Source organism: Canis lupus, chromosome 7 (genome assembly GCF_048164855.1).
Source record: "Canis lupus baileyi chromosome 7, mCanLup2.hap1, whole genome shotgun sequence".
Taxonomy (NCBI): Eukaryota; Metazoa; Chordata; class Mammalia; order Carnivora; family Canidae; genus Canis; species Canis lupus.
This window is the reverse complement of record NC_132844.1, coordinates 27,632,829-27,704,917: the sequence shown is the minus strand read 5'-3', so window position 1 is coordinate 27,704,917 and position 72,089 is coordinate 27,632,829. Positions and strand designations below refer to the sequence as shown.

Genomic DNA, 72,089 nt, shown 5'->3' with positions numbered 1-72,089 from the left:
GCAGAGAAGCTTCCCTTCTTTCCTCCACTTTGTCACCGGTGTCTACCCATTTGGGTCAATGTCACTTTTTGGTAATTTTACTTTTGACTTATGCACTATCTTCTCTTTAAAATGTAAGCTCCCAGAGTTCTGTGTTTTTTGTTTTAGTTTTAGCAGGCTTCTGGGCCAACCCCAAAGGTAAGTGTTCCATGCCCAAATGTGAAGAAACGGCAGAGTCCAGGCACGGTCAGGGACTCAGCCTTCCAAGCTGCATCTTGAGACTGACTCGTCGTGTGGGCTTCAGGGCAATTCATCTCTCTCCTTCCATTCATTCATCTCTGAAGTGGAATAATAGCAGCCGTCCACACTTACAGCACCGTTTCCTTTGTCATTAAATATTTATTAAGCATCCACATGCATGACACAAAGTTGGAGCTGTATAGGCTATACCAGACAGAGGCTGTCTCTGGCGTTAGAGAGCTTTCACGATGAAAAGATGGGCGGAATCTCAGCACATAAGTACAGGGCAGTAGTGTGTGAATATTTTTTGTGAGTGAGTGTGTGTATGTGTGTGTGTGCACATGTGTGCGTGCACACTGAAGAACAAAAGCTGGAACCACATCTTGTTTGCCATCTTTCTTTGATTTTAGGTTATCTCTGGCCATTAATCTATGGAAATATATTTGAATTTCAAAACCTCTGGATATCACACTACAGCATAACCAGATACTGCCTCCTTTTCTATTTGCACAAAGGGCGTTCACTACCATGTGCCCAGAAGGTATTCACATAACAGGTACATAAGATATCCCCCACAGAAGAACACGGGGCAAACCTTCAGAGCACCAATGAGATTCATATGTGTTGGTGTTACCTGAGTGTATAATAGCACTAGGGCATTCTTCTTTATGGTAGACATAAACTTGAGATCAAATTATAGCGGTCACTTCTGCTTAAAACAACAACAACAACAACAACAACAAAACTTTCTCTGGGAGAAGGCATTTAGAGGAATGGTAACCAAGAGGGTACAGAATGAAAGTCACTGTGTTAACATGTATCCAGCCACAAAGCTCCAGCCCTTCCCATTAACCTTGTGTCAATCTGTATTATTAAGAGACAGTCAATTATTCGAGGTATATTATAATTTTTTTTAAGCGAGCAATAGTTGGAAGTTTTCATCTGGGCCCTAGCTGTGTTTCCCTTGTTTGCTTAATCTGGGGCTTTGGTCTTCCTAAAAGATGAAAGGCTGCCATTTTAGCCTCAATGCCTCATAATATGTGCGTTAAACTCAGCACTGCCTCATTATTTATTAATGTCAAGTTATTATACTTCAGTGGAGGATGGGGGCCGGAGCCGCAAGTGTGACAGATGTTCCAACAGATCAGCTTATATAATGAGAAGTTGGGCCAAATCTGTCGAAAGAGGTGTTTTTTTAAAAAACACACTGACTTCAAAGAAATGAGTTGTGGCATCTGTAACATCTATGGAGCAGTGCCAGTGGAGGCGAGTGGGTCTGCAGCCGGGGGGCACAAGTCATGCGATTATTGGAGCTTGCAGTGCAGTGACTGGAACAACATCTGGGCTGCAGCAAGCTGGCCAGGACATTTTAAAAAGAGCTCCTGCGGTGCCTCAAACTTTGATTTTACAGAGCTGTGGGGAAAGAAACAGGCTGCATTCAAGAGCTCATGTGTTTTGGCTCACACATTCTGTCCTCGGTCACCATGGAGGGCCCCACTCCACCAGGGCATCTGAGGGACACTGTTGGACAGTTATTCTCTGTGCACGCTGTCTCTGAGGCTTTGTGTTGAGGTCTGGGCAGGTGATCCTCAAAAAGAGCACAAAATAAGAAATACCTCTTGCCAATCTGTGAACAAGACACTTACTTTTTCTCAGCAAGAAGCTCTCAAGGGAAGCATTTGTGCAAGAACTTGACACTTATCAGTTGGTTTGGGATCGTATGCCAGCTGGAAACGAAATAGTGTATTGTGTATGCGTGTGTGCATCTGTGGTGAGGGAGTGAGAAGATTGTGTCCTACAGCTGAGGATTAAGACGATCCATTCCCAGTATCACAGTTTCCCAGTACCAATTCCCAGTATCATAATGTTAAAAAAATTTCTCTGTTCCCCTTCTAAAATATTCATTTATTCAACAAATATTATTGTAAAACTACCATGTGTGACATAGAACAGACAGAGAGCTGGACAGAGAGAAGGTCTGGGAAAAAACTTCAGTAAGTGGAAAGCACTTAGGTACTCTGGAAACACTGAAGTTCTTTACCACAGGGCAAGAGGCAAAAAAGCAGGGGGGGCGAGGTACATGGTTTCTGGAGCCAGAACCCTTGGGTGCTCTCAGGTTGTGCACCCTTAGGTATGTTATTTAATCCCTCTCTGATATGTACTGTCCACATCTATAAGATGGAAGTGATAATAATAGTATTATTAATAATCTAGTACAGAGGTTTGTTGTTAGGAGCAAATGTGTTAAATTATGCGTGATGCATTTGGAATTCTACTTGGCACATAGATAGTATTATATAAGTAATTGCTCCTTTAAAACACACATGTGTGCATACATACACACACACACACGCACACACACACACACAAATGAAAGGTGTTATTTCAGAACTGAAGCCATCAAATGTGAAACCCAAAGCTTCCCACTCTCATTTCTGCATCCTTCCCTTTTCAGTCCTCACTTGGCCAAACTCTGTCCTGGACTCTCTGATTCCCTTGTTTTTCCAACTTTTTGCGTGTATCTGTTAGTCAACATAAGCATCCTTTGCCAACCTTTTATGTATTATAAAGTTTGGAAGCTTTCTACTCCCAAAAAACAAGCAGCAGCAGAACCCAGAGGCCACATCACACATGTAAAACAGAAAAGGGAAAGGAATCCTGGGAGCCTGGAGAGAAGTCACCAAGTAGAGGGAGGGCTGGGGCCAATAATCCAGAAGTGAAGACTCCAATTTACTAGTGTCAACTAGCATTTAAGGACCCTTGGTAAAGTGAGTTTGGGACAAATCAGACCTGGTATGAGTTCTGCCTGGGGTACTCACTAGCTGTGTAACTTGGGTAAATTACTTAATCTGGTTGGGTCTTAAAGTTTCCGCATATGTAAAATGGGAGTGATAATAATTGCCTCCTTCCTAACACAGTTACATAAACAACATGATGTAAAGTATGTAAAGGACTTCAGAGAGCATCTGCAACATCGTAAGTGTGCAACAAAGAGCAGTTGTGATTATTAACACTGGCCACCCGTTAGTTAGGGAGGAGTGTGGGGGGAAGAATGGCCCACACCAGGAGGAAGGAAGAGAAGAATGCTTCCAGCTTTCTGTCTTTCTTCCTTCCAAACCACAGAGGCTTAACATTGCCTTAAAAAGCTTACTCCTTGTTGCTTGATAGAAGAGGGGTGGGCTAACAAGAAACCCTAGGCTGTTAACTCAGGAAAAGATAGACGTACCTATAATGAACTCAACATGAAGACCAAATTTCAAATAAGGAAGAAAGCACTCTTTTCTTCTCTTTTCTTAAAGGTCAATGAACGCAGTTCTTTGTGCCTGAAAAAAATGAGTCAAACACACCAACAGAGCAAGAGGAATTAAAGAATAACTGTAACAGGACCATAATCCTCAGAAGCCAGTGCATTTGTTCTGATCTCTTGAAGTGATACTCACCCTGGTGGAACAGTTCAGTTCACATGTTTCAAGAACTTACAGAATCATCTCAACGCAGAAGCCCATAAATGAGTCACTTTTAAAACAGCACATTTTTTCCCCTTCTCTTAAAATTCAATAACAGCAGAAAGAGATCAGAGTCTCTGGAAGCCACAGTGATAATCATCCTTATCCAACCTATTTTCACTTTGGGAAGAAAGATGGTGCTGGGGCCCAGTGGATTTTTCTTGAAGTTTATGGTGGGTCAGCTAAACAGACATGAAGTCCAGCTTCCTCTTTGATAGCTCCCTTTCCCCCTTATCTAATGCCAACTCAACTATGCTTTTTATTGGATTTCCATTACTTCAATGTTCTTCATGGAGACTCTAACCATTACAGCTGATGGTAGTTTAGTACTTTGAACCTCATTAATTAACTCACTGCATCACGCAGGCCAGGCACATTTCCATCAAAAGTTGCTATCTTGTCCTTCAGCCTAGAAACCTTGGCACAGTGCCCTCTCAGAAAGCCTGGATTGCATCTAAAACCATGTGGCAGAGAGAGAAGCCAAAGATGTCCATCCCAGGACAACTCAGGCTGGGAACAAAGCTCTACTATCCAAGCAATAGGGGACCAGCCACACTCAGAAGTGTCTCACTGGCCAGCCCACAAGTCTCCACTGACCAATTTCACTTGCCTCTATACCACTTGGCCCATCCTGACCCCCCTCCATTTCTATTACAGTGACAAATAAATCCAAAATCCAATTTCAACTGTGTCTTTTCAAAATACATTCAGCTCTAGCACACCAGGTATACCTAAGGCTTATCATAAACCAATATCATTTTCATAAAGTATAAAAGAAATTCCTCTTTTCTCTAACAATTATCCAATGGCTGTCTTTATGGGAATCCATCCTGAGTCACAACCATTAGCTGCCCATCAGGATAAACAGACTTGTTTTTATCCTTTGACTGATGAAGTATTATATGGCTACTACAGTGGGTATGAAGAAACAAGGAAAGGACAGTAACACTAAGTACCTGTTATGTGTCAGTCCCATTCTGCTACTTCAAGGATTTTAGTTCATATTGTCAATATAAGGCCAATAAGTTCATAGTAACAGCTACTCCATTCTAAGTGCTTACAGTGATCCTGTGTTCTGCTTCTGTAAACTGCTCTTTTTGGTCCTTACTTTCTAAAGAAAAAAATGCCCTTTTAGCTCCAACATCCATATAGATCCTCCTATGGATTTCAATGCTCATACTTCTCATTTTTCCCAATAATTCAGGAATAAGACTGCATGTGGTCAAGTGTTTATCAGAATTCAATTAAATCCCCAAATTGCAGGGCTCTGGCTCTGACTGGGAACTACACTAATAGGTAGCCATACCTGTGACCATTGAGCACTTGAAATATGGCTAATGTTATTGCAAAAGTAGGTTTTTAATTGTACTCAAACTTAATTAATTTAGGTTTAAATTTTAAAACAGAACAATGTTTACAAAAATTTTAAAAACCAGAAGCAATGTAAAGTACTTTTCCATTAAATAAAACTTTATTGTTTTAGAAGGACTGCACTGAAAATTTAACATACAAATTAAGATGTGCTGTTAAATGTAAAATCTACACTGGAATTCAAAGACTTAGCTCCCCCCCAAAAAAGTAAAATCTCCCATTAATAATTTTTGTATTAATTACATGTTTAAATAGTAATACTTAGGATGTACCAAGTTAAGTAGAATATTTTATTAAAAGTTCACTTTTTGCAATTTGCCCACCAGAAAATTTAAATTTACTTATGCAGTTTATTTTATATTTCTATTGGGCAACAATCTCTAGAAAATAATTATAAGGAGAATAAAAAGAGTAGCTTCTCCACTGGTTTCTACTAAAATGCAGAGAAAGAACGATAGAGGAGGGAAAAACGAGAAACTACTAATTTAGCCCATCCAACTATATGAAAGGAAAATAATTTTATCTGAGATTAAATCACTGGTTCACATTCCCTATGGGTTTAGTTTTCCACTCTATGTTCCTAATCAAAACAGTACACTGGCTACTTCTGAGTGATGAGATTGCTCTGTGAGACCCTGGCTACTCAATGCCTGGATGTGACACACAGACCGCTCCTCTTATGAAAGTGCTTAAAATGGTGTAATAAACACACAGCTTAGAGTAATGGCATTAAATGTTCCCCTACATGGTATCTGTGTGGAGCTTAATTAGATGGAAGGATTACAGAAAAGTTTGTGTCATAATGATTCTTTAAAGTGAAACCGTAGATCAAAGTTCACTGCTGCCAAATATACAACTTGAGAACAAACTCAAGTGCTGCTATTAATCATGGTTTCTGGGGATTTGATGACACAGATTAAACTGCTGTAAAGAATACTGCTGTGCATCACATTCTTGCAACTGTCATCAACGCTTCTGCCAAGTGTTCACAGAGCAGGAAGGAAAGCTGTTCAGCATTTACTAGAGGTGCCTCTTTCACTGAGCTTAGTTAAAAATCTGGGCAACAGGTTTAAGGCCATGACAACACCTCTAAGGTATCTGCAAAGCCTCTGCTTTCTTAGAAGGCAAGAAAATTATTGGAGAGATTGAAAGCCAAAGCGGAGGTAGAGCATGGGGACTGGGGGGTGGAGCAGTTGAGAGCAGTTACCACAATTAATTTCATTTCCATTTGCCATGCTGGTCCTATTGTAATCACTTCTTTGAATTCTGTGCACTGTTGGCACAAGAGTTGAATTTAAATGCAAAATAAAATGTCTTTAAGAATATCACATAAGGATACAATATTGAAACAAAAGGCTACTGTGCATGTAAAAAGGCACACAGAAAGGGGGACATATATTGACAATTGTAAAGTCATTGCTGGAAGAATGACATCAATTCCACCTGCCCTTACAAAGCAACAATCAAGTGCTTTATGGGACTCAACCAGTAGAAGAAGGTACCTTATAGTCTGTTGAAGACATGTTCAAAGGGTGCTTGGGTGGCTCAGGCAGTTAAGCATCTGACTCTTGATTTTGGCTCAGGTCATGATCTCAGGGTCATTAGATCATGCCCCGAGTCTGGCTCTACACTGGGCTTGGAGCCTGCTTAAGATTCTATCTCGCCCTCTGCCCCTCCCCCACCCCTCTCTCTCTGTCTAAAAAAAATAGCCTATTGCATCAAACAATGCAATGGGTGGCAGAAGAAATTGCAAAGCAACAAGAGTGGTGTGATTGACTCATGTGTTGCACAAGACCATGGATAAGGCCTTGTATCACATTTAATTAGCATCATGTTTTCGACCTTAGTGGTTCCAAAACTGACAACACATATTTGATTTAAAAAAAAATATATATATATATATAGAGAGAGAGAGAGAGAGAAGAGGAGGGAGAGAGAGAGAGAGAGAAAGAGAGAGAGAGAGAGAGGAGGTGGGTAGATGGTAAAGAACTTGTGCCCTTAGTTTATTTTGGCCCCCAGTGATATGCTTCTAAGGGACTGCCTTGTCCTTGGCAAATAGTAAGTAATCCCCTGCTCTCCCTTCTAACACAGAAGATGCTTGGATGAAATTTATGTATTTCCTTATTTAAATGATTGTTTTAAAATATGAATCCCCTGTGTTTTTTTTATAGGTGAACAACACTGAGTTACAGAAATGATGAAATCTCCCTGTGCTCTCTTGCCAGTAAATAAAATAATCTTCCCTTCTTCCTTATTTAAGGCCTAAAAAACCACAGAGATTTACTAAATAATCTTCATAGGCTGTCATGATTGCCAGGGGAATCAGAGACTTGTTAGTTAGCTGACAGGTGAGAATCAAATGCACACCAGTTGCATCTGTGTGTCAGGTTCATTTGTTCAGCAGGCTTATGTTTTTAATGCCACACTCTAGCAGTTGCACAAGAGATATTCCCCATCCTTTCCTGGCAAAGCAGTTTCAAAAGTGTACTTGCCTTGCAGAAATGAGAGACTTGGGAAGCCAGGGCAACCCATGTTATATGAGGGGCATCAGTATAGAGCCGAGTGCACAAGGGTGCATGTTGAAGTTCTCAACTTAAAACTTAAGATCAAAACCAACAGTGTTCCTTCCTTCAATCACATTCTTCCTAGTATATGCTCTCATAGCACCACTGCTGCTCTTTTCATGGAGAACTCTCACCCTGTGGTGATTTTTATATTCATTTGAGTTGGTGAATGTCTGTTTCCTCTGTTGGGTCATATACTGTGTGTGCAGGACAGCTCTGTGTCTTATTCACCACAGTATTCCTACTGCTTAGAAGGATGCCTGCTTCGCAAATTATGTCCATAAATATTTGTTTACTTGGAAATTAAAATCTGAGCCTGTAAACGCTCTAAGATTAGGAAATCAGAACAGTAATGACAAAAAATCACAAAGAGCCAACCAGGCTTTAAGCTAATTCAATCAATAATTCCCTTACTTGGCTTCCGCCTCTTCTCTATAGAAGTCTGTCCCCAAGTTCCCGTCTACAGAGTGCTCCTAACCATTTCCAATTTGGTACTGTCTGATTAGAAGCGATTTTTGCTCAGATAAACAAAATATTTAATAAGCCTCAGTTTATCTTTTTAATTACTCATGACATAACTAAGAGCCTCACCCCAGTTCTGAATCCTTTGGTTACCTATTCATGGTGGGGACTTTTCATGGGAAGCAGGTAAAAATAAGAAGTGTATTAAAGGATATATTTTAGTGATTGATTGCTCTTGCCAACCAACAGCTTTCTCTGACGGGAGCTTTGTGTGTCAGTTAAAATCAGCAAGAAGCACCTCCTTTCCTCTTTTCCCTTCCTTCCCCTCTCTTGTCTGTTCCTCCCCTCCCAGTCAGGAATTTTACCCCAATAATCATTACTGCCCTAATCTCCTTTCTTCTGCCAAACACCATTAAGCATCAGAAGACTAGGGCTGAGCCCCAGCTTGTCACTTGACGGGGATGACTATTGGCAACTCCTTAACTTTTGCAAGGCCCTGGTTTCTTCACTTATAAAGAGAGGACCAGGGACACTTGGGTGGCTCAGTGATTGAGCACCTGTCTTCAGCTCAGGGCGTGATTCTGGGGTCCTGGGATCAAGTCCCCACAGAGCTCCCCACGGGGAGCCTGCTTCTCCCTCTGCCTACAACTCTGCCTCTCTCTCTCTCTCTCTCTCTCTCTCTCTCTCTCTCTGTGTCTCATGAATATATAAAACTTAAAAAAAAAAAAGTGAGGACCAAAGCATCTCACAGGATTGTTGTAAAGACTAAATGAAATCATGTATGTGAAAATGCAATATGTACTAGAAAATGCTACACAAACTTAGTTATTTTTTATATCTCACGTGAGGAAAATTCTTCATTAATTTGTCCCCATTTTCCCTGAGAGTGTCCTCTTAACTCATTTAATAGAAGTAAAGGAAGAGAAAGAATCACATTCACTAATACATGATTACCTGGGCTTTAGTCTGGCCTGACAAGAGAAGACGATGAGGTGACACTTTACCCTGTAGTTCAATGGCAGGTACTACACAGAGAGTGGGGGAGTAGAGCAAGAAGAAAGAGGCCAGGGTGGCAGTCACCCCAGCCAGGAAGGTTGCCACTGAGCCTTCAAACAACCTTCCCTGTTTCAGACCTCATAATTGTTCTTTCCAAAGCAAACCTTGTCAAAGGGAATTACAATGTGTACACTCCCCAGAAAATACCTCTTTGGCCTCTCTGCCTGATAGAAGGAGAACAACCTGAGGCCCAGGAGATCGCTGGGTGCTTGTATAGTTATGACCAACTGTCTGGAGGACTGAAGGAGACTGCACAGTGGTTTATGAATGAGTTGCCTGACAGAGTTGCACAGCATTAAGCAGCTTTTAGTGACCCACAAAGTCACCACCTACTCATAATAACTCTCCAGAAGCATCATCCACTCAGGAGGTAAATTATGTACTGAAGAAGCTATTCTGTCTGTCCATTGCCCATTATCCATGCTTCTTTAAGGACGTGCATTGCTTTCTGCTTTGCAGAATTTCATGGAGCTTCACTGTCCAACATGGTGACTACTAGCCACAAATGGCTATTTTAACTTGAAATAATTAATATTAAATAAAATTTAAAAATCATCATATTTGCCTCATTTGAAGTGCTAGCCACATGTGACTACTATATGGGACAATACAGATAGAGAATATTTACATTGTTGCAGAAAGTGTCATTGGACTATAAGAGTATTCTATTTTAGAGTACTCATCCCCCATTTTTGCTTTTTTGAATTTTTATTTAAATTCTAGTTAGTTGGGCAGCCTGGGTGGCTCAGTGGTTTAGGCCGCCTTTTGCCCAGGGTGTGATCCTAGAGACCCGGGATGGAGTCCCACATCAGGCTCCCTGCATGGAGCCTGCTTCTCCCTCTGCCTGTGTCTCTGCCTCTTTCTCTCTCTCTCTCTCTCTCTCTCTCTGTGTCTCTCATGAATAAATAAATAAAATCATTCAAAATAAATAAATAAATAAATAAATAAATAAATAAATAATAAATTCTAGTTGGTTAATATATAGTGTAATACCAGTTTTAGGAGGAGAATTTAGTGATTCATCACTTACATCCGCCATTTTCCCCAGCCCTACAGACCTTTGTCAAATAGGGCCTCACCTTCCCAGCTTTTCTTGATTTCTCTACTCCTTGCCATATAATCTTAGTCACATCCTCCAATGTTCCCTTGGTAGTTGGTATTACCTTTTGGTATGTCCTCTATTTTAACATTTACTACATTGTATCTTGACTATGTGTTTGCACATGTGACCCTCTGATGAGGCTATGAGTTACACCCTCCCCCAAAAAACTTTTTCTTGCTCACCACCACATTTCTTGCAGCAGAATCACTTATGTGGCAAATGCCCAATAAATTCTAAATGCAGAGATGAATGAACGAATGAACTTCATGTAAATAAATAAACAAATGGGTGAGGAACTCAGGATGTCATTCACAGTCTTCTCCCTGGGGTTCTGAAAGATGCATCACACACACACATGGTAAATAGGAAAAAATAGATGCAAAACACAGTTTTGTCAGTCTGGGCAGATATCTGGTAGCCCCAAAACAGAGTTAGGTAAAACATACTCTGTGAACTCAATAGGGCCTCCTTCTTTATGTATACTCTCTCCCCTCATCTATTCCTATGTCATCCCCAACCTCTTAGTTGGATCTTACCACTAGAATATGAAAACAAGCAAGCAAGCCAAAGTACTATCCTATATTCCAGAGAAAAAGGGATGGAGAGATAGCAAGGCACATGTGTGCCCCAAAATGCAGTGCCCCACTCATCTAAGCTGCTCACCCATAAGATGGCGCTAGCTGCTGGGTCAACAGCCATTGTTATGATTTTTCTTGCAGCAAAGATTTTCTCCAAAGTGTCTTAGGTCTCCACCAAAAGAGAATTTTTTTTTCCTGACACAGTACCCCAAATCCATGGCAGATCTAGGTCTTCTTCTAGAATTTTATTTTTTATATTAAAAAAGCACTTTTTCTAGATGAAATGATATTTATTACAACATCAACTCACTTGCACAGATATACAACTAACAACCTAGAAGTAAGCATGTTAGTAACCTAATACAGCAATCCCTTTAGAGCCACTGCACCCATAACTTCCAGGATATAATAGGCCCATCTCATGTGAAGATGTGTGCTTCTCTAACACACAGACTATCTTGCTACAATCAACAACCCATCTGTAGCTACCTCGATGATAGGATGTAGAAAGCCTCACTCGCCCCCCATTATTTCTAGACTAGACTCTAGGAGGTGTCTGCAACAAAACAGTCAATTCCTGAAACCACAGCTTCAGCCCACTGAAGCTCCCTACACTGAAGAATGATCTCCAAGTTGCATGTAGCACATTCTTTCCTTAGTAGTATCTCCCCTTTGGATTCACATAAAATCCTATTAGTTTTGAGAAATATTCATAAAAAATGACTATAGTTTGGGGAGGAGCATCTTAATTAGGTGTTAGCTACAATCCTCTCTTCATACAATTCAGCTCAAGCAAAGAAAGAAAAGAAAAGAAAGAAAAGAAAAGAAAAGAAAAGAAAAGAAAAGAAAAGAAAAGAAAGAAGAAAGAAAGGAAAGAAAGAGAAAGAAAAGAAAGAAAGGAAAGAAAGAAAGAAAGAAAGAAAGAAAGAAAGAAAGAAAGAAAGAAAGAAAGAAGAAAGAAAGAGAGAGAGAGAGAGAGGGAGGGAGGGAGGGAGGGAGGAAGGAAGGAAGGAAGGAAGGAAGGAAGGAAGGAAGGAAGGAAGGAAGGAAGGAAGGAAGGAAGGAAAAGAAGGAAAGGAAGCGAAAGAAAAGAGGGAGAGAAATCTTTGTTCTTATCTGTTGTGAGGAAGCCACAATCCTCTGCATCTCCACTGATAATGGCAAATTGGCAGCTCACCAAACAAATCCTCCAGATCTAGCAAATTTGAGGTCCCATTCTAGGCCTACAATGTATTCATTATTTTATTTATTTATTGGCACATGTATTCATATATCTATTCCTTCATTAATCACTTTATCTTTACTATATGCAGTGGGGAAAAAAATGAGATACAGCTCCCTCCCTTTGTGGCTCTCCCATTGTAACTGGGCTAGTTGACCTACGTAGAAAGCAGATGCTGAGGTCTGTTCCTCTAAAAGAAGTATGTACAGAGTGCTGTGAAAATATTTTAGAGGGAGGGTTTATTTCTGCTGGGGAAAGGGAGGTGGATGGAATAGAAACTGGAAAAGCTTCACTGAAGAAAGACTTGAGTAAGTCTTTGAAAAACCAGAACGTTGGTTTGAAGGACATTCAGGACTAAGGGAAAAACATGAAAAAAGACAAGGAAGTTTGAAAATAAAATCTGACATCATTGGAGACTACCACTGAATTTGCTGAATATCTTGTCCGAAGCTTGTGGATGGGTCAACATGGGTTACCTCCGAAGGTCACTTGCCTCTCCACACACAACTCTTTTAGTTGATATCTCAGGATCTTCTGGCTTTAAATTTGTGTATTTCCTTAAGGGAAAACTGAGCAGATAGAAGATATTTAAACATAAACAATTTCTATGTCCTCTCTTCCTCACACGACGTTACCAACGTTGGAGAAACAAAACGAGCAGAAATTATAAGGGACCCACCATGATGTTCATTTTGAGCCAAACTTCCCTAAGGCAAGGCACTATTGGACCCTCGTAACATTCCTTGACAGGAGTTGCTTCAAGATTCTCTTTATTGTTGCTGTGCAAGAGCTTCTATTTTGTTGGAAAACATACAGTTTAACTAATTTTCCCTTGAAATCCATTCAGGCAAATTAATAAAAAGGAATCTGTACATCTCCTGCAATCCATTTCACCAAATGCTTTTAAGAAAAATGTGCAGGAGTTTTCCAAAACCCTAAACAAGCAAGGTTTTCCCTTCCTGCTATTAATAGAGAAATATCTTATTACAGTTCTGTAAACAGAGCCAAATTGAAAAAAATTTCATTTAAATGATGCTAGGGTTTCCAATGAAAACCACAAAACAAACTCAGAGTTAAGGCGATAATGCATCCCTGTTGTACCTTGGCACAGGAGCAAGCATTTTGCAGTGACCATCTGGGATATGTAACATTGTAATAAGGGCAAGGGCACCAACTCATAGAGGAGCCAAGAGGCAACACTTTTTTTTTCCTGCCAACTGTGATATATTCTAGTATGAAGGTTTTTCCAGAAAATCAGCATTTCAACTTGTATAAGCATTTGAAGACATCAGAAATTTTTTTACTACTATACCCCAAATGTCTAATGCCAAGCAAATAGTAGGTGCTCAATAAATACTTATTGATTTAAAATTTTTGGAAATGCAAAATGTTTTCTATGATAATGAAAATTTCATGATCCTTTGGGATCCTTTGGGATCCTTTTATCTTACCCTTAAGACACTGAAGGATATATAATTATTTACCCAAGAACAACATTTCGGGTGTGTTGAGAGGAGGTGTTATTTATCAAGTACTATTAAATTTATATACCTAAAATCACTTCTAAAATGCACTTTTACATCCAGATGGCTAACAGACACGTGAAAAGGTGTTCAACATCACTCCTCACCAGGAAAATACAAATCAAAACCACTGAGATACCACCTCATACAGTTAGAATGGCTAAAATTAACAACACAAGAGACAACAGGCATTGGTGAGGATGGAGAGAAAGGAGAACCTCCTGCACCATTGGTGGGGATGCAAACTGGTGCAGCCACTCCAGAGAATAGTATGGAAATTCCTTAAAAAGCGAAAAATAGAACTATCCTATGATCCAGCAATTGTGCTACTATAGCTATTTACACAAAGATACAAAAATATACATTCAAAGGAGTACATATACCTAGATGTTTATAGCAGCATTATCAACAACAGCCAAACTCTGGAAAGAGCTCAAATGCCCACTGGCTGATGACTGGATAAAGAAGATGTGGGGGATATATATATATATATATACACACACACACACACACACACACACATATATGCATATACACATACACACAGTGGAATACTACTCAGGCATAAAAAATGAAATCTTGCCATTTGCAACAACATGGATGGAACAAGAGGGTACTATGCTAAGTGAAATAAGTCAATCAGAGAAAGACAATTATCATAGGATCTCACTCATATGTGGATTTAAGAAACAAAACAGAGGAACATAGGGGAAGAGAGGAAAAAATAAAGACAAAATCAGAGAGAGAGACAAACCATAAAAGACTCTTAATCATAGGGAACAAACTGAGGGTGCCTGGAGGGGAGGGAGGCAGGGGGACAGGGTAATTGGGTGATGAACATTAAGGAGGGCATGTGATGTAATGAGCACTGGGTATGATATAAGACTGAAGAATCATTTACTTCTATCTCTGAAACTAACAATACATTATATGTTAATTTTTTTAAATGGACAAAGGATCTGAATAGACTTTTCTCTAAAGAAGATATACAAATGGCCAGTAAAGCATAGGAAAAGATGCTCACACCATCAATAATCAGGGAAATGCAAATCAATCACAATGAGATACCACTTCATACCCATGGCTATAATCAAAAAGATTGATAATAACAACTCTTAGTAAGAATATAGAGAAATCAGAATCCTCATACATTGTTGATCAGGATGTAGAATGGTGCAACCACTCTGGAAAACAGTTTGGAAGTTCTATAAAACATTACAACAGGACCTAGCAATTTCATTCCTAGGCATATACCCAAAATAAAGGAAAACATATGCCCATATGAACACTTGTGCACAAATGTTTTTAGCAGCATTATTTATAACAGCCAAACATGGAAACAATCCAATGTCCATCAGATGAATGAATAAATAAAATGTGGAAAATACCTACGGTGGAATATTACTTAGCAATTAAAAGTTTAAATACGGGATCCCTGGGTGGCACAGCGGTTTAGCGCCTGCCTTTGGCCCAGGGCGCAATCCTGGAGACCCGGGATCGAATCCCACGTCGGGCTCCCGGTGCATGGAGCCTGCTTCTTCTTCTGCCTATGTCTCTGCCTCTCTCTCTCTCTCTCTGTGTGACTATCATAAATAAATAATAATTAAAAATTTTAAAAAACCACATCCTTAAAAGTTTAAATACTGATCCATGCTACAAAACAAAGGAACTTTGAAAACGTTCTAAGTGAAAGAAGCCCATTATGAAGGATCACATATTGTGTATGATTCCATTTACCTGAGATGTCCAGAATAGGCAAATCAACAGACAAAGTATATTAGTGGTGTATTAGGACTTTGGGATAAAGAAGGGATGATGGGGAAAATGGGGTGACTGTTAATGGGCATGGAGGTTTTTGCAGGTGACGAAAATGTTCTAAAATTGATTGTGGTGATGGTTGCACAACTCTGAATATACTAAAAACCACTGAAGTTTTCATTAAATAGATGAACTCTATGGTTTGTGAATTATGACTCAACAAAGCTGTTATTCAGAAAAATGTTTTGGCTTTATAAAGTTATTCTAGTGACCTGATTAATATAATTTAAAATGTGAGAGGCACCTGGGTGGCTCAGGTCATGATCCCAGGGTCCTGGGATCAAGTCCCATGGGGAGCCTCCTTCTCCCTCTGCCTGTGTCTCTCCTTCTTTCTATGTGTCTCTCATAAATAAATAAAATCCTTAAATATATATATATATATATAAAATTTAAAATGTGGACACAGGATGCGTATGAAGGTCCAGCCTTGTGTAAATTCGACGAATTACAGAATAATCAACTGTTGTTTTACATTATTGTATCTGAGTCTTAGCATGAATAAAATCTTTCCAAAAAATAAATTCAAGTATTTTCTGGATGACAATTTAAATGTATTTTGAATGTACCTGGAATGATCTCTAGATATTTTACTAGATGGCATACTTATTCCAAAGTGAAATACTAGGAGATCCCTGGGTGGCTCAGTGGTTTAGCACCTGCCTTTGGCCTAGGGCATGATCCTGGAGTCCCGGGATCGAGTCCCACATCAGGCTCCTGCATGGAGCCTGCTTCTCCCTCTGCTTGTGTCTCTGCCTCTCTCTCTCTCTGTGTGTGTGTGTGTCTCTCATGAATAAGTAAAAAAATAAAATAAAAAGTGAAATAATATTATGCCATTCAGTAAGCACCATGAAAAAAATATTTGTTAACATCTATTTCTGTTCACTATAAAGTAGCAAATAAATAAAGTAGCAAATAAAGTTCAGATTCCTCCAAATACTAAAGTACATCCTACATATTATATAGCACTTTTCCATTTAAAAGATAAATTCTGGGCAGAGCAGCTGGCTCAGTGGTTCAGCGCCGCCTTTGGCCCAGGGCCTGATCCTGGGGACCCGGGATCGAGTCCCAAGTCGGGCTCCCTGCATGGAGCCTGCTTCTCCCTCTGCCTGTGTCTCTGCCTCTCTCTCTCTCTCTGTGTCTCTCATGAATAAATAAATAAAATCTTTAAAAGCTAAATAAAATACAAGATAAATTCTAAGTAATCCAATAAATTTAAAATAATAATACTGGTCAGGGTAATGGTATGTTCTTTGTAAAAACAGATATACACAAATATATATATTCCAAAAGTATATTTTATAGATATACTTTTATAAAGCTATTTTCCTATTAAGCTGAATGCTATTTATACACAGGCATATGAATTTATAAACTGGCATACACTGAAAGGAATGTAAAATTTCTCATCCCAGCCATTCCTTTCACACATAAAAACTGAGACCTAAACTGGTTAAAGTTTTTGTTCAAAACTATGATCAAGAAGTACATGGTTTGAAACCAAGCTCCCTAATTTCCAAGAAAATTATGTTCTCATCATACCAAAATTTCAAAAAAAATTATTATTTGAAAATCCATCAGCATGTAGATGGATACTAAGTTTATATATCTCGAATGTTTCTATACTTGAATATTTGTTCATTTCCATCATTGATTATGTTTTTAAGCTGAGCTTCTATAAGGTTGCATCCATGTATGCCTATTAACTATTCACATATTCAACCTTACTCTCAACTTACCTCAGCATACATGTTATTAAAGAATAATTATCAAAGATATTAAAACACAATGTGGTAGTAACTTAATAGCATTATTTAATTTCCAATGGAAGGCTTTAGAAAACCTCCATGTAGAGAAGTCATTAATTCCCCATGAGGAAACCCAGCATGATTGCACTTTGAAAGGATTCTTTACAAACCTAATTAAAGACAGCATCAGCATAGCATCCACCAACTCTACCATGACTCCTGAAAGAAGCTCATGAAATGATTATTTTTAATGGCTTTACAGCAGGTTTGCTCAGAGATTCCTCTCTTTGTACATCCTCTTCCCCATCCAAATCTTCCCAGAATTTCCCTATGTCAAAAATTACTCTTTTCTTCTAATCAAACTTCTGGCTATCTCAGAAGCTTCTGTTTATCTAATCCATACTAAGGTGTGAGTTGTTGATAGGTTTAAACCTAGAGAGCAATGTCTTGAGAGGAATTCACATTTTAAAGGTGAGGTTTCTTTTGCTCAGAATTTCACTAGTTAATGGGAAGAGTGAGTGTGATCCTTTGCTCTATCAGCAACAGTGTGGTCCAGTCTCTTCTGGAGGCCATGAAAGTCTCCTGACCCTCTACATTCCAGAAATCAGGGGTCAGCAAGTGGGTGCCCAAGTTGTTGACCTCTGGGAAGGAGCTTGTATAGAAGCAAGTGTTAATTTTCAAAATGTGACTGGCTGTGATAGCACCAACCTCACCTCATCACAATGTCCCTTGGAATGTTTTCCAGTCAAGAGGTCTAGAAGTGATCTGTCATCACTGGTCAGTGGTAAAAGCAGCTCATTCTTGTATCATTGCCCTTCTCCCCTGGACCAGAAACAAAACATACCACCATGTCCTCCTCTTCTTACATTTGAATTTTCATGTGTTCAACATTTGTCAGGGCTTCACCTTCAATGACATGGTCAGGGCACCAAGAAATTATATTTAGCACATGAAAAATGAATGCCAGACCCATTTCTCCATGCCTTGTACTTGAAAGCTACAAAATTTGTGTTCTGGGTGTTCATATGTGCACTTATTCTTGGAACAACATTTATAGACACTTTAAATGACTACCCTCCAAAGTCATAAAAGGGTTTAGCAACACACTTTAATATATAATTTCTTAAGCACTTTTTAATAAAATACAGATATATAATTATAATTATCAATGCACGTATATCATTTAATATAACGATAAAAGGCTAGTCTTTGAAGTGACATGATGATTAATATTTACAGTAAAACCTAAAGGAAACAGCAATTTGTACAATATTGCTAAATCAAAAAAAAATTAATAAAAAATTCTACTCATATTATTATGTAATTTCAAATCACCAACAGCAAAAAGGAAAATGCTCTCCCTATTAATACATATGAGTTTAGATCATTACTTTCCATGTTTTCTCAAGACAGAAAACTTTTTGAACTGTACTAAGCACTAAGGCTGGGATGTACTCATGAGGATTTTCCCAAATCTTTGTCAAGCTATTAATACCATACACAAACATCTTCTACGTATCTACCTACCAGAAAGATTTTGTGTCCCTTCGTGCTAATCTTCAATTTAAAAATCAATACTAATTTGATGAACTGTTACAAAATCCATGATGGAAGTTATCAATATCCATAAACAGAGTCACATCCTGTGCAAATATTTTTCAAACAGTTATGTGTCTACATATCTAACAGCCGTGCTGTTTTAAAGTCAAGAAGTAAATCGGGAGGTATACCCTTTCCCTATCTAAAGTAGGGATGAGTTAAAGCAACTCTGTTTAGCACTTAAAGGAAATCTCACTGCTGTAGGTTGACAAATATATGAAAGGTATTAAGTCAATGAACAGACATGTTATTTTAGTTTCTTAACAGACATTTGGTAATGCTCCTCATCATGCATTCTTAGCCTTTCCTACTCATCTCATAATATGCTATCAAAGTTATTTGTTTTGAAATCTTAAACCAAGTATACGTTATTTTAGGAGTTTTTAAAAAATTAATCCTATTTTCTTTTTTTCAGTTTGGAGGCTGAAAATGCTGTTGAGGTTAAAAGTTTTATAGATCCTTTATCATAATTAGTATCTTCCTCCTTCATCCTCTAAGAGGGTCTTTATGGTAATGGACTCTGGCCTTTGCACTACAACCCCCAAAAGACAGATTGCTGGAGATAACCCCCTGAAATTCCTTACAGTGTTATTTAATACCATAAAGGCCTAGAATCTATTTGTTTCGGGAAAGACTCAGACAGAGAAACAAGGTTAAGGAGGGGGGAGGTTTCAATTTGTAGGAGTTACAAGACATAAATAAGTAGCTTAAAGGCCTTTTTCCTTACTTATAGACCACGGGTCAAGAATCGCAAAGCAAGATGGAAAAAATATCCTCAATGAAAAACCACACTATAAAAACCTAAGGGACAGCTGACAATATTGTTCCTCTTGATTTAAAAAGATAGACATATCTCACTGGAATCAAAGAATTTGAGGTGGATTTATTTTCTTTTTGGCATTCCACTCATATCATATATTCCTTTCCTGGTGAAAATTGGAATTTAAAAATGTTTATAGAACATTCTTTAACGGTCTACTTAAAACTAAATAAAATGAGCAAAAGATCCAAAATACTGGAAATATATTCTCTGCAGATGAATAAATACCTCATACATACCCAATGGGAAGTGAAAAGAAAGTACAAGCCTCTCGTCCACCTTACTTAAGTAAATAATTATCATAGGTTGTGGATTTTTACAGAACTAAATCATCTAGTATCTGTGACAAACAAGACCAACAAGAACCCAAAAGCTAATCCTTCATGATTACAAATGCCTCGGAACTAATACTTAGACCTCAACTGGCTTTTGCATTTGAGGTTCTCACACTGTGCCCAAGAATAACAGAAATCACAAGACTCTGTGTGCTGGTTACTGTTTGTTATCAACACTCAAGTATGAAACTGTGTAGAGCATTTTTCTGATAAATTAAGTTATAAGTCTTGGTCTGGTTAGTATCACTGCCAAGTTTTAAGTTTGCTGTTTGGTTTTTAAAAGAGTCTGAGAATTTTGGCTAAACATACTACTTATGCCAATACCCTGTGCAACTAGATGAAATAGGGAGAAAAAAAGAGGGAGGATGTGGTTTTGCAGGCTGCAAAACTCCACATGCTATATACAGTATACATATATACCATAGATAATTACAATCTCACCATGAGAAAGTCAAAACACTCAGTGAGCCTTCATGTCCTATTATATGTAAATCTTACAAGCTACTGATACTTTCTTTTCATATTGCTTTCAGAAAAAAGAAAAGGAAAATGAAGAAAAAAATACATTAGACCAATTTGCATATGGTTTAACTTCAAGGATGCATCAGACCATATGTGCAGACACTTGAGATGATGACAGAGTTAAGCTTCCTAGGGTCCTAGAGTCAAAGAAACTCTGCTGACCCCCACTGCTAAGCAGGTGCACTCCTTCCACAGGGGGCAACATCTGCCGATCGGTCATGGTCCCACTCGGTGAGGACCCCAAGAAACTTCCTTGGGAAGAAACAATTTTCTCAGGACTGGCAGCCAGTTTGGGGGATGTAGAGAAATTATATCCATACAAAGCACAGGGGCTGTGTAACCTGAAAGTGTTATAGGAGCCCTGATGGGTCTGGTTAGCAGCAAAGGCGTTGCTGGAGGGTGAAGGCATGATGTATTGAAGCTGGGGAGACATCCCCGAAATTTGCATGGACAAGCTGGTCTGTGGGCAGCTGAAAGTGTCTCCATCAGTGCCACCCATGGACATGTTCACCGAGGTGCTGCTGCTCACGCCCACATAGGAAGGAGTCCTGGGCGCTGCGAAGGTCTCGCCAGTCTGGTTGGTGAGCCTGTTGTAGGTTTCAGCCAAGGAGGTGCTGTATCGGTTGAGGGTGAGGCCCGAGCGGGCACAGGCGGAGTAGTCGGCCGGGGCCAGGCTACACAGCTGGCTGGTGTTGGGCCCCAGATGGAAGGCAGGAGAAGAACAAGGGGAGCCAGACAAAAGATGAGGGTGGGTGGCAGGAACGCCATTCCCAGAGCCTTGGAGCAGTGTGGAAGAACTTGTATTTCCTACAAAAGAAGTTGAAATGTAAAGGGCAAGGACTGCACTGCCATGTTTTCCTTTCAATTTTGTGAACAGGAGCTAGACAATGCTTGTCACCAGGAAGCCCACACTGAATGGTGAAAAGGAGATGGTCTTGGCTCTCAAGGAATTATAATTTACCTGAATTCAGACTGAAATATTTTAGACACAGATCTTCTCAATATTTCTAAAGCAAATGATCTCCCCAGGCAATAATCTTTTTTATTGCAGAAGATAGCAGGACACTACCACATAGAATTTTCACATTTTCTCCTTCCATTACCTTTCCCAAAGTTTTCTGATTTTCTCTAATAGATATCACAAACAATGACTTTCCTGGCAACTTTATAAATTTCATCTTACTCTATCTTGTTCCAAAATTACAGCCATAACCTCTCTTCTTCCCATATTCTTACTCTTTCAGCAGACCTTGTTCTGGGTCAATAGAAGGAAGCAAATTGGTCATAGGATACACCCTGTCTCAAACATATCTGTAGCTTCTCACTAGAAGCTTCTCTGCATCCAATGGCTGTACCACGTAGGGCTATTACAAGAAGGCAGTAGTCTAGAACTTCAACAATCTCATTTCCAACCAGAAAACAGGTGGGTGAATCCCATGCTAACACAAGAGCAGAGGCCCACCAAATAAACAGTCCTGTGAAACAGAGCAGGTGGTTGACCCTGCGTCCAATCAATAACGGTGGTTGTGGCCATCTGCCCTTCTCTGGGTTCACTGGCAGATTGATGTCTGCAAACTTGATGAAACTTAGAGGGAGAATTACAACAGGCCGGATGGGTTGTAAAGCCTTCACAGCTCCAGCAACAGTGTTTTATATAGCTTCTCAAAATCATCTCAAAGCCCAATCCAGTCGATGATAATTATCTAAAACCCAGCATGTTGATTGTCAGTGGGGTGCTGGGCAGGATTGGGTAGACAAAGCCTGAGTGTCGGAGCATGCTGACAGTCCTAAGACAATTATGCTGAAGGAAGTGAAGAACGAAGCTGGCAAGAAAGGGTGAACTGGCACCTGCACCGGCAATTCCCTGTGAGGTGGACCCGGCACAAGAGCCCACAGCCCAACTCTAATTTTAACATGACATTTAAGGGTGAGATAAAGGTCATGAAATATATAAATAGCCTAAAACATCCAAGACTTAACCTACAACCATAAGAGCCATTTCTCTGGTTCCCATCCCCATTCCCCACAGAAAAGAGATGGATCCTGTAACGAGGATATTGGTGATGAGGTTGCCACTGTGGAGGCAAATGATGACAGGTGGATATTTCAGTGCCTGAGCTTCCAGTCAAGAACTGGCTATATATGTGACACAGGAGGCTCTTTGTTTTACCTTGCTTGGGAATCCCAGGGATATCTTCAAAGGTGAGAGTCCGTAGTGAAGGTCTCCAGAATGCATATGACTCCACAAGGGCTTCCAAACCCATTCTAAATAGAAGGATTGGGATGGAGGTGGACAAAAGAAGCCTAGTTAGGAGCAGTTGGAGCTTCCGCCAGTAATAAGCAGCTCAGAACACATCACTGGTGTTGACAGTGTCCCCCCCACATTGGTAGGGCTAGGAGCTCGGCATAGGAAAAAAAGAAATGCTTCAGTGATGGGCTACCATTCTGTCACTAGGAGCAGAGGACAATGGAAACCACCCAAGATATCCTGTTAACATTCTCAGAAAACTAAGCTGACCTGGGAGAATAAAAAACTGTCCCTCTGCACTAAGGAGCTCAATTGAAAAGGTCCATCCTAGCTGATGGGAGTCCAAGGCTCTCTGCTGTGATTCAGAGTCCACCCTGCACCCCTGTAACATAACTTCTCCCTCTAATGAGGAAGGCTTTGCCACAAAAGCTTAACCCAGTGAAGCCACTTTTTTCCAAAGAGCCATGTCTGCCATTATTCGGTGCCTTGGTAGCCAGCTTTAGAAGAACACTCATCCAAAGAATACCAACTTCTCTCTGGGGGGCACAATCCATCATACCCAGTACAGCCAGAATAGGCTCTCCCTCCAACAATAGGAAGTCCAGGGGGGTAGGAGGCAGCACTGACTTCTCAGCCCAACATGCAGGAGGAATACAGAAAGGTGATCTCAAAGGCCAGTATAATATATGGATCTAGTATTAGAATCAAACATTCTTTTCAGGCTCCTACACACACTTAATGAATGGATACTTAAAGAGACGGGTAAGTGGGTTGTAAACTACTTACATGACATATATATATATTTGAAAACAAAGGTAACCACTCTGAATGCATATATCAATGTATATGTCTCCTACTGTGAGTGATTCAGAATCCTTCTCTCCTTGTATTAGAGAATTAAATTCTGGAAATGAGGCACTTCACTCAACTAGCCCATTCTTAAGACCTCATCAGTCTTCCTTCAACTACCAAAGCCCTAAGCAATTTGTTAATCTTAATATCATTGTGATTTTCATGAAACATAGAGCTCCTTTGTAGGAAATGCCTGCTTTCTGAGTATCAAACAATATTCATACTTCTCTTGTGATACAGTTTTATTTCACACAAATAATCTGTATTTAATGCAAATGTTAAAAAGTGAGTCTTTAATCCCTTGCACTCAACTTGCTACTTCCTCTGGATACCTTGTATCCCCAAATCATGAATTATTAACTAAGACTAGAGGAATCTCCTGCCCCCAGAGTCATACCGCCTACACAACACGGGGAAAACTCTAGGAGCAGCCTGGGTGACTCAGCGGTTTAGCGTCTGCCTTAAGCCCAGGGCTGCCTTCAACCCAGGGCGTTATCCTGGAGACCCGAGATCGAGTCCCATGTCAGGCTCCCCGCATGGAGCCTGCTTCTCCTTCTGCCTGTGTCTCTGCCTCTCTCTCTCTGTCTGTCATGAATAAATAAATAAAATCTTAAAAAAAAACTCTCTAGATACTCGTAGTACATGATATGTGCAGATAAAACATCTTACACAACTTGCCCTACTGTTCTGAGGTTTTCCACACTGAATTTACTTCTTCAGAGTGTTCAGAGTGTAGACTCCATTAATTTGTTGATGTCTGTCATGATTCCATGAAGCGTCACTACCCCATCTTAGTGACATAAGGAGACAGCAATGTGTGTGTGCATGTGTGTGTGTGTGCATGTGGATGGGTGGTATTGAGTCCAAACACAGGCTTGCGTACATGAACCATCCTCACAGGAGTCCACATGTGGACCTGACTTATCTCTCAAGTCACAAGTTCAGGGGATGCTACTGTGGGACTGTAGGAGCACTTCAAAGAGCCATCCCCAGCCTCATACAGGTGCTAGCATTGGGCTGTCAAAGGGGAGAGCAGGGCACAGCATGGACCTGCACATGCCTTCCACCAGGGCTGCAGAATCTAGCTTTGGATATAACCAGTGTTCTACAGAGAGAGGACTATTTCATGGTAAGAAAACTAGACTGGGGGTCAGGAGAACTGGGCTGTGGCTGTAACGCATTAAAATTCACTGTGTGACCCTGGGCAAATGTTTTAACCTCCCTGGGCTTCAGTTTCCCACAAAGTGAAGATTAGAACATGAAAGCTCTGCATCCTTTCTTAGCTCTCAAGTTGTTTGCTCCTAAGTGATTTCCAAAACCAGACATCATATCTGTGGCTGACTGCAAGCCAAATGCAAGATCACTCTAACTCAATAATATTTTATACACATTGAAGTATTGATTTGGGGGCAGTTTGGCAGCTTGGTCAGACCCAAAATCCCATGTAGCCTGCAGGTTGCATTTAATACTCAACTAATGAATGCTGGGTACTATTTATCTGATTACTCTATATTTAGCCTGTGCTAGGTTTTATAGCTTTCTAGAAACAAGCTTTTAAAAATGCTAAAGAATGTTAGGACGCAGTTTTGTATAAAACTGCTTTTTTATTGCCACACAGATGAGTTTTAATAATCATAGTTTTAAATATTAAGGATACCAAAGTGGTCATGGAGTGGTCTCGACGAGGAGTTTGCTAAGAGGTAATTAATAAGCATTCACTGGACTTAGATATTTATTAACTATGGAGATGAGCATTATTGCATTATTTGTTTTAGCAGTGTAAACTTTATTATGCTTCAAATACAAATCCATAGACCCATTGGGGAGACATTGATCATCAAAAACCAGTAACCCTAAGCTTTAAAGAGATGCTCTGAAAATGATGTATCTACAAGTGATCTGACTTGGAGCTATTGATATTTTTTTTTGAGGCTGCTGTTTCACACTGCAAGTTCCAGAAAGGATTTCAGATATTTTGCAGGAAACAGTTATAAAATATTTATTAGCTGAATCTGGACTTTTTAAAAAAGGCCTTCATTTTCTCCAGTAATGGAGACTTTTCCCATCTAGTTAAAGAAAAGATAAAAGGCACCTCCTGCAGGAGTGTAGCCAAGGCGATAATTTATACAAGATGCCTTTGAACAATTTCCACATTTTATCACCATCCTAATTTATGCTATCAAATGGCCAAGTTTATTTAGTAAAATGGTTATGTTTTTCCTGAAGTATTTAAAGCAAAGAAATTTCTGTACCTTCCTGAGTAAAAAATTTTATAGGGTCAAACCTAAGGCCTAACTGAAGAATGAAACTATTCTCAGCACATAAATTCTCTTTCACGTAGCAAATGTCTTGCAGGAGAGCTTTTAAGGACTGAAGCTACTGATTCCTATAAAATAGGCTGTAGAACCATAAATAACCAGGAAGGGATAATTTTTAATTAAAGCAAATTGTTTTATAAAGTTTAAAAAAATCACAAGTCCATGTTTATTTCTTGTCCTGCTTAATTTGTTTATTTCATATATGGGGAAAAATAAAAACAGAAATTTATATTAAAAAGTAATAACAATAAGACAACAGACCAAGGGTATTAAAGAAATATAATGAACTTTTCTCCATGGACTTTCTTCTCTATTTATATGAAAAAAATACCACTCCTTCCCCAAGCCCTCAATACCAAGGCACCCTCCAAGTCTTACATATAACTTAAACTCTTTTTTAAGGAAAATAATATGTAAGTTAGAAGTCTTTAAAGCTGACCAAATTCCATCTTCCCCATACATGAGTTTTTGCATTTATCAATGGGAAATGTTAAAATTAGATTTCTAAAAAGAGAATGTTGATTTATATATATTTAGCATTGTGAAATAAGCACTGAAGAGCTATCTATTATTGGCAGGAAAACTAATATTAATGAGACAAAAAGTGAAATTATTCTGAATAAGAAAACTATGTATAGACTCAACATCTTTTTCTTGTACTATGATATTGCTTAAACATTTGGAACAAAACAAAAAATTAAAAATTTCAAGAGTTAAAAACATAATTCATTATGTTCTGTATGACCATGAAAAACTTTAAAAGTTTTAGAGTCAGGGAAGAAATAGTAGCCAGCACCACAGATGCCACACCTATATACATGTAAAATAAAGGGATGGAAAAAATTCATATTGAACCTAGCATTTTGACCCCATCATATCAAACCAAGATTTAGTAGTTAATTTTCACCAATCCCACTGATTTTTTTCACGGAACAAATTCAAATGCCTGTTCATTATGCTGACATTTCTAGAATTCTTACTGGAAACTTATCATATACATCTAATCATCTCACCTCTATTTGTAGGTTTATTCTCTATTGTTATCTATCCAAAAATACACCTTTAAAAATATTTTTAAATGTACTGCTTAAAAAATGAACCGACAGTATACAAGCAGTGTGATTCCCCCAGTGTTGATAGCAGTGTGTCTGCTAGGTCAATCCTACAGGACAGCCTGGACACTGTTCCTGGCTGTATATGCCTCAAGCTGCCTTCCTGGAGTTCCAGTGAGCTTTAATAAATGTATTCACTGCTTAAGGAAAATAACAAAATCAAAGACTCTTAAATGGATAAATACTGCACTGCTTTACCAAAACCACAAGAAGATCCCACCAGAGTATTTATCAATGTAGAAGTCACCCCAAAGTCTCCTATTACCCCTCACTAGTGACCTTCTCAGTTACGAAAATATTCAACTTTTAGAAACTCCTCTGGAAGGGTACCTGGGTGGCTCAGTTCGTTAAGCATCTGTCTTCAGCTCAGGTCATGATCCCAGGGTCCTGGGATCCAGCCCCAGGTTGGGCTCCCTGCTTAGTGGGGAGTCTGTTTCTCCAGCCACATGCCAACCCCCCCCCCCCACCATACTTGCTTTCTCTCAAATAAATAAATAAAATATTTTTTTAAAAAAAGAAACTCCTCTGGACAGAAAAGTTAACCAACAGCTAATGTAACATAACAAAAGCCAAGCAAAGCTGTTCTTACATTAAAACAAAACATCTAAAAAGACAGAGTAATTTCGATATCTCAGACAACAGGTATTATAGGAATACCTGCAAATCTTCCTACAGAATGAAGAATTTCAGAGGAAATTATTGTCCTATTATTAGTTTTGTTGATGTACCTGCACTAAGTTAAAGTCTACTCTACTCTTCATGCATTTCAGCTGCATTTTAGTACTCATGTTGCATGGTGTTTAAAGAATGCCACTGTATATGAGTGTGTTCTGCAAGCACTTTAGTGTATTCTGGGAAAAGATCTGTCTGCACCAACCTTGCCTGAATAATCAGCTGAAAGAAACTAAAAATCTGGACTACCACCTGATTGTTTTCTCTACAATTTTAACTCACAAACTGTCCCTAAAACAATACAATTGAGGATTTTGACTTCCTGTAGACATAGCCTATACCAACTTTTCAAGAATACCAAGTTTTCAAGAAATATTAGAATAATTCGTGGAGTAAAGTCATAAAAATTACTCAAATATTTCTTTTTAAAAGGTTTAAAAACATTTAAGTCAAAGCCTTACCCTGAAGAGGCATCTGGAGCACGTTAGTCTATTATTACTCTCTATTACTATCAATACTTATTTTAGAAAATGTTGCACCAAACTATATTGGAATAGAATCATATCAATAAATTCAGAAACTCTTGGCACACAGACAAGGGTGATCTGCTTTTTGATAAAAGTTATAGAGTGGAATTCATTATTGTTGCTCTCCCTCCTAGTACAAACACTATAAAACACAACACAGAAAAAATAAACAAGTGTGTGGCTGTCAGCACAGCCAAGACAAATTTGGAAACTGAAGAACATGAGCTCTCTTGGCAATGGGGAGTAGTTTCATATTCTAGTTGGAAATCTGAGAAAACAAGAAATCCTATCATAAACCAAAGATAGAATCAATAGATTGTTATGACATCACTAAGCAAATTATAAACCAACAGCGATGCAGAGAGGCTATTGACTTATAATACTGAAGCCCCAGGGCACAGAGGGCAGGCTATCAACTTAAGATACTGAAACCCCTGAGTCCTGAAGGGGCAGCTTTCCTCAAGGTTCCTACAAAAGTGGTATGCACTGTGCACCCTGAGAACTTGCATTTTTCAGCCAGAATCACACATCAAAGTTCACCTTAGGAATTGGCAAGCCATAGCACTACAACCAAAATTAAGTTATATCCAAGGCCCAGTGGTAGTGACAAATTTTAATCCGTATCAGAAAATTATTTCAAAGCCATGTCAGTAAACTGTTATAATGGAAAATTCACAACAAAAAGTCAAATATGTTTATTGGAGCCAGAATGTTCTTCACTAAATCTTACCTGTTACGCCCAGAGTCTCGAAAGCCTTTGGCAAAAGGATTCCTATCTATCTTCAGGCGAGTAATCTACAGAATACAAAAAAAAAAAATCATATCAAATATTATAAATGTCAAGTAAGGTAATTCAAAACAGAAATGGTGGAAGAACTACAAGTAATTTCAAAATAGACTGTGTTCCTCTCCCCTATTTCTCCAGTATTTTACTCCCTTAGCTGCAAAGCCAGAAGAAAATTTTAGAAATCTCCTAGACATTCATCTGCTATGAAAGACATTCCCACCTGCAAATAAAACTCTGTAAATAAAAAATAAATAAATAAATAAATAAAACTCTGTAAATAAAATCTGTTTTGCTTTTAATATCATAGAGAAAGAAATTCTGAATCGTGTGTTGATAACAACTTGTCCTTTGTTTGACAATCCCCCTGAACTAAAGCTCTTCATCTTAACTTTGTGACATGGTTTAATCCTGTTTCTCTTAGTAACAGGTAACAGCTAATATCCAACTTCTATTTAGTCAAGTTATTTATACACTTGAATGTTGTTAAGCTCCTACGCATCCCTCTGTTCTTCAGAATTAGGTAACATACACTTCTTCAAGTTTTCTGCCTCTGTATTTTTGTCTCTCTTTGAATCATCTTTATGGCTCACATTTGAAAATTTTATTCTTTCCTCTATTTTCTGCTGAGTCCTGACCTAGTCAGAGCGAAACAGTGAATGTCTAACCAGGGCTAACCACTACTGGAAGGCTCTAATGAGATTAAATCTTATTCATGAAGTAGAAATAAATGATGCTTTAATTTTAACAGAAATTTGGGGGTGGAATTTTTACAAATGGTCTAATCATCTCCATTATATATATATATTTTTTTTTATTTCTACCATCGTGTAATTGACACTAATAATAACATCTATTTCTTAATAGGTCTCCACCTTGCTCAGAGGAAGTTACAGCCTATTTTCTAAGAAGTACATCATGCTTTGTCTTCTAAGCTCTTTGGCTTAGTGGAATCTACAAAGTTAATGAACACACTTCTGATGGTACCATTTTGGCTAAGGACAAATGAACGCTGTTGGTTAACACTAGGGCCAAGAAAAGGCATCTCTGAAATGTATCTGCAATGCCCCTATATTCTCCTGTGTGTGTTCTCAGCCATCCTCCAATTAGCTACACGACACTTGACATACATGTGCTCCACAGGATATTGTCTTAGCATGTGAATAAAACTACATTATAAAGGCTATAATATAAGGGTATGCTAATAAATTCAGCATGTCTGCCATTCATTGAAGGAATTCTTTATAGTTCATTATAACTTAAGTATTTGTTCATTTAAATAATATTTAAATAACATTAAATAATTTACATGTTCATTTAAAATAGCATTTCAAAAAAGAGTACAGATTTACATAATGGTGCCTTGTCTGAATATAGATATGTTACTATTGCCAATATTTTTATTACTGAGTGCATACTATGTATGCTTACTAAGAATTTTATACATATATTTCATTCTCATCGCAATTTATATGTAATTATCCCAATCTTATGTTTTCTTTTAAACAGAGGCCTAAGTTTCCTATGATCTTAAGGTTACTTGGCCATAGAACTAGGCTGGGACCCTGGGCTTCAGAACCCCATGCTATTAACCACCAAGCTAAGCTGCTTTACCAATTTTCCATGAGTTCTTAAAATAGGAGCCAGGAAGCAAAAAATTAACATCATTGTATTTGGTCATCAACAATGTCCCTTCTAATTTTTTTACCCTATTAATTGATTTGTCAAAGTTTGTCAATTGGTATCAGTCAACATGTACCAAAAAGCCCACTGCATCATGTTTATTGTATCACAGAGGCTGGGAGAAAATACACATTTGACATAGTTCATTTGTTTGTGTTTGAGAGATAGAAAAAGAGACAGATAAACTGGGGTTGCTTAAAAGGTCCTAAATGTCTCTGCTCTCTTCTCCTCATACATAATGTTTTTCCTAAAAAACAAATAAATAAAAATTCATTTTCTAAACTTAACATATTTTAAGAACCTCCTCCTAATTCTCTCCAGTCCTTCTAAAGGCTAACTTAAGGTGCTTCCTCAAAGCCTATAAAGAGCATGACAATGTGAGTGAGAGGACAGGATGGCTTCGGCTATGGGACTGGCAGCTCACATGGATGAGAGCAGATGCACCCCCCAGGCCTAAAGGAGGTTGTAGGGGCAGGACCCAAATCTCTTTATAAGCTTTAAAACAATAAAAAACACAACTGAGAAATTATAAAGCCTTAAAATGTAAATAAATGTAAAAAGAAGACCTAAAATAATTCTCCTAATCACTAAAATTAAAAAAAAAAAAGTCTATCACAGACTACATCAGTCTCAATTACATCACTATTTTTTATGAAAACTGGCCATAACCGCATGGACTAAATAACTGCCTTGAATCAATTTTCTACCTACTAGACACAGACTTAAAGAAATATATATGCTTACCTATGTTGAAAAGAAATATATCACTTTTGAAATTATTACTAATTTTATGAAAAGATTACTCCACAGCTGAGGACCTCTCAGGCTATAAGCATATATATCACCCTCTGTCACAATTAAAATGTATCTTGAAAGAAATAGCCTTTTTTGTATATACCAAAATGACTACGTAAGATAAATGCTTCTGAAATATTTCCTATAATACATGGGTTATAGTTTTAAAATAATGTGAGTTATCAAATCCCATGTTCTATGATCAATTCAGGTTTCATATTCTATGTGCCAATTTCCTAGGCAGTACATATGCTTTTTTTTTTTAAGAGAGAGAGCGAGGGCAGCCCAGGTGGCCCAGTGGTTTAGCACCACCTTCAGCCCAGGGCGTGATCCTGGAGACCTGGGATCGAGTCCCACATCAGGATCCTTGCATGGAGCCTGCTTCTCCCTCTGCCTGTGTCTCTGCCTCTCTCTCTCTGTCTCTGTTTCTCTCATGAATAAATAAATTTTAAAAATCTTTAAAAAAAAAAAAACAAAAACAGAGAAAGCGAGTTAGTGCAGGGGAGGGGCAGAGGGAGAGAGAGAATCTCAAGCAGACTCCATGCCCAGTGCTGAGCCTGACACAGGGCTCCATCTCATGACCCTGAGATCATGAGCTGAGCCAAAATTAAGAGTCAGACACTCAACTGACTAAGCTACCAAGGAGCCCCCACATGCTCTTTAATCTTAATTATGACATCATGATTTGACATCTCAAAATGGAATGCAAACCTACATTGTTAATCATGAGACACATTCTTATCTAAAGAAATTCTCACTCTAAGTAGCCTTACTTGGGGATTCATGGATAAAAAATTATTTATATATACACACATACACATCCTGGAGGTCTTCTATGGCAATTGCTTTTTGACACTTCATAACATTTAGATACAGTGAAAAGGATAGCTAGCTTTCTATTGACACCTGAAATGAAAAGTCTAGAAAGACAGTAATTCTGAGAACAGTACCTGCTGATTCTGATAGGCAGTGACAGTCGTGAAGACAGTTTCTGGAAAGGAGAATGCCTTTACTCCCTCCCCAGATGGAACAGGCTTGATGGGAGAAAGATCATCCCCACAGTCTTTACGGATGACATGGACCCGTGGTTGGTATTTGTGCATAGAATGAAGGATAATCTGTGTCAAGGAAAGAAAGCCAAATATATCAGGAACTTCTGCCCAATCTCAGCACCATGACTAAATATTTAATGTGTAAAATAAATCCCAGTTGGAAATGAAAATTTCCAAAGATGCAGAAGTGCCAATTTAATACAGTATGTCAAAATTAGAAAGAGAGGACTAAGAAGTTATTTGTAATATATGCATAAAAATACAAAAGGAAAAAAATCGTTATTTTGGTGGAACTCTGCATACAACCATGAACTTAACATCTAATTTTCTGTTTCTGAAAACATAAGAATAAATTCATCAGCATTTTATTTATAATGAGCCAAAGGGAACATAACAGTCCAAACAGTAAAACTAAAAATAGAGATTGAAATGATTATTTAAATTCTACCACACCCATCCCCTGAAAATAAGTATTTGCACACCACAGTTTTCTTCAGATAACATTCTTCCACTATGGTGATGGCAACATGTCCAGTCAAGGGCAAAAGGAATTTTAAGGATACCCAGGAATCTGCCTTATGTGTGGCTTACAACATCCCTGGTTTGTCTGGAGAACCTAGGGTTCATACCTCCACCACAGAGAAACTCCCAAAACCCAGGCACCTAGGGATAGAAAAGCTGCTGCACTCAAACTCTTCTAGGGAAATCGGATAATATGGTTCAACTATCCTCTACACTATGATTCCAATTCTGAGAATTTATCCAAGAAACTATTTCAAAAAAAAAAAAAAAGGCATTTCATGTATAGAGATGAGCAGTGAACCATCTTATAACAGTGAAGAAACTACAAGCCACTTACATGAGTAGATTGGTTAGGTAAATCAAAGTCCATGCAACGGAATAGATGTTATTCAGCCATTACTAAGTGCTATTTGGGACATTTTTAACCACAAAATAAAATGTTTCTTTTTAAATCTTAAATGATCCAATTTGTTTATAAACTTACCACAACTGCATGAAAACAGACTGTAAAAAGGACCCACAGAAAGATATAAACAGTGATCATCTCTGGATAATGGGATTGTGGGTGAATTTTTTTTCTTTTTCTTTATGTTTTATGCTTCAAGGTATTGGAGGTAGAATACAGAAACAGCCTTATCCAATGAAATTTTCTATTTGCCGCTGGACATCTACATTCGGGTTTTTGTTAATGAGTTCAGTTAATAAAGCTCTATCTTCCCTGAGTTACATGATTTGAATTCAGGTTTGGGTCACTGGGAGTTTTGAGAAGAAATTCTTAAAGAGAGTCTTGGAGAAACACTGTAGTTGACCTGTCTCCTGTTTTGCAGGATACAGGCAGTGTAATAATGCCAAATTCAGAATATTTGGTCAGCCCCAAAACAAATAGCCCTATACCTGGAGAGCATGTTTGCTGCCACAAAAGGAAGCCTTTACTCCCTGGCAGTTATCAGTGTGATGGTCAGTTTTGCTTTGTTTTGTTTTTTACCCCCAAATTTTCTTTCTATCAGTGGAAGAGATGCCTGGATGGCAGATCTAATGACAGTGCCCACCAGACTTGCTTGATGGGGGCAAAGGGGTGCAGTGTGAATATAAGAAAAGAATAAGAGAACACAATAGCCCTCAGGTCACCTGTGGATATATACATGGATCTGCAACCTCTGGAAAAGTCTCTTTCCAGGTCTAAAAAAAAGACATAACTTCAGTAACCCATTAGCAGCTCACAAAAGTCAGTTTAAAGGGTTGCAACCAAAAATTTTTTAAATAAATAAAATTATAAAGTAGAAACGTAGAGTGTGCTCCTTATAGTAACGATAAGTACTATTTTGTAAAACACCATTTTCCTTGCATGTCTTTACACCAGGTCATAATGTAACGTGTACATCTGGTTATGTGAGTCAGGTAAAAAGTCTGAAAAACACAGATGCAAGACCTATTCTAATGACTCTAATGATCAGCAAATTTCAGAGTAAAAGAGAAATTAGAGAAAGCTACCTTATATCAAACAAACAAAAATAAGTACATAACTAATTTCAAAAGACTAAAACAAAACAAATTGACTGGAATGAAGGAAATAAACACTGATTCAGGTTTCTACTTACAGGTTGATGAACATAGGTTCTTGTTTTATGAAGTCTTTGTTCTCTCAAGCAGATTCTCCATATAGTATATATACTTAAATTTTATTTCTTTCTTTCTATCCTTACAGAATTTCCAAAATCACATAAGGTGGGGTATACTGAAGTAGGGTATAGAAATAGCTGATGTCTACCTATGTCTGCACATTAAAGGGCACATGCCACCAGAAATTTAGAGATTGTCCCAGCAAAATAACATACTTTCAATATTATCTAGAGGAATTTAGTATATCCCCAGATGTTTTCAGGGAACGTTGAACAAGCCTCAGTTCATCTGGATAAAACAGCATTATTTGCTTCTTAATGATCTATCAAACTTACAATGATGAGTGATCAATAACATTCTGCTTATTTAATAAAACAAGTAGAACCTTGGTCTTACAAACAAGGAAACCACAATGATAATGCTGAAATTCAAATAATTATATCTGATCTGCATGTTCCATGCTCTCTGTTCCATTTAAAGGGAGGATTTTTTTTTTTTTCCTTTTTGGCATTACCTAGTAACAAACAGTCACATGGTCTAATATTCATAAACACTGAGTGCTGTCCCATGTGCAGGTTAATATACATCTTTCCACCCTAAAGACACTAGTTTTAAGTCAAAAGAAGCACAATATTATTTATCTTTCATGTGAAAGGACCTAAAGTGCCTGAAGTTTGACAGACATGCCAAATTATCTTAATTTTTTTAAGATATATTGATTTATTTGAGAGAGAGAACAGCAGGGAGAGGCAGAGGATAGAGAGAGTCCCAAGTGGACTCCCTACTGAGAGTACAGTTCAACACCAGGCTTTATCTCACAATCCTGAGATCATGACCTGAGCCAAAATGAAGAGTCAGACACTTAACCGACTGAGGCACCCAGCTGCCCCTCTAATTTTTTAGGGAAATATTTTCCTCCAGACATCAAATTCCAGATGAATAGGGAAACATGCGCACAATGAGAAGGAAATATCTTACCCAAGCATGCTAACCATCTGCACATTGGTAGCCCAAGGACCAGTCTTAGATTCTATACAATTCAATGTAAAGCTGGCTACAGATTCCCCAAGGAGTAAGGAGAGATTATAAAGTCTTTACAACATTAGTCTTTACAAGATTAGTTGTAAAGTGACAGGACATTTAGTCTAGATTCTTACCAATATTGGTGAATATTGGGAAAATGGTATTGGTATTTGGGAAAATGAACAATCCCTGGTATTTGGGAAAATGAAGTCACATTAAGGAAAACCCAATGGCATATAATTTCATGTCTCATTCAGTTCTAGGTCCAGTCATAGCCCTGTGAGGATGTGCTTCCTACATTAAACACACTGTGTTTAATAAAAGTCCCAAGTCTACAGGCAGTTCTCAGGTCACTATATTGAATGCTTGTATACCTTTAGCAGAGTATAAAACTGGGAACTGAGAGGCCAAAAAAGTCAAAGCAAGTTAGAAAGGAAATTAGAAAAATCATCTCTCATTTGAGTCTACAGCTTGATTAATTGGAAATTAGTGTACTTCCTTTAGAACTTGGGGGCGAGAGAACCTCAACCCTATGATGGCAGATGGGTGAGTCCTTGAGAGGTCTGTGCATGAGGAAAAGGACGAGTGAATTAGAAAGTCCCACCATAATGGTACTACTGTCTTCCTAGATACTCAATCACAACAATGGCATAAGGAACAAATTCCTAACCTCTAATCTAACCTCATTTGGGGTCTTCAAACTGAGTCAATAAATACAATAGACACAATAGGAGGTCCTCATGAAACCTTCCCAATCTCTCCTGACTGGAATAATGAGGCATCTGTATCTCTCTGAGCCAACAACATGATTATCTGTGTGTACGTCTTCTCTCTCCATCTAGGCTAGATCACTGAAGGCAGAGACTATGGCTTTTTATGTTATACTATATTTTACAAAGTCTTAAAAATTACTTTCTTTTAAATAAATAATGGAAAAGAGCACTTTTCTTCCTATATACTCCTCTGGTACCAACTGATTCATACATTTTTACCAAGTGCAAAAGCAATTTTCTTGCTTCAGAAATGGACAGGTACCTATCTTTCTCTCCCTTTTTCCACATTCAGTAATTACCTCCCTGTATTTCAAAGTATTACATTCAGCCACAACCTTAGAAGAAAAATTTCACTGAGAGATGACACATTTCTCTAGATTTTGCCTGTTTTCTGCTATGTTTTTGTTTTTCCTAAAAGTAAAATACTGTAATTATTTAAACACAAATATGGATGTTGCTATAAGGAATTTTTTAAATGAGGTTAACATTTATTTTTCAATAAGATTTCGTTAGTTCATTTATTTCAGAGGGACAGAGAGAGAATGAGAGCAAGCTTACAAGCAGGGAGAGGGGCAAAGGGAGGAGAACCTAAGCAGATTCCGCACTGAATGCAGAGCCCAATGCAGGGCTCAATCTCACAACCCTGAGATCAGAACCTGAGCAGAAATCAAGAGTCAGATGCTCAACCAATCTACTGGGCCACCCAGGCACTCCTAGATAAGGTTAACATTTAAATCAGTAGACTTTGAGTGTAGCAGATTATTCTCCATAACATGGGTGGGCTTTATCCAATCAGTTGAAAGCCTTAATAGAAACAGACTGAGATCCTCTGAGGAAGAAGGAATTTTGCCATGAGACTACCTTCATGCTTGAGAGGCAACATCAACCCTTTCCTGGGTCCTAAGCCTGCTCGCCTGCCCTGTAGATCTAGGACCTACCACCTCTGCCACAATTATGTGAGCCAATACCTTAAATAAATCTCTCTCTTTGCATATATTTATACACATTCTATTGGTTCTGTTTCTCTAGAGAATACTGTTTTATGTAAGGTCTGGTGAAATTACAAATAAAATTGTAGAAACAAATTACTAGATTTATATCAAATGTTCCTGACACACTAAGTATTATATATAAAGGCAATAATTTGCTCTGAAAGAATTAGAAAGTGGCCATATTGATTTAAATTACTTTTAAAAAGGCACTTTACATATGACAGTGTATAGTTTTTAGACCAAATTATCTTTTTTAAAAGATATGTTCTCAAACTGTAGAACTGAGAAAAGTAAAGGATATTTAAACTTTTGAAAACAAGTCACACTTAATGGCATTATTTTTTAGTTTTCTACTCCAAAAACCTAAGACCCCTCAATGAACATGCTGGCGACATTTCAGGCAGCTCCCTCAATCACACAGTAGAGACTAGCGTTCCTTTGTTGAAGTGAAAAGTAACTGCTACTACTTGACTGTGTACATAAAGAATAAAAAGAATAGAAATGAAGTAATACACTAAAATATAGGGCATGGAGTTGGATTCAGAAATGAAATCTACTATACTTCTCTGATTTTGTTTTAAATCAGCTTGTCAAACACAAGCAATGTAAGATAGTTGTATCTTAAAAATCTAGACACTGAATTTGTACCACAATAAAATTTATACTTGAATGCCTTTATTAATATCAATTGCTTAAGACAGTTCCTAGCAACTTGCAAATCACATCTCATCATAACTGTATTACTCGTTTATGACAGTTTGCATTTTTGTTTTAAAAGATTTGCTCATAAACATGTTACTTTTACGTTACCCTTTGAGAAATGAACTAGGTGGTATGTATGATGTACTCTTCAAAAGACATTTCAATCTTGCCTCCATTAAAACCCTTTCAAATAACAAAAACCTAATAGAAATGCTAGCTTTTGATGGAAATCAGCATATACCCAGACTTATTTATTAAAATAATAACGTAGAAATCTTGCCTAGGAACAATATTGTATGACAATAAGGGTGCTAAAAATCACTACATTATTAGAATGACTGACTTTGACTTAGGCATCATGTTTTAAGACTAAAAGGAATTGTTATTGTAACATATTTTGACACATTAGATGTCATTACAAAACAACTAGGAGCTTGCAGATGGAATACACAAACAGTGTAAGCATGGGCCATTTCTGAGAAGCAATAAGCTTCACCTGGGAAAAGAGCTGAATGCAGCAGGACACAATAAACCATTATCCCTGTTACCCCAACTCCCAAGAATTCACATTCAGAGCATAATAATTAGTAACTCAGAGGGTTTCAGACAAATGATCTGGCTAAAGTGCTCGCTTCAGCAGCACATATACTAAAACTGGAACGATACAGAGAAGATTAGCATGACCCCTGTGCAAGGATGACACGTAAATTTGTGAAGCGTTCTATATTTTTTTTAATATTTTTTAAAAAGCAAAAAAAAAAAAAAAAAAAAAAAAAAAAACAACCTATAAAAAAATCCTAGCTAATAAAAGTCTGCCTGAGACGCTATCATTTCCAATACAAATTTAGTATCCAGTTTTAACCTATTAAATGTTTCACAGAATATGCGTCAGGCACAGGCGAAGTCGCCAATGCAAATATAGCCTTGATTTTGCACAGATCAGGCACATGCTGACCAACCATGCCCTTTAGTCGCACAGTATAGACAAGGCTACACCACCCCATGGTAGCACCTTAGGGAGGCCATCTACTCACATGGCCTTGGTCATCCAGTTCATTGTTGGTGAGCTTCAGCTTGTCAAAGCTGATCACTTGTCTCATCCAAGTCTCTCCTGAGGCAGGCGAGTCTGGATGAATGTACACTCGTGGTGGCACAGGGGAGTCAGCGTTACCCGCCACCATCCATTTAGAACTGTGGTAAACATACCTAGAAGGCAATGACAAGGCTCAGGATAGGAGCTACTGTTCCTTGGAATTTCTGAGTCAGTAGAATCAGACAAGCTGTGTATCTTTTAAAGTCTAAAGAACAACAATTTGCTCTTTACATCCAATACATATTAAAATAAGATTTCAAGCACTTTTCAAGAACTCTCTGAGGCAGCAGAGGTCTCCTGACCTCTCAGAGTAAGTGATGTGTTAAGGATTTATGCATACTATCACCACTATAAATTCAAGTATCATAATTCTTAAGAGTCACACTTATTCATATTAGACATTCCATCTGTATTCTGATATTTTCCATTTTACATCTGGACATTCAATTGACATGAAGAGACTCTTGTTGTCAAGCTTAAAGTTGTCAAGCTCACTTTTAAGTAAATCTCAAAAATACTTGAGAGGTATACCTTAAAGTGTCCTACTTCCTTTAAGACCACTTTCCATTTTAGGCAATGTACAGACGGATTAGATGGATGATAGAGAGGCAAGGGGAAATTGCAAATGTTCCAGAACTTTTATTTTCTTAGAAAGGTAGTTTTAGCTATGATCATTTAGAATGTTTTCCTAATTCTATTAAACTAAAAATTGCAGATAATGGATTAAGTTTAACTCAAAATTTTTGTGTAATCAAAACATATAGGTCTTTATTTTCTAAATTTCTTTCTCTACTGTTAAAGAAAATTCTTTAGTTTTAAAATACCACTAATCAAAATATACATCAAACTTTGAAAATGACAGTATATATAATTAATATGACTTTTCTAATTAAGAGATCAAACATTCTCTTCTGTTTTTTATACATGTCAAATATATTGACTCCATGAGAATAATATACTTAAAAACAATGTTCCTGGCAGTAAATAAGATCATAATATCTAATCCTGTATTCAGGTATTCATTTATTAATTGCTAATTTAAAATTCACTAATTCGAAAACTAGAAACTAAGATACGATGATTCACTTAGAAAAGGGTATAAAATGAAATTATATACTTAAGTGTTTCCCTTCCATTTGTATTTTAAAATATGACATACAATTTAAAACAATAATTTGTGGATAGTTTCAGAGAATTCTACCTGTGTAGTATGCAAATTTCTTCTAAAAATAATATGAAATACTTTCAATAACATCTCTGGTGAGCCCCTCTGCTTCAACTAATGTCACATATTTCATTCTCTTTTGAGTTCAATATGCCTTCTATTCTTTGATTCCTTGTCTTGGGAAAAAGATACACACAAAATTAAGAATAATTTTTTTAAAAACTTCTTGAATTGGTATAACATAATTTCAGTAACTAAGTTCCTAAGTGCATGGACTTTCTGAATATTAATTTTACATCACAATAAATCACAAGCATTTTAAATTTGACCAAATACCACTCTTTGACAGCAGAAAATAAGCCAAAAACTTTTTTCTACTACTGCTAAAAGTTAGAAAATAAAATGCAAATCTTAGAAATGCAAGAAAAAATTGCATTATAGTTATTTCCAAAGTGAACAGAGTAATATGCTCTATCAAAACCTTGAAAAAGTACACATATTCAATAGTTCAAAAATCCATAGCCACCTAGAGAATAAATGTTAACCATTGCAGATTCTTTGTGAAACATTCTAAATACAATTGCTAAAACCAAACTTCTTGGGAAGCATTATAAGTGAAACCAAATTTATGATTTATAATTTGAGCTTTTAAAATTTGACATCTTAATACCTATACTTGAAATTTTTCCTGCTTTATGTGAAAATAATAAGAATCAACCAGGTAAAATAAACCATCCAAAATATATGAAAGATATTTGGAGACGTAGGAGACAAATTTGGAAATGAAAGGAATAATTTTTAAGCTCATTAAGAATTACATTCTCTTTCTCAACACAAAACCCAAATTAGAATATGGATTTTAAACCAAGTATATTTTATATTTAAAGAATAAAAAATGCCTCTAGCTCTTACCATGCAGCAGATAATTTTAGCAAACTCTCTATGAGTTATTTAATTAAAATAAACAAAACATAAACAATAAAACTGTCTTTTTTTATTACCCATCTTTTTAGTATTCCATATGTGCCTGTACTAATTAAATCTGTATACTTTTGACATCGGTAAGCCTGTTTCAAAAAAGCAACTCCCTAAATTTTAAAAAGTGATAAAAACCAAATCTGACTTCATTTAAAAACTTACTACATTCTCTAGTTGTTTATTAAAGTTAAAAAAAAAAAACATAGAAACAAAGACGACCAAAATTTAAAGCATCTTCTGATCTACTCAAAATTTCCTTTTGAAGTGTTAGTATTTTTAACTCCTCTGAAAACTAAAAAGCATTGTCCATTGGAAATTACTGATCTGCTTACTTGAAAAAGAAAAAGAGCAAAGGTTGGTTTAAAACTGAAGAACATGTATCTTTTCCAACTCTACTTGATATCCAGATAATACATCTTCTTTCAAAAAATAAATCTTACAATATTCTTTTTTAATCTACTGTGTTAACTACCAACCAAAAAACAACAGTAAATTAACAAACTCATTGCCAGTTTAAAGATGTCCTAATATATGATGAATTATGAGATTTTTCTAAATTCAATAATTTCCTAAAATTAAAGGAAAAACGCCTGCCAACAGTAATGATTTCAGACACAACAAGAAAAGCGGAATTTATTTAAGAATCAAAGTCATCATAAAGAAAATGAAACATTTCTTCGAATATTATATATATTTCTATAAATTTAACATTTCCTCTCAAAATTCTAATCAAAAAGTCATTATAAAAGACACAAGTTAACAACACTAAACTAGCACCAATTTAAAGTTCTCCATACTTAAAAGACATTTCTGTATCTGTTAAAAGCAAAACAAAAATTAAGTTTCCGCATTTACTGCAAGAGAAGGCAGCGTCTGGGCTACTAGAACTGTCGGGAGTGGATTATAGATCAAGAAATACTACAGGCTTCTGGAAACAAACATCATAGTCGTCACAGATGAAACAGGCAGAGCCTGTAAAATCCTAGCATATTCTTATCCTCTGGTATCCATCTGATCACTGTACCTGTATCTTTTGTTGTCCACTGGCACAATGTCCATGGCAATGTAATACTGCTGGTGAGGATCTAGTCCTGAGATCTTCACTCTCATTGCTGGAAACATGCGCCTAAGCATACGGAGGGGAGGAAACAGGGTATGGGTTTTGTTTTTGTTTGTGATTAAGCATTGAGAATGAATAAGCGAAGAAACCTCTGGAAACCTTTCTATTTTTCCTATGGACAAATATATAGCATTCACTTTGATAATGTAATTCAAAAAACTCAGGATACAGGACATATCAAAACTGAGGCTTTTAAATGTAATTTGTTGTACCCTATCATGTACTGTGTTTACTGAAATGTCAGTACAGCTAAAAGGAAAATAATTATACACTGAAAAAGTAGTAGCACTAAACAAAGCAGTTTATTTTTTAAATAAAAATCAGTAAGCACATTTACTTTAATAATACAAATGATAAAATGTTCCAAAGGTAGAAATAGAAAATTTGAATTTGTACAAGTGATAAAATATATTATAATGTGAAATTTTAAAAGGGTTATAAAAAACCACAAGGAGCCAATGTGCCATGCTATAACCAAACAATATGTTCTTTATTGAGACAGGACTTCCTGTCTGCAGCATGGTAAAGGTGAAGTGCAAAAGTTGCTCTAAATTTGAAAGGTATAGTAAAACTTCTTTATTGAAAGCAGAAACTAAACACAATGTATATTTACCAAATCATTCCTTCCCCCACTATACCCTGGAAATACTTTCTCATTTAACCACACTTACTCAAAACTTGGCTAATTAAAACAAATGAAAATCTGCATTTCTCTAGGCTTCCCAGAGATGCATATGAAAGGAGATGCTATAGTACTGGAAAGCTATCTTTTAAAAAGGACACAGTAGCAAGAATATAACAGCAAATTATTGTTTATAAAATACAAATAGATTCGTTCCTTCTTTTTTTTTAAAAAAAAAACTTTCATCTAATGATTTATGTCTAGGACCCTGCCAGTTAATCTAATTTTTGCTAATTTAACCTTATAACACGAATTTTAGTACTGTTATTTACCAAAAACTTTTTCTATAATAATAATGCCATTAAAGACCACATCCAGAGAAAAGAAAGTCCATTATTCCTAACTAGGCATGAGAACAGTTTAATATGCTGGCTGTTTTAGTGTTATTTCAGTGCACCTGTAAGATAAAGAGTAAAGGTCTTTAACTACATCCTTTATAAGACAACTGTTGCTTTGTGTTGTTGAAGACTGAATTTGGATCATTAATAAAAGCTCTGTGAAAATGTAGAAGGTAGCATATGGATTCAATAAAATATGTTTTTGTAATTTCTAATAAGTTTGGATACTTTTATGCTATCCAGGTTTTGGCCATGTGTACTCCCTGAAAGAGTCGCTGTGCTTTTTAAAGTTCCTTTTAAGGAAGATATTATTCATAGATTTCACTGCATTAAATGAGCTGAAAACTTTAAAATGCAAATATTTCTGCTCTTCCCTCAAATTAATAGTATCTGGCCAAATCTTTTTACTAACTGGCCAAATCTTTTTACTAACTAACGGATGTGCAAATTTCACACTTTCAAAAAACAGATATGCCTTCTTACAATTTCTTTTAAGTCTTCTTCAGCAAATTTAGACGAACGTGTTGGATTTCATTTAGAAAAATATATGTATAACCACGTAACTGGCTCTACAAACAGAATGGTTTTTAAAAACCAGGTAATTATTTTTGCAGAGATTATACATGTATTACTAATGATTCCAGTCATTTTTTTTTTTCATTCTAGTAGAATACCAAAATAGCACGAGACATCACGTCCTTACATTGCTAGGGTATCTTTTGATAAAGAACCAGCTTGCAAGTCTGGAATCTAAAAAAAAAAAAAAAAAATCATAGTTTTCTAAAGAATAAACCGCGTTTCTTAAAAAAGCGGGAGGTTAAGGGAAGCAATGTGTTCCGTAGTTCCAGAAACGATAACCAGCGCCTAACCAAGCGCCCAGGCAGCCGTCGGTCTCGGGAACCACGACTCTAACCACCCAGCGCGCCGACTACCTAAGCCCCGCGAGCGCGAGCGCCTGGGCGACGAGGCTGATTTCTCCCTGACCCCCGGGAGGGCGGCGGGGCTGCGCGCCTCCCCGACTGCCCTCCGGGGCGGAAGGCACGCAAAGCCAGTCTCCGAGCGCGCCGCAACCCGGGCCTTGTCCAATCTGTGCAAAAATGCTGCCCAGAGACGCCACAGCTCTGCAGGCCCTCACCCTTCCGGGCCCGACGGGGTGGGGGGGGGGGGGCCAGGGCCCCGGGATGGCGACAGATCGCCCCTTACCTGCCCGCCTTGGTGATGATCATCTCCGTGCCGATCTCGTGGAAGCGCTTCCAGAGCTCTGCTCCCTGTAGATCCACCCGCGGGGCCTGCGGCGAGGGCAGCGGGGTCCCCGGCCGAGCCAGGGCGGGCGCCGGGGACCCCTTCGGGGATCCTCCTGGGGACGCCAGCGGGGAAGCGCCCTGCAGGAAGCCATCCTCGCAGCCTCCTGGGCAGCAAAGGGCAGAGAGGGGTAACGGTGAGGGCTCGGGAGAGGAAGCTGGATGGGGAGGCTGAGCCCCGGGGGGCGGCTGGGGAAGGCGGAAACGGGACCAAGAGAAAATGCGGGGCGGGGGGCTTTCTTGCCTTCGGATTCTTCTAACCTGCAGGCCCAGGGGTAACACCCGCTCTGCCCGCCGAGGGCACTCGACGTACAAGCCAGGCCCCCAAGTGCCGAGTCCCGAAGAGGCTCGAGGGCCGCGGCCACCCCTCCCACGCAGTCCCCGCGGGGTCAAGGCCCCAACGCAAGGTCCGCGCAACCGCGGGGGTCTAGGATACGTGCCCAGCTGGGCTTGAGATGCGCTCCTGAGTCTAGAGCCCCGGCGCAGACCCCGAGATGCCCGCGACCCGAAACGCACACAGCAAAACCGCCCGGCGTCCGGGGCCCCGGCCCCCCGTGCCTGGGCCTCCCTTCCCGTTAGGCGTCCGAGGCCCCTCGCTCTGGGCCCGGGCGGAGGCATCCTCTAGAAAGCTCTTCGGCCTCCCCGACCTCCCAGAACTCCTCAGCCAAGCGGCGAAGGGCCGATAAGAGCGCGAAAGGCCAGCCCCCCGGCGCCGCCGGCCTCGGCAGGCAGCGGGAATCCAGAGGCGAAGGGACGGGCTCAGCTACCCCTCGGGAAACCACGTTTGCAAGTACGCCGCCCTCTTCCTGGTTTGCCCAAACTGTTTAGGGCATCCGTTCCGGTTTCGGGGGGTGGTTATGCCGTCGCTTCCCCCCACCCCCTTGCTTTTAAAAGTTAGGAAAGAAAAAAGAGCACCCATTGGCTGGAACCCCAAGGGAGGCAGATGCGTAAGGCGCACGGACCTGCACGGCCGAGAGCCGCCAGGAGCAGCGGCCGAAGGCGCGGGTCGCCAAGGGGGCGGCGGCGGCCCGGGAAGCGAGGCCACGAGCCGCATTTTCACCGTCTGGAGCGCGCCCCGAGTTGGGCGGCGAGAGCGGCCCGGGCGGCTGTGAGCTTCGCGCCCCAGCACCCGAGGCCAAAGCGCTGGTGGCGCAAGCGCCCCGGGTACGGCGGGGCACCGCGCGCGCGCGCCCTTCGCTCGCAGAAGTTCGGGTTCCCCGCGGAATCGGGAGGGACGCGCGGCGAAGAAGTTAGGCGGGAAAGGGCCGACTCACCCGCGGCTCCGCGGGAGCCGCAGCTCCGTTCCAGGTCTGCGCAGCTCCGGGCGGGCCCGGAGGCCGCCGCAGCCGGTGGCGGGAGTGCAGCGCCTTCGTCTCCCTCGGTGGAGCCCTTTTCGCCGGCGCCACTGCCGCGGCTGCAGCCTCCGTCATCTACGGCCCCGGCCGCCTCTTCCGCGCCCAGCTTTCGTCGCTTCTTCTGAAGCTGTTGCTGCTTCTCGGCGCCTATCAGCGCCTCCACGGAGAAGGCGTGCGCCTTAAGGCTCAGCATGCTGCACGGCGAGCCCCTCCGCTTCTCGGCCATCCCCGCCGCCTGGCGCCCGCCCGCCCCTCGCGCACATACACTCACGCGGGCACACGCACACACTCGCTCTACCACCCCCACCAAAATCTGAACGCCTCTCGGGGCCTCCCGCAGGCCGATCTGCCCCCTTCCCTGCCGCGGGCAAAAAAAAAACAAATTTGGCGTTTCCTCTTTCTCGCTCGTGTTGGGATCCGAGGAACCAGCGACGCGCCCGCCAAGTTTCCTTCCCTCGGTCTCTCGCGCGCTCTCTCACTGATGCACTCCTCCGTTCCCACCCCCTCCACCTCCTCCTGCTGCTCCAAGATCTGCTTCGACTGATGCGCCAGAGAGGACTAACATGGGTAAAAAACACTCTGCGGACACAAATTAGGGATTGTAATTGAAATTTGTTGCCTTGATCTGTCAGCACTTCCAGGCAGGAGAGCGGTGGGAAGAACTTGCTCATTAGTGTCAATAAAGCGGCGGGGGTGGAGTCTGGAGTCCTGTCAATCACGGGGAGGTCCAGCCAATCAGGCGGCGCCGACTGCGCGCAGCCCGCGCCCACTTCCTTACAAGGGCTCAAAAAAAAAAAAAAAAAGAGTGAAAAGCGCCGCCGTCTGGCTTGGAAGTGCCAGCCCCGGGCGCTGAACCCGGTCAGTCTCTCTGGCTGCCACATCCCAGTCCAGCCAGAGTCTCTAGTTTTCCTCACCCAGACCTGGAAAGGGTGAGGCTCCTGGCTTTAAAGCAAGATGATCACCAACTTAGAATATCAAGAATCTTCCAAGAAACTTTAAACTCCAGTCCCACTCCCTTATCACTTAATATTGCAACAATTCAGAACATTTTTTGAGCGGGGACAATTCACAGCCACCAGGCCCGTCCTGTCTGATTTAAACATTCCTGCATTCAGTAGCGCCCAGTCTCCCAGGAATGGCATTAGACTTGCTTATTTGTTTATGTTTATGTTTTACTTAGTGGCTTTTTCTTAGGGAAGAAGTGAGAATTCAAAGCATATTTAGGAGAGCAAAATTTTACATTATCGCTTAAGTCTCTCCTATTTGTTAGCCTGTAAAAGTACGCCTTTTTCAGGAGCCTCCCTTTCCTTTCAAAGCATGGTAATTTTAAGACGTTAAGTCTTGGGATTTTAATTCTGTATGTCTTCAGTGATAAAGACTTAGCTTGAAATCCAAAAACTTGGCGAGGTGAAATGTTTTAAGGGACAATAAAATTTCCCTTGGAGTTTTTTTTTTTTTTTAATGACTGTGATTTAACCTAACTCCATATTTGTCCTGCTGTAAACGATTTGCCACTTCTTTTCTCACGCCTTTAAAGAGCCAGCTTGTTTCTTCAAAGCAATTTTTAAAAAACACATTTTAGTTGAATAACACCAATCATGCATCCATACAGTTCATAGTTTTAACTCGATTTTTTTTTGGGGGGGGGGTCAGAATTAGCTCCTAAAATGGATTTGATGTAAATAGGACAAATCTCGTACAGAATGAAATTCCTGATGCAAAATACTCTTAAATATTTGGAATAAAAGCACGGATAAAGGGTTGTTTTTTTTTTTTTTCTCTCGCTCAATCAACCTCCACAACTGCTGGCTTCCTAGTTACCTCGGACTTCTAAGTTTTCAGTAGAGCCATAGGAAGTAGCTTCGCCACTAAGATCTTTTTACCGCAGTTCGGTAAACTTGCTTTTAAGCGTAGCAAGGTAACTAGATGAGCGGGAACCTGAGCAGGAGGTGCCCAGGGGCATCCACGCACTCGCCTCCCGGCGGGGCCAAGCAGCCAGAATCAAAAACGACTGAGTAACACCCACGCGGAAGAGAGCTCTTTTAAACGCCCGAGAAACAGATTTTACTGGAAGGAAATGTTGAGATGTTTTGCATTTGTAAAAGAAGGCTTGGCAAAAGGTCTTGGAGCTCTGCAGATCCCGGAGGGCGCCCCAGGCGGGTAATACCTAAAATGTGAGCGCAAACCGGGTTTCAGAAGCCAGGCCGAAGGGGAATCGGGCCTGGGAGAGCAAAGAGGCCACCTGGAGAACCTGGGCTGGGAGTGGGGGTGGCAGGGGGTTGCTCCAGGAGCTCCGCGCGCTGGGCGTCAGAAGTCGGCATCAGCAGCCTGCGAGGTCCGAGCGCCCGGCTGCAGGCCCAGGCTCTGAATGATGAGGAGGAGCGACCCAAGCTCCTGAGGGCAGCCTTTGAGACCTTGGAGCAGGCTTTGAGGCCCCTGGGTGGAGTCACCAGGACCTACAGGCCTATACTCCCCCAGCGGACCGAGAAGGAGCAGCTCGTACTGAGAAACCTAAGGCCGCCAGGGACAAACGCCTTTTCCAGACGCGAAGCTTGCGGTGTAGATGGGTTCTTGTCCATTGATATGCTCTGCAGCTCAAACTGCTATAGAAGGGGCTTAGACGGCCTGCAGGGGCGCGCTCTGGATTGCGCAGCTCAAAGGCCTCCTCTAATCCCTCTGCCACTTCTTTCAACTTTACCTGCGATAGAAAGGGGCGCAGACCCCAGAACCTAGGGACACCGAAGTCTGTGTCCACATAGACGACAGCTGGAAAACTGAGCCTCGCAGATAGAACGTGGCCCTTAGAAATAATCCAGGTGTGCACTAGGCGGCCAGGGCAGAAGGAAGCAAAGCGTTGGTCCCCGTAGTACAGGTCCAGACAAAGCTTTGGGAACCCTAGCGATAGAGCCGCACCGCCGCTGGTTGCCTCGAATTCGCGCTGGATCTGGCTCAGGCTTCCGGACCTAGCAGGACCAGCTTTAGTCGACCCCGCAAAAGCATCTAGTCGCAGACCTCACCGCACCAGGACCTTTTTTTTTTTTTTTTTTTCTGGGAGACGGGGACCGAACCTCTCCCAGGAGCGGGAGGGAAGGAAGGCCAGAGTCCGCAGGCGGGAGGATTCTCGGCCTTTCGGAGTGACCCCGAAGACAATGCCTTTACAAGGCGTTTTCTCAAAAGCCTGTCTTGCGCGTGCCTGGGCCAAGCCAGGGTCTTGCATTTTGCTTTGTTGCGAGAGCAAAAGAAACGGGACAGGACGCGAATTGGCAGAAGAAAAATTCGGTGGAATACGTGTGTGCACATGTCAGTGCTTGTGTGCACGTGAGTACGCCCGTGCGCACTAATCTATGTGTGCACTTGTCTGTATGGGCCTGTGTGCGCGGATGCGCGTGTGTGCACCTGCGCACGTGTAAACGTGGAAGAGAGCTTATGTACTGGGAGCGTGCGCCTCCTGTCACTTTAAGAGAGAAAATGTCTTTTCCCAGGTTGTGCTACATTAAGGAAATGATTAAAACTGGATTAAACTGTCAGCCCTCTGGCAAGACTAACCAGGCTCTATTTCAAATAAAAGCCACCCAGAGAAGAATATTATCAGAGTGGATCTGTCTCCGAGACTTGGCTGGAGGGGAAAGGGTTTACGAGCCTCGCAAATCCATATCTGGGAGAATGGTACCTAGTGGAATCCGTATCCAGTCATAGCAAAACTAACGGGATTAAAAAGCATATCTGGTTCCTCCTGTTTCTTTTCTCTCTTTCTCTTCGTTCTTTCACAGCTTAACATTGGATCGTTGCAAAGGATTCTTTTTCGAAGCTCATTCTTTCTGTAGCATCCTGCCGTTTTCATCGGATCTAAACTCTATGTTTAGACAGAGTCTGCTGTTTCTTCTTACTTAAGTTGCTATTGTTTATATTTTGTATTGTATATTCTTGTACTTTATTTAGAAGCAATTGTTTATTTTTAATTTACAAGTTTTAAAATCCTAAGCGGCACCATTTCATTCTCTAGATTTCTTTTTCTTTTTCTTTTTTCTTTTGCACTTGACAACCGCTGTAAGTTTCCAACCTCATGTCTGATTTCCCTGACTAAAGATCTGACAAGGGGAGGTTTTCCCTGGCACACAGGAGGGTCTGTTTTTTGCCCCTGTACTCCAAGTGCACCACTGTAGTCTCCGAATTTCCAAAGAGGCAGGATCTGGACTTCCTTCCCACACATAGAAAGACATTTTATTATTCGCTAAAATACTAACTTACAAGAAATAGACTAACTGATGAGAGAGGCTGAAGGAAGGCCCCATCCAAGCCCAAAGAGGGACACTTATTTGGCTAAGTTGCTTTGTAACTTGATCTGGGAAGGAGCCTTATCTTAATTGGGAGCCCGGGATGCCTGAAGCCCCCCCAGAGTAACGGTACCGCGCCACACACGTGGGCTAGGGCTCGCTCTCTCCTCCATTCCTTTCCTTACCGTTTCCCACTCTCTTCCTTCTCCTTTCTCCTCCTACATATTGTTCTTCTTGCCCTCCCTCTGATTTGAATTAATAAAAATAATAAGCTATAATCTGCAAGTTTACAAAGTCTACAGGAATAAATTCGGGTGGCCAGGGTCTGGCTGGCTGCGCTCTTCGCGCGCTGGCTTCTCTGCGGAGCCTCGGGCTCCGGCTGCAAACCCAGGCCCGGCGCAGGGAGAGATCCGGTCCCGCAATTCCTCGCTGCTCGATTCTGCCGCAAATAGCACGCACAGACAGCACCTTCCCACCGGCTGGCGACCGGTTACCGTTCTTCTCTTCAACAACCAGTGTGTTCCGCAATTCTGATCATCTGAGACTGAGTTCGTCCACCAAAGAACTCCAGCAGCCTACGGAAGAGCCCTTCAGGGGTCGAAAAGGTGGAGGCCGGAGGAGGGGGGTGCACAGAGAATCTTGTGTAGTGTTGGTTTGTAAATCAAGGCTTATTTCTCGCTGGGGCTTAGAAGGTTTTGGTAGAGCCAAAGGAGAGTGTGCTCTGAGATTAAGTTTGTCTTCATTCCTCCATCCCTCCCAACTCTAAGTTTTCCAGCTTGGAGACGGGAAAGGAAGAGATTCTAGAAGGGGCCTCTGACCTTCCACGTCGAAGGGTGGTGAGGGAGTGTCCAGAACAAAACTACTCCGTTAGGCTAATGAGCTTCCCCAATCATGTCCATTTACCAGCAGTATCTGCTCTGCTTCCACAGGATACTGCAATTATTTTTCATCCTGCGCTGAAAAAAAATCACTGCTTCACTTCCTCATTCACGGACCTGGCACTCCTCCCACAGCCCTACAATTAGGGGTTAGTAACAGAAAAGTCCAAGAAGGCCACACTTTCTCTGTCACTAAAACCCGATTCAAATATAAGATGGCTTGAAGGAAGTAATAGAAATAACATCTAGATGTAAGTGAATACCCAAGTATGGGTAGTTGGACCTTGATGATACCAACATTTCAACAGGTCGATTTGTATATAAATCTGACTAAGACAATGAATGGGGAAATTAAATAATATCCTCCAAATAGTAAATGGGCACTTTAGGAGCTTATATTATACAAAATTATGTTCAAATTGATTTTTAAAATATATAATACTTTTATGTTCTTGGAATTAAATACTTAATACTACTTCCCTATAAACAAAGATTATCTTGAGTCTGCTACTTTAGTAAAATGAATTGAAAATGAAAAAAAAAAAGAAAGAAAATGGAACTAAGCGTCCTTATCTAGGTGCCATTTAAGAACTACTAGGTATGGTTTCTAACTTTTTATAAAAATTACTACATCTTTTAATTGGCTGTAAATTGGGCCCTGTTCTATCACAACTGTAGATACCAAAGTTCTTAAACAGTGGAAATTTTGTGCACATTTATATAATCTGCTGAAAGTGTAAACAATGAAGAATGTGACTGGCATTTATTCATATTTTTGTACTGACAGATGAGACATTTCAGTTTCAGCTGAATGAAAAGATTTTTAACAGTAATTCAAAGTTAGCATAGGAATTGCACAAAAAGAAGTGAGCTATTGAAAAATAGTAGTAATAGTGTGAATGAACCCTGATTTAAACACGTGGGCAAAAAATTTGACAACAAACTATGACGTTTCTGCATGACTTTTGGTTTTGTTTTCTTTTCACTTTTAATTGTGTGAACTCTTCCATCCTATAAGAAATGTTTCATGAACAATTGAGATCAATGAAAAATGAAGAGCTTAGTTCTTTTCCCTCTAAAAATATAGGGGGGAAATATTAAAATATGAAACTTTGTCTTAAATAAAATAATTGTGCTGGAATATATTTCCAATACGGGTTTTCAGGAAGAGCCAAATGAGAATCTTCAAGCAAAAGCCTAAAGAATAGTAATAACAAGAGGAACTCTACCCAAACATTTCAATGTTTTGAAAAAGTTGCTTGTAAAGGTCCTTGGCATCTACAATACTGCATTTCCAAATCCAGCCTCATGAAGAAAGAGGGAGGAAAAAACCTATCACAGGCCATTGGTAATAGGTGATGTAAATTTAGAATAACTAGCATTTCTAGAAAGACTTCTGCTTTTTTATGTTAACCTTTAGTCTTTGGTGCGGGTTCCTTCTCATATTACATAAAATGTACTTTAAGAAGCACTCACTACCTGCTACAGATGTCCAGGAAAAACTGAATTATGAAAGTCGGAAACATATGGCAGTTGCCTATTGCACAAGGAAGGTACATATGAAAGTTATAAATTTCTTTCTTTAAGTCAGCATTGTAAACGCATTTTATAGGGTTCACAGTATGTATTACATCTGTAGATTTAATTTTTGAAATATACGTTTTTGGAGATATTTGTGGTTTGGGATTCTAAGAGAAAGAACTCATCTTGATGTGTTAGAAATAAAGGGGGAAAAACAAACAAAAAATAAAATAAAATGTGGAGAAGCAAACACATTTCTTTTAATTTCCCAGCTGGTTATACTGAAAAGGACATCAGACTGTCTATTGGCAAAGGATGACTCACAACAGGGGTATTGCATGTCAACATAACATTCTGAATTTATTGAGATCCCCCTTCGAAAAAGCAGAAACGTCAACTTGGGGAAATCCAGGTTGGGGCCGATGTAAAAACCACCAGATTATAATTAGATCCTGCAAATATCAAAAACGCAGCAGTTCACTTTACTCTTGAGAGAGAGAAAAAAATCCAAATACTTGCTGATCTTTTTCCAATAAAAAGATTAGATGTAAATTTATCTCATTTAATACCTTTGAAACTACGTATTTTGATTGCAATCATAATATTATAGATTCAGTATTATCAATGGATATCAAGTACTATCAACTACCAAAGTATCATCCCTTAAACCTTCAAAATTATTTTAAAATAATCCCTCCAAAAAAAAATAATCCCTCCAATTTTCTACCTGAAGCCCCCTGTGGTAACTTTAAATTTAATTTTACTTTGTGGATTTTAAAAGTCACAGCTCTCTTGTTCAAGTTTATTTGAAGAAAGGTAAGAAGCAAGTCATGAGAAAAGACTTGGTCAAAAAGGAGTTTAAACAAATATATACTTGTACCTTAAAAGTGGTAGGCAAGTGCCTACAGGTAAGGTCACTGTGGGTTCAGGTCAAGAAAACCATCCTCAGATTTATGCTGTGAAAGTGGGAACCTAATCTCCCCTTTGTTGTGCTAGAATGAAATTTACTTGGGGGTAGAAGTAATGCAGAGTAATAGCAGATGCACCCTTCCCCTGCATAAGTTCTATTTGGTTGTGTTTTGAGTTTCCCTTTATGATCAACTGTTGAGTGGTCGCCTGCATAGATTTTCTCTTCTTTTCCAGTTCCTGCCTTACCTGAGGCTAGTCGTGGCTAGGTTCTTAACCACTTGGTCTAAGTGAGGCAGTTGAAAGTTGAGCTTTCATTATTGGGGGCTTCCACATAGGCCGGCAAAGGAATTTCTGAGGCGTAGAAAAGACTGTCGGATTCATTTCTATGTATTCACAGAACTTTGTGATAAGGAGAGTGCCAGGACAATTTCTGATTTCCTTCTTTTCCAAGTTTTAGGTCACTTCCGAGCTCCCACCCAGTCCTTCCCAAAGCATTCTGCGCCCTCTCGCTAGCATTTATAATTAGAGCTCTTCAAGGAGACCCCCAAAACAGCATTTATTATTCGTTAATATTTAATAACAAAAACAGCAATAATGGTAAAAAGAAAGAAATAAAGTATTTCAGTTTCCGGGGCACCCTGGAATTTCTGGGACGGATCCGGTTGGTAAAACATTGAGGGATTCACAATCCCCATGAGGTTCCACGCCTAAAATCAAAATCCTGTCTGGGTTTCTGAAGCTCATTTTGCTTTGGTCAATATCTGCGTTTTCTTTCATTTTGTTTGCGTTGCCTTCTGAGCTTGGTGCTTTTTTCTTCCCCCACTGCCGAAGACAATCTGATTTACTGTTTGACTGAGAGTTGCATTTCTGTTTAGAAGGTGAAACGTCCAAGTCAGTTAGCCAAATTATTCCCCGACGGCTCCAATATTGCGCCAGAGTCCCAGAGTCAGTTATTTTTATGTCTGACTGTATTTCAAATGTGCAGGGTGATAAATAAGACCCGCCTCGAGCTGCAAACTATCTCAGTGTGATGAAGAACAATTGACAAAAATTAACCCAGCCAAAGCATTGGGGTTTTCGCGAGCCGCTGGAGCATAAATCAGCCTCGCGGGCTGCTTCGGGAAGCTGCGCGCTCGGAGCCGCGCGTCCGCCGCGCGCGGTAGTGGCTTCCAGCAGCCGCTGGGCTCGCCTGGCCCTAGCGAGTGGGGCTTGGCCGCGGGGACCCGAGCGAGGACAGGACGCGGTCCCTGGATCAGAGTCCTCCCAGAAGGGACTCACTGGCGGAGGAAGGCTTGGCTTTTCTCCCTAATTCACCATCTCTAATTCTCCAACCGTGTGTGTGTGTGTGTGTGTGTGCGCGCGCGCGCAAAATCAAAGGGGACTAAGGGAGGCCAACTTGGCAGGGGGTATGTGTAGGGTCGACGGGCAGGCAGCAACAATCTAGACTGTTTCTGGATCCCCAAGGAGTTCCTCTGTTCGAGTCACTTGAAAGGCACGTTCGTCCTAGCTATTAACAATCAAACCCTTCCCGGGAAACCGAGGGTGGCTCCCTGGGAAGCTCTGCGGCGGCGCTGCAGCTGCTCCTGTCCGGACCCCGCGTGCGCGTTCACTTGCCAGGGCTCCCGCCCCGTCCCGGGACGCTGGCTCCCACTGAGCCCGCGCCCTCTTCCTCGGGGCGAAGTGGCGGGCCACGGCGCCCCGAGCCTTGTAGGTCAGGCAAGGCAAGGGGCGCCCTAACCAGTCGCCGCTGGCCCGCGCCACCTGTTGGAGTGGGGAAGCCGGCGACGCGCGGCTACCGGCGGACTCACGCTCAGCGGCCAGAGTGAAGTCCGGGCCGCGGAGCCGCGGGTTTCTGCTGATAAGTGCAAAGAACCACCGTCTCGGTGCTAAGTGCACAGTAAGTGCGAACAATACAAGGATCATTTCCTGGGGCGTTCGCTGTTGGGAGGCCGCTGGGGAGTTACGGAGGAGTGCGGGCGACCGCGGCCCCTCTGCGCCTCCCCTTGCCGGCGAGAAGGGTGAGCCTCGGCCACCGCCCGGCACGGCGTCCGGCTCAGTGACTTCTCCAGCCCCTTAAAGCCGCACCACCCTACCCGGGCAGCCTGGGAGGCGAGGAGACCCCGCGGTTAGCGCGTGTGGCTTGTGTGCCTGCGTGCGTGCGTGCCCGTGAGCGCGCGAGCGTGCGCGCCTGGAGCCGCCTCGGGCTATCAACCGGGCGTAGCGCCGTAGAGCCGGGGGGGATGGAGTGGAGGGGAGCAGGCTGTTCTTGTTTTCTACTTGAGCCCACAACTCTGTTCAAAAACTCGGTTACAGAACAAAGTCAGTGAAAACCTCAGCCCCCCGCCCCGCCCCCCACTTCCCGCAGGAGCTTTAGGTCTGGCGCAGCGCGGGCCACGCTTTTCTGCGGACACTGCCCGGGAGCTGGGCGCCCGCCGCGCTCGCTGCTGCGGTCCCGAAGCCGCATCCAGAGGCGCCTGGGCCTCTTGGTGGCTCCGGGGCCCTGCGGCGCACGCCCCTGCTCGCGCTCCGCCCTGCGGTCCGGGGCCCCACCGGCCTGGGCAGCCGCGCCGCCCACCGCTTCCTCACCCCGGGGCGTAAACCCGAATCCACCCAGACCTCCGGCCTCGGCCCGCGCCCCGGCCGGCGGCCCGCCCCTCCGGAGCGCTCGGGGACGAGCAAGGGGGTGGTGGCCGACCGCGCTGCGCTCCCGGCGCGGGGCCGCGTGTATTTGTATCGTGACCTTGTGCACGTCCCAGCTTTAACCTCCTCCAAATTACAGCTTGGATCATAACCCCTGCCCTGCTTGCCCGCCGGGTGGTGGGGTAATATATTCCGGTGGGGCGGGAGGGGGGGTGGCAGAGAGACTGCCAACTCCCCCTGTGTGCCTGAGCTCAGCCCGCCCAGAATTTTGAGGCAGTTCAGGCCCTGGCCTGCGACCTCCTCCAGGAAGGGGCTCTCGGGGGTTTAGGCTCCGCGGAGCCCGCACGTCCCCGGGTGCTTGGCTCCGGGGTGACCCCAGCATCTGGCCGCGGCGGGCCGCAGTCGTGACTCTCGGCAACCCCAGGCGGGAGGAGGAGCTGGCCGACGCAATTTAGGCTGAAGGGGAAGTCGTGTGGGTTACCCTGATCTGCGGACGCGGTGAAGGCGACCCCGAGTCGCGCCAGAGAACCACCAGCCTCAGAGAAGGCACGGGTTTCTGACTGTCAGACCTACGCGCGGAGAGTCCTTAAAGGAAGAAGTCTCCCAACCCTTCACAAAAATATAAAACCGTCTGGAAGAGGAAACATCTACTGGATGGAAGGAGATAATTGCAAATAAAAGGTAATGAGGAGGAGGAACCTGAAAGGAATGGTAACACAGGTTTTCTTTGCACTTGACTGTAGGTAAACCCCAGAGTTTTAATGCTATCATGCAGCCAACCCTCTAACAGAAGGCTTAAATCTCCCCAAGCCGTGGGCCAGCCGGCAGAGATTTCTCAGGCAGCTTCCCACGACCTGTTGCCATTACCACCGCCTCAGATATGGGTAAGGAATGCGCTTCCGCCCCCCCCCCCCCCATTGCCATTGCCATTGCCATTGCCATTGCCATTGCCATTTAAAATCCCAGAGCACACCACCTAATAACTTTCTTGACTTCTCATTACTGAGGCTCTCTTTCGTTTTGTTTTGTTATTGTTGTTTAGAAAGGCATATTTCACAAGTTTTTAAGTAGGTCAGCTGTTTCAAACTGCCCCATCTTGAATCATAGCAGAACAAAAAAAAAATGAATGCAACATAACCTGTGTATGGGGGTAGTGATCTAAGATGGTTCTGGGCTCTCAGTTGTATAGTTATTTCTAAGAAGACTTCATTTAAAAAAATGAAAAACATTTGGGGCAGTTACAGTTACATTAGTACATATTGTGGAAATAAGCTTGCAGTTAGAGAAAAATTATTAGAAACAGCTGTGACGTTAATGTTTCAAAACCCAGAGTACTCAGTTCGCTCAGTATCTACTTTTCATCATAATTTTTTCTTGTGCATCCACATAATGCACTACTTTCTGTGTATAATATAAGACACTTGTTTAATAAAGCGAGTGATTGTCTGTGTCAGGGAGATTTGGTCCTCTCTCCCTCTCCCAGTCCATGTGCAGAGCAGATCAAAGACCTGAATTACCTCTGTCTTTCCAAAGACAGCCAGATGGTGTCTTGATTTTTTTCTTTTTTTTTTTTCAGATTGGCTAGCAATAGAATTCAAAGGACTAAAGAGTCTGTGTGATGCTACAGATGAAAGCTCTACCCAGGTAAGTTATATTTTAATTAATATCATGCATACCTTATCTTATTCCACTAAAGTTTTGAGGGGTCACATGGGAATCCATATAAGAAATAAATATGAAAATGATGAATAAGTTATAGAAAAAGACAACATAGAAATCACAATCTTGGGTCAAGATGAGAAGAAAATAAGAACCCTAATAAGTATGTGGAGTACTAGACAATTATTAAAGAGGAGCTTTAAATTTGTCTCTGAGCCTCCTAGCAGCAAAAGTGAAATGTGATTCTCATTGCACACAAGGAGAAATCCTATCAGATTCTTTCAATAAGCAAGCTATTCCCTAAACTGATGGCAGTGGTGGTGGTGGTGGTGGTGATGAGAACAATGATACTGGAAGCACCATAGCATGTTTTACAGGCTGCTCCATATGCGAGAACAACTGTTCCCCTCCTCCACAAGCCCCCACACACTTAGATACTCTTTTTTTTTTATTTTTACTTCATTATAGTTAAAATAAAGTTGTTTGTCTATATAGAGGCAGTTGGGTGTTTGGAAAGAACTTTGGAATCAGAAAGACCTGAATTCAGTGCTGGCTTCTGCACCTAGGGCTCTGCTGTAACCTTTGGCAAGGCACTTAATCTCTCTCTATCTGAGACCCAGTTTTCTTTATAAAATGGGCACAATCTACCCCAAAGGCTTATAGAGCAGCCATTCCAGAGCCTGGCACTAAGAGACCTTTTTCTAAGTGTTAGGTTATTACAGCCATGTTTTATTGTCATTAACATAACACAAGTGTTAGTTTCCTTTCTCCTTTTCTACAGCAATAAAGTATTCAAGGGGACACTACTTTTGGGCTTCAGAGCAAATAAGAATACCAAAGTTTGGACTTGAAGATGTTAGTAAAGTTAAATAAACAAGGTCTCTGAGTTCCCTTACCCTCCTTACTTGCCCACAATGATTAAGTTTCTGGAAAGAGAAGAGGGTGTTGATAAGATAGACCTTGCCCTAAACCAGCAAGGGTAGGAGTGGGTCAGTCCCGGAGGCTGCAGGTCCACAGGTAGATTCTGCTCCAAATCACCAGGGGATGGCAGCTATCAGAATCACTTGGGATAAGTCACTGCATGAATGAGTTCCAAGAGGAGGTAGATAGATCTTTGAGTATTATGTTGGAGGCGGATGGGAGCACAAAGGTTTTACAGATCACTACAGAAAGTCAGTATTCTATTAAATATTGGGGGTTTGGGCCAGGAACAAAATACAAAGTGACATTTCCCTTTCCCCCATCCTCCCTCACTCTGTCTCTTACTGTGTAGATCTTTAAAACTGAGTACTTGTTGAGAACCCAGCAGTGGTAAGTCTTATGGAGACCGGTTGTTTGTCCTGGATCTACCACCAGGCAAATGGCCTCTGAGATCTTCCATTTTTGTCCCTCTTCCTTCTTTCACCTGCTCAAACCCACTAAACTGTAGGGCACCTGGGTGGCTCAGTGGTTGAGCATCTGCCTTTGGCTCAGGTCATGATCCTGGGGTCCTGGGATCGAGTCCCACATCTGGCTCCCCGCAGGAAGCCTGCCTCTCCCTCTGCCTTTGTCTCTGCTTCTCTCAGTCTCTCATGAATAAATAAATAAAATCTTAAAAAAAAAAAAAAACTAAACTGTAACCCTTCTCCTCCTGCTACATCTTGCAGATTGATAATGGGTTAAGTATATCAATATTTTGGTTAAGTATATAAATATTTGGTTAATATATCAATATATTTTCTGAGGTTAGTTGTATCTTAGAAAAGCATGGAAACGTACATGTACATATTTGACCTGCTGTACTAGATTGTAAGCTTCCCAAGCTCGTGAACTTCATGATGTTTATGTTGATTGGCTGAATCTAGGACAGCAGGTAATTTATTTCAGGAAGCCCCATGACTAATAAGCAGCATGGCATAGCAGAGTGAGCAAAGACTTGGATTCGGAAGAAACCAGCTCAAGGTTTTGTCGGCTCTCATTGGCTCCATGAGCTTGTGTAATCATCTAACATCCTTAGCTTCCACCTCAAGTATTCCGATGAAGTGACCGCAGTGATGCCACATGGCACCAATACTTTATGATCCTGAATCCATCTGAGAGTAATCTCATCTTCCTCTGAATTAGCCCTCACGGCATTTTATTTCTCCATCTTTTAGGCACATAACACATCCCTCTTTACATTAAACCTATTGGAAACTATTTCTTATGCCCTCTGTCATTCCATAAGCTGGCCCCATGAGTGCAGGAACAGTTTCTACATCAGTATTTCCCAAAGAGCTATTCCAGTGTTTTGTAGCACTATACTCAATAAATATTTGTGAGTGAATAAAACCTTATCCTTTATTCATAACATCCACTTATTTGGTGTAAAAGAGGGAAGGCTAAACTTTGGGAGGGCTGGTGCACATAGGTCTCCTTTTCTGCCAAGTCCTGCTGTCTTATCTCCAAGTCAGCCAAGGGGCACAGTCAGGCTAGAGTTGCTTGTTTGTGGAGTACAGGCCAAATGATCTAGAACATATATCCAACCCCCTTCCTTAGCAGATGCACAGAATGTGGCAGAAGGAAAACAGGCTATGATGACAGAAGAGAGAGGCATATGAGGAAGAATTTCTCCTCCTGTTAAGTGTAGACAGTGGATATGAAGCAATGTGGTACCCAACCAGCAGTGGGGTCCACCCGTCCCATGAAGAGGGATTCAATGAAGCCTGCCTATTCCTGTGGCATGATTTTCTTGGCCATGTTGCCAACTCCCTGAAGCTCTCCCAGGGAAAGGGAGATGGAAAGGAGGAGTGAGAAGACAGCCACATTCTGTTAAAACATGTGCCTCTGGATTCTTCTCCTGGCTTTAATGGATTCCAGAATATGGTTATAGGCAGAACTGGTAAACAGTATTCTGGAACAGTCCTGGTGGGAGAAGGATACAGGAAATTCTCACAATTTCTGTGCTTCTTCCATCATTTGGATCATTGGGACTGCAACCCTGCCCCATCCTCAGCCCTCAATGCTTATCTTAGACTGAAGCTCCTCCAAGTAGTCCTTCATGCTGTGACCCTCCCAGGGACTCAACATTCCTGCTCTTCCACCTTGGGAGACTGGTGCTTCTGGCGCTTCTTGGGCTATTGCTCAGTGCCCCCCAAGTTACTGATATGCGCTCCATGGTCATCCCAACTTCTCATTACCAGGCCTAAGTACATACTTGGATCTTGCATGTTGGAGGCCCTGCTGAAGTGTCGCCTTTTTACCTGTATTGAATTGAGCTGTAGTAGTCCAGATTACTTACCTTTTCCTGTTGCTCTGGATTCTCCTTCTTCCTTTCCCAGCCTCAACCCCACAGAGCAGTGAAAATCCCTTTTTCGTGAGTTAGTGCATTCTGGCTCTTCCTTCTAAGGGTCCTCTCCCTGATTGGCAGGTCCAAGGGTGTGGAATGGTACATCCTGTGCACTTTTCCTCTTTTGCCCCTTTGTACCTGCAAGAAGTCCCCATGTACCCACATATAAAGTCTGGAATCTGTTCTCCTTGGGGCCGGTTAGGTTTCCTTGAGCTCAGTTGGATGCATATTCATCTCTGTCCATTTATGGTGCATTTATTATGTAAGCCTCAGACTTCTTTTAGGAAATTTCAGCATTCTAGAGGTTATTTATTAGTCATGGAAATTAATATTAACCGCAGCCTCAGACAATCTCTGAATAACAGTGGAATAACCCAATACTAGTCTACTTACTTAAGATCCTGATGTGGGTGAGGTGGCATCTTTCCTCCAATTGGTGACTCAGGACCTAGGCTGACCCCTTCTTGTAGCTGTGCCATGGAGAACCTGACTTCCAAGTTTGATGAGGAAAGGAAAGAGGATGTGTGGGGAAAGCATACCCACTCTTAATTACCTCAGCCTGGAAATGACACTTGTGACTTCTGATCACATTCTGTTGGCCAGAAATCAATCCCAAAGCACCATGTGCCTGCAGAGGAATCTGGGAAATGTAGTATTTCCTTTTTTTTCCCAGGAAAATGAAAGTAAAACAATTTGATGTCTAAGTGTCTTTTTCTTGGTCACAAGTTTTGAAAGGAAACTCGTCTGTTTCCTGGACAAGAGAACTTCCAGACTAGTGTGCCGCATACTCAGAGGACAAGGAAAATAGAAAACACAGCTTAATCAGGTACAAAAACTAAGATGAATACTATAGGCCAAGATTTGAGCTTTGCTCTGTGGAGCTAGTTCAAGGACAAAGTTCTCTTTGAGGTCAGGGAGAATTACATTCCGTGAAATTGAAACCAGGTATCTGGAGGAAGATGAGGATATAAGGAGCCAAAGGATATCCTCTTATTGTGGAAACAGCCATATCAGTGTGAAAAGCCCTAAATCCATCTATTACAGATTTCCATAGTCGTTTTATTACCAAAGTTGTTTCCAGTGACTTGAAACTTGGGAAGGTTTAAAAAAAAAAAAAAAAAAAAAGCAAAGAAACTTGGGAACATTTAGCCAACAACCTATAGTGAGATTCCAAAGTCTAGGAATTAATCACGTCTTTTCTGGCCTTTTACTTTTAGTCCTAATACATACTATCAGCACTCTCCCTTCCTTCTCTGTCTTGGTTAACATTTTATTTGTATCCTTAATGATTTAACAGATGTCAAACTTTGTTATGCATTTGACAAGGGCTGACATTGCTCAAGCGTCTTTGCCCAGGTCTGGTCCATTTATGAGGGGATAACAGACCACTGATGTCATTTTCATGTGCTTTGATGGAAGTTTTAGTGTCCCAACTCCCCTGTGGAGGGAGTTTTACACTTCTAAAGTGGCTGCAGCCTTCTTGTTAAGTTCTTTTCCCAACACACTTTTGCATTTTACCTTCTCAGTGAACAGTTTTTCTAAAACCGTTTTAGGATATTTGGTTCAACACCAGTCAGCTCAAATTTTCCAGATGAGATGTATAGTTAAGAGAAGAAAACTTGAAATCTTCAGTTTCTAGGGGAGATGATGGACATGGTACATTGATCTGTATTTCCAGTCCTCAAAGAGATTAGAAAAAAAAAACCTTTGTGTTGTCTGTTCTTAGAACAGTTGCATTTATTGTTTAAAATAGCCTGACAAAAAAAAAAAAAATAGCCTGACATATTATTCTCATTCCTGAACTTGTATGTGAGCAGGTCTTAGAAGTCCTGCCAGAGCTTTAGAAACTGCTTGATTGGTTAGTACTCACTGGCTATATTTAAAGCACCCAAGGAAGGTCTAGGCAAAGTGAGGAACTAAATGGAGATCTATTATATGCCAGAGACATGTTGTGAACTATGCTGACCACTAAGACTTGACCTTCACCTTCAAGAGTTTATAGCCACATGAGCAGTGTGAAAAATAAAAAATAAATTAGCTGTATTAAAAAAGCAGAAAAAGCATGATCAGAGGTGAACCAATGAAAATCCCTAAAGGAAGCTTAAGTAAAAGTATTTGGCTGATATTCTTTTAGGCGGAAGTATGAAAAATGTCTGAGTAGGAGTTAGGACCAAGTTAAAGGAGCAAGAGTTGAGAGGTGGTTTTTCATGCAGATCCTTTCACTACTGCTTGTGTGACTTTGGGACGAAGTTCTTTAACTTTTATGAGCTTCCTTTACCTCAACTGAGAAACAGCACTGTGAACCCTGGCAAACACGTTAACTGATTGTGTGGGTCAGATGAAACAGAATGTATTTTTTTAGATTTTATTTATTAGAGAGAGAAAGCACAAGCAAGGAGAGAGGCAGAGGGAGAGGGAGACGCAGGCTCCCGCTGAGCAGGGACCCCACCACCACCACCCTATCCATCACATGGGGCTCCACCCCAGGACCCTGGGGTCATGACCTGAGCCAAAGACAGATGCTTAACCAACAAAGCCACCCAGGAACCCTAAAACAGCCTGTTTTGAGAGTGCTTTCAAATGGTGATGTGCTCTATCAAGGTGAAGGCAAAGAGAGGTCTTAATTCTGCATTCTCGGCTCTCTCTTCTTCTGTTCCCTACCCTGTCATCCACACATAAACTGCCAGGACAGTGCATGCAGGAAACAAAACTTTTGAGTGGAGGTGGTGTGGTTGTGATTGTTTTTTGGTATGTTATTTGACACCACATGTATATGTAAAAACAGTAATTTTGGTGAAGACCTTTTTTCCCTAAAAATTTGCTTATTTCAGCTGCTGAAATAATTTACTATGTGAATGGAAACAATTTAACTACAGTAGGATGTGACACTTGGTGGTGACACTAGACTAGTTCTCCAAAAATCAATTTGCCAAATTACCAATTGTAGGAAACCAGCAAGCATATATCTTTTACCAGGGGGAGGAGAGTTTGTAAAGAGACTTTTCACCAGCTGAAGTAGAGGCAGAGGCAGGGCATACACCTGCAGAAATAGAAAAGGCTGTGTAAAGTGTGTTTAAAAAGAAACTCATCTGTTCACATCTTAATGTTGAATCTTGGAGAATTGCTTCAGCAACTGAAATGTGACTCAGATGGGAAACTGATAACTGAGCTACTCTATCAAATCATCTATGAAAACTACTGGTGTGAACAATCACCAAAAATAAACTTTCAAAAGAATTCAGCAGCAACTCAGTGAATTGAACAATTCGTCAGAATGGTAGAGGGTGACCATTGATTTAAAAGAGAATGGGTTGAATCTACACTGCTTTCCCCATTGTGCACGCACACACATGCATGCATCTGTGTATGTGTGTGTATGTAAGTACTGCAGTGGTATTTTTTAGGCAATGGGGATTGCCAAAGCTGGGTGAGAGTTAGGACCATAGTTTTCTATGGTTTATGCAGTTTGGAGCAGGATCAAGAATGCTGTTGAGGATAGACAAGAATGGAGGCAAATGATTGGCTGTAAAATGGCCCACAGAACACAGGTGTACTGGTCCTGTCCCACAAATGCTGGAGTCCAGATGCAGAGAGGCCAGTCACATTTCAGAAGCGCCTACAGTAGGTTTAGAACTCTGGTTAAGGAATGGCTCTGAAGCTCTCAGGTGGTTAGAAATGTGGGTTGGTGGCATTAGTGCCAGCATCTGAGAGCAGGACAGGACCACAATAGATGATGCTGGATCAGAAACCAGGAACCCCATGTTCTGGCCCCAGTGCTTCTCTTAAATTGCGGTAGACCAGTGCTTTTAAAACTCTCTATGAAGGACTTCTTTTGTTTTTTTCATTTCCAATCCCTTTAGGACTGACACATGGTATTGGTGTACATGACATACAGTCAGCTTTTGCCGCATGCAACTTACCAAATAAATTAGATGACACTTGAACTGATCTACACTCAATTCAGTGAGACAACTATATTGATCATGGGCTTGCATATTTCAGAAATGTCAAAGTGTTGTAAATTTTAAAGTGCTTGTTCTCAATTTTGATCTCTCCTTTTGAACTTATAAACAGTTTAGGGACTGACACTGGAATAGGTATTTTCCAAATTGTTTTCTACTTTGACATGTTACTAATGCAGATGTGGGAGGTTGAGTCATCTTTCAAATACTATGATGCTTCCTTTATGGGTCCTGGTTAGAGGATGGGATTGTGAAACTGCATATTGGGAAATGCTTCAGAAAAGCGAAGCTTAAATGCAGATTAAGAAGATACTGATTGTCTTGCAGCCTGTTTCTCCTTCTCCTTTAGTATTTGAACCACAGTCTCTAGCTATGAAAGAGTAACTGCATTTCCCAGCCTCCTTGCAACTGGGAGGTGGTCATTTGCTAAATTCTGGGCAATAGCATACAAGCAGAGGTGGTGTGACATCTTCTGAGAAGCCTGAAAGGAAAAGATTCAGAAGGGAGCCATAATTGCTGGGGCTCCACCATTGATGGTTAGCTGCCATGGGAGTAGCAGCCCTGAAAAGCACGGCAACAAGACAGATAGAGCCTCTGTCCCTTTCACCATAGAATCAAAGTGTTACAGGAGGCTGTAATATCAAAATGAGTATGTAGGGAAGAAATAAGATTCTGTACTTTTTTAAAAAAGGTTTTATTTATTTTTGAAGATTTTATTTATTCTTTTAAAAGATTTTATTTATTTATTCATTCATGAGAAACACAGAGAGAGGCAGAGAGAGAAATAGGCTCCCTGCAGGGACCCTGTTGTGGGACTTGATCCCAGGACCCTGGGATCATAACCTGAACCAAAGGCAGACACTCAACCACTGAGCCACCCGGGTGACCAATTTATTTATTTTTAAAGATTTTATTTCTTTATTAGAAAGAGAGTGAGAGTGAAAGAGTACATGGAGGAAGAGGGAGAAGAAGACTCCCCACTGAGCAGGGAGCCCAATGCAGGGCACCATCCCAGGACCCTGGGATCATGACCTGAGCTAAAGGTAGACACTTAACTGACTGAGCCATGCAGGCACTCCAAGATTCTGTATTTTTAAAGACAGTGTTATCTTGGTATTTCATTTATTTGCTGAAGCCAATCCTAAACAATATAAGTACAATTTAAAAATCCTTATATTTTTATTAAAGTATATATTTAACAAAACATAGTTTACTATCTTAATCCTTAAGCCAAGAATTTAAAATGTGATTTAATCTTTTTATGATCAACGGGAATCAACACAAAGAGCTATGATTATATGTGCCAGCATCTAGGAGACCATAACTACCTGCTTATGAGGACTGTGTTTATAAGATCACTTACCTTGTCAGCTCCACCATTCGTACTCAGTGGGCCTGCATCTAGAAGGTAGAACGATCTGTTTAAAAATTTGTTTCTGCCTCCAGATGGCTGCAACATGGAAATTAAATATATTAAAGCTGAGTAGAATCAATTCTACTTCTATTTGTTAAGCACTAATGTGCCAAGCACTGAGCTAGATGCTAGGCACACACAGATCAATCAATATAATTCTTTCTCTCAAGTTTAAAATCCAGTGGGACATTGTTAGTGACATCAACAAAATATTCTAGGAGAAAGGGAGCTTTTATTTTGCCTGGTTTTGGAGTGGGGTTGTTAGGAGAAGTGGGAAAGACTTCATGGAAACGGTGACATTGAGGCTGGGTTCTGATGTGGGATACTACCACAGGAAGAAGTGCTGATCATGTTACTTGTAGGGACACAGCTCAGGAGAGTCCTGACAGAGTGAGAGTGCATAGCATATTGGGAAATAACACAGGGAGACTGGGACATGTGGCTGGAAAAGGAAGTTGAAGCCACATTTAAAAAGACTTTAAATTTTTTATTTAGGATTTTGGTCTTTGCGGGCAGTTTGGATCATTGAAGTGGGTTGTTTATTTATTTGTGTGATTCTAAGCTGGACATAGATATGATACAATCTCTAATCTTAGGGAAAGAAATCAGACGATACTGTAAAATATATATTGATTGGGAAAAATGATAGGAATCTACTGCAGTATATTATATACTATGATCTACTACAGTATAGATGAGGTCAGAACTCAAATCATTGGCTATAAGGGAGAGAGAGGCTTGTGAGACATGCTTTTAAAGAAGCAAGAAGACTTGGGGGGGTTAGTTGTATATGTGAAATGAGGGAAAGGGAAGAGTTAGTTTCAATGTAGGTAATGATACTGATATTAGATTTAAAAGGAAAATCAATTTTAGGGAGAATGGTGTTTTTAGGACATCAGAGCATGTTAGGATAATGTAATACCTAAAGGACGTCAAAGATGAATATTTTTTCCTCTGCTATCCTCAGCAAATGGTGCTCAGTGGTGCTCAGTGAAACCTGCTGCACTGTAACAAAGGTATATTGAGTTAATGACTAAATCATTCAACTACTGGAAAAGTCGGGATGACATAGGGATTTGGAAGTCACCAGCATCTGTGTGATGCTTGAAGCTATGGGAGTTGCTGGAATGAACAAAAGCACGAACAGAGGTTCAAAGAGATTTAGAAACCTTAGGAAGTCTTATTAAGGAATAAAGAGGAGAGCTAGTGAGGGTATTGCAGAAGAGGTGATCAGATAAAACTGTGTTCTAGAAAACAACATAAGACAGTTTTAGGATTGAGAGAGTGGTGAATTCTACTAAATGCCACCAAGGAGGAAACTTTCACAAAGACTAAGGTCAGCAAATTTGGAATTAAGAATGACGGTGACCATGTAATTCAACTTCTATAGAGTGATCTCTATAGAGCAATTTCTATAGCTACGTACCTCCACCTTCATTTCTGAGTCAGTAGGTAGAGCATACTACTGCTGCCAGTCCAGGACCATATTTGGAGAACCACTGCCATAGAATATCAGAGAGAGAAAACAATTGAATTATTTGAGGATAAAAGAGAAATAGTTTCCTCCTAAACTAGAAGTTTCTGAAAAGTTGTGAAAAAAAGGGCGGGGGGGTCCCATTCTACTCACAAATTAGTGACTTCATCACTTCCTGGTAGAGAAGTAACAGAATCTATTTTTCTTAAATATTTGAAGCTGAAGAATTTTTGTTAAGACATGCAACCTCTTTGAACTTCTGGTTTCTGTTCTGTATAAAATAAAAATAATAAAACCAACCTCTGTGCATTGTTCTTGGGAATAAGTGAAATAATATGACAGTGATATTATTGTATTCATGTCAGTGTTTAGTGCTCAAGTAAATAATTGTTGAGTGAGAGCATATACATTATTTATCCAAAAGCAAAATAGCCTGTACATACATTAATATATCTGATCATAATAAAGATTGCCTATACACATTTCCAGCAGCCCTCCAAAATATGTTTTTATATTTGGCTCTCCATTGCTATCTATAAATTATAAATTGAGCAAGAATAAAAGTCTTGATGACTGTTTTCAGGGACAGTGAATTTTAATCTACATACCACAAAGCTTTTTCCTTCTTTCTCTTTGAATATGTGCTATTCCAAAATTTCTGTCTCCTGAAATATTTTCAACTGGTCACATTTAAAAATAAACATTTAAGTTAATCATTTAAAATTTATTTCACTAATGTGATCAGGGAATATAAATCACTAAAATGTGTCTGAGTAAAGACTATGAAGATCTATTCAAATAAAAAATGTAAATGTAAAAAAATATGTGAACATTTTCTGAAGGATTTAATAGGAAACCAAAACAAATGGCCAATATTCTTTATTAAACAAATGAAGTATTCCTTTAAATTATACTATGATTAAGTAATGAATCCACAAACTAGGATCTTGAGAAATAAAATTTAAATATGTCTTATAAATATCCTAATCCAGTAATTGTATTTAGGTAGGCAATAGTTATTGAATGTGCTTCTTATGATTATATTACAAAGATATTTTAAAATTGTGTATGCATATTCAGAGAAGGAAAATATTATCTGTGATAATATCAACTTAACATAATTGTTCTGAAGATTAGATTAAATGATATCTATAAAATATATACATACCTGGAACAAAGTAAACATGATAATAACAACAATAATAAACATAGTAGCTATTACTATTTTTGTCTGAAGTAATGGTTAAGTCATTACTACATTAGCCTAATTTAATCACTATTACTTCACTACATATAGTAGGTAGTATTATCTGTAGCCTCATTTTATAGATGAAGGAAATTAATTAAGACTTAGTGAGGTGAAGTAACATCTTAAGTAGCTAGTAAGTAGTGGAACTAGTATAAGAACGCAGACCCTCTAGCTCCAGAGCTATGCCCTCTAATCCATTATAACACCTACATGTGTTGGGTATGTACAGTATGCCTGAATCTAATAGAAATGTTAATAAGAGAAAACATAATATTAAATATGTATCCAGTGCATTTACTTTGAAGTATTTAATTAGAAAGCATGCTTGAAGTTAACTTGAATATAGAAAATGTGTCTAAAAGGAGATGGTGATTATGTAGATACTTACTAAAACATGCCAAATTAAATGCTACACACATTTAGTAAATCACATATCTGATAAGGGGCTGTATCAAGAGTAGATAAAGAACTCTAATAACTCAATAATAAAAAGACAATCCAATTAAAACTGGGCAAAGAATCTGAATAGACATTTCTCCAAATAAGATATATAAATGGTCAATAAGCACAAGAAGAGTTACCTGATAATCATTAGCCATCAGGGAAATGCAAATCAAAAGCACATTAAGATACCATTTCATATCTACTGGGGTGGCTAGAATCAAAATGTCAGAAAATAACAAGTGATGATGAGGATGAGAAAAAATTGGAACTTCCATACACTGCTGGTGGGAATATAAAAGAGTGCATAGCCACTTGGGAAAACAATCTGTCAATTCTTTAAATTATTTCAGAGAGAGTTAACATGTGACCCAGCAATTCCATTCCTAAATATGTGCTAAAGAGAAATTAAAACATAGTTCACCCAGAATCTTGTATGTGGATGTTTATAGCAACATTATTTTTAATAGCCAAAGAGTGGAAACAATCCAAATAACCATCATCTGATGAATGAATAAAAAGGATAAGTCCACACGATGGAGTATTATTTGGCCATGAAAAGAAATGAAGTTCTGATATGGGCTACAACATAGACGAAACTTGAAAACATGCTAAGTGAAAAAAGCCTACACAAAAATTTGTTTCTATATACTCCCAATGAACTATCTGAAAGAGAAGTAAAGGAAACAATTCCATTAATTATAGCATCAAAAACAATAAAAATACTTAAGGATAAACTTAACCAAGGAAGTGAAAAAAAGAAATGGATTTAACCAAGGAGTTTTCTGTATGGTGAAATCTGTAAGACATTGATGAAAGAAATTAAGAAGAGAGCAATAAATGGAAAGATACCCCATGTTCATGGGTTGGAAGAATTAATATTGCTAAAATGTCTATATTACCCAAAGCCATCTATAGATTCAATGCAATCCCTACCAAAATCCCAATGGCATTTCATGTCTATAATGGAATATTATTCAGCCATAAAAAGGAAGAAAATCCTGCCATTTGTGAAAACATCAATGTACCTGGAGGGTATTATGCTAAGATAAGTTAGACCTAGAAAGAAATTTACTGAATGATCTTACTTATATGTGGAATCTAAAAAAGCTGAACTCATAGGAACAAAGAAAAGATTGGTGGTTTCCAGGGGCTTGTGGAGTAGGGAAGTAGGGAAATGTTGGTCAAAAGGTACAGACTTCCAGGTATAAAATGATTAAGTTCTGGGGATTTAATATATAAAATGGTGATGAAACTTAACAATACTGTATGGTATACTTGAAAGTTGCAAAGAGGGTAGGTCTTAAATGTTCTCACCCCCACCCTCCATACTATAGTCCTAGAAGAAGCAAAGATATGCTGATTTCCATGCATAAAATCTATTTCCTTTGGTCTCTATTGTACTGCATAATACATTTAGGCTTCAGCAAAAACTACAGGGCATACAAAGAAGCAAGAGAAAAATACAACACGATTTCAAGAGACAAAGTAATCGACGACAGACTAGACTAAGATATAACACGGATGTTGGAACTCTTGGACAGGATATTTAAAATGATTAATATGTCAAAGGATCTAGTGGAAAAAGTGTATAATGTGCATGATTAGATGGGTAGTATCAGGAGAGAGATGGAAACTATAATAAAGAATGAAATGGAAATGCTAGGAAAAAATCATTTAAAGAGAGATGAAGAATGCTTCCCATGCCTTCTTGAGTCATCAGTAGAATCAATACAGCTACGGGAAGAATCAGTGTACTTGAAGATAGACTGATGAAAAATCACCCTAACTAAAAAGGAGGAGAAAGAGGAGGGAAAGGGGAAACAGAACAGAGCACTTAAGATCTGTGGGACAATAACAAAAATCTAACATATGTGTAATTGGAATCCCAGATGAGAAGAAAGTGAACAGGACATGAAATATTTGTTTATAAGAAGAAATAATGGCCTAGGGGCCTAGGTGGCTCAGTCAGTTAAGCATCCAACTCTTGATTTCAACTCAGGTCATGATGTCAGGGTTATAAGATTGAGACCCATATGGGCTTTGTGCTCAGCAGAGAGTCTGCTGGAAATTCTCTCTCCCTCTCCTGCTCCTCACTTCACTCACTTGCATTCTCTCTCTCCAATTAAAAAAAAAAGAATAATGGGTAATAATATTCTAAAATTAATCAAAGATTCCAATCAACAGATCCAAAAAGCTCAGGGATCATCAA

At 40.2% G+C, this 72,089-nt stretch overlaps 1 protein-coding gene and 1 non-coding gene across 2 annotated transcripts; one reads left to right on the top strand and one right to left on the bottom strand.

The window, feature by feature from the left end:
- Window positions 1-18,255: 18,255 nt before the first annotated feature.
- Window positions 18,256-46,795, bottom strand: TBX18 (T-box transcription factor 18). The gene is made up of 8 exons (XM_072832166.1): window positions 46,069-46,795; window positions 44,697-44,901; window positions 42,378-42,479; window positions 39,152-39,323; window positions 32,384-32,551; window positions 28,902-28,966; window positions 22,613-22,707; window positions 18,256-21,249 (listed from the first exon to the last, which is right to left on the bottom strand). Exons 1-8 carry the CDS (start codon window positions 46,373-46,375, stop codon window positions 20,525-20,527), a joined length of 1,839 nt encoding a protein of 612 aa, XP_072688267.1. The 5' UTR covers window positions 46,376-46,795; the 3' UTR covers window positions 18,256-20,524.
- On the top strand, window positions 38,742-38,848 carry LOC140637475 (U6 spliceosomal RNA). Its single transcript, XR_012034576.1, has one exon. It is a non-coding gene; the product is annotated as a U6 spliceosomal RNA (small nuclear RNA).
- Window positions 46,796-72,089: the final 25,294 nt, after the last annotated feature.

Excerpts from the sequence above, each read along its gene's own strand:
- TBX18 (XM_072832166.1), bottom strand. The coding sequence starts at position 46,375 with ATGGCCGAGAAGCGGAGGGGCTCGCCGTGCAGCATGCTGAGCCTTAAG. Across the intron at positions 39,324-42,377 it reads GTGGACAACAAAAGATACAG|GTATGTTTACCACAGTTCTA; the intron begins GTACAGTGATCA and ends ATTGCCTTCTAG. Across the intron at positions 28,967-32,383 it reads CTGCCTATCAGAATCAGCAG|ATTACTCGCCTGAAGATAGA; the intron begins GTACTGTTCTCA and ends TGTATTCTGTAG.